Source organism: Camellia sinensis, chromosome 15, assembly GCF_055761805.1.
Source record: "Camellia sinensis isolate YWXY chromosome 15, ASM5576180v1, whole genome shotgun sequence".
NCBI lineage: Eukaryota > Viridiplantae > Streptophyta > Magnoliopsida > Ericales > Theaceae > Camellia > Camellia sinensis.
Genome location: NC_138975.1, coordinates 117,480,343 through 117,552,431, shown reverse-complemented (window position 1 = coordinate 117,552,431; position 72,089 = coordinate 117,480,343). Strand labels below are relative to the sequence as shown.

At 34.9% G+C, this 72,089-nt stretch overlaps 3 protein-coding genes across 3 annotated transcripts; all 3 read left to right on the top strand.

Annotated features, from left to right (window-relative positions):
* Positions 1-36,411: 36,411 nt before the first annotated feature.
* Positions 36,412-42,598, top strand: LOC114287639 (AMSH-like ubiquitin thioesterase 3). Its single transcript, XM_082907872.1, is given in 8 exon segments — positions 36,412-36,566; positions 37,675-37,914; positions 37,992-38,038; positions 38,232-38,253; positions 38,256-38,372; positions 38,520-38,609; positions 38,708-38,770; positions 39,525-42,598. Coding segments are annotated over 7 exon segments (582 nt in total). The 5' UTR covers positions 36,412-36,566; positions 37,675-37,800; the 3' UTR covers positions 39,654-42,598.
* A 6,077-nt stretch (positions 42,599-48,675) lies between these two features.
* LOC145813232 (uncharacterized) lies at positions 48,676-50,341 on the top strand. The gene is made up of 3 exons (XM_082908514.1): positions 48,676-49,188; positions 49,278-49,418; positions 50,078-50,341. The coding sequence occupies exons 1-3, from the start codon at positions 48,676-48,678 to the stop codon at positions 50,339-50,341; spliced, it is 918 nt and encodes a 305-aa protein (XP_082764640.1).
* A 17,739-nt stretch (positions 50,342-68,080) lies between these two features.
* LOC145813230 (uncharacterized) lies at positions 68,081-71,648 on the top strand. Its single transcript, XM_082908513.1, has 4 exons — positions 68,081-68,555; positions 68,956-69,080; positions 69,180-71,370; positions 71,479-71,648. Exons 1-4 carry the CDS (start codon positions 68,081-68,083, stop codon positions 71,646-71,648), a joined length of 2,961 nt encoding a protein of 986 aa, XP_082764639.1.
* Positions 71,649-72,089: the final 441 nt, after the last annotated feature.

The following is a 72,089-nucleotide window of genomic DNA, read 5'->3' as shown; positions in this document are numbered from 1 at the left end:
ACAAACATGTTGTCTTCTGTGCCCACCATAGAAGGAAAATAGTAAGCTTGATCGTGCGGCACCTTATGATTATATAGTAACACAATGTTATTAATAATTTGAAGCATTAACATAAAACCCAACAACAAGCAAAGTGCAATATTTTAAGTCCATTCAACACATACCGGTACATACATACTATCTTGTGTGCCAACCATAGAAGGAAAATAGTAAGCTTCATCTTCCGACACCTATCATGGAATAGTAACACAATTTAATTATTAATTGTAACCATTCAACTATTAATCCACAAAAAGCTTACGAAACAACCTATGCCAAGTGTTTACCTGTGCAGGAGTAGTCTTCTTGTTCTTTCTCTTCAACGGATTCACTATTTGATCAACCTTGCTAACCTTCCGCTTTGTACATGGACGGCCTCTTCGGCGAGCAACCAAAGGACTGAGTACCTTGCGAGTGTTGCTTGCTTTTGTAGTATTCAAATGTGGCGGACTTTTCGGTGAAGTATGGGAAGGTGGTACAATACTAGTAGAAGGTGGTACAGTACTAGTACATGGCACATTATTCGCAGTACCCGATTCAATAGTTTTCACTCGATCCTTGATTTCCCTCAACCCAAGTTGAATCACTTTGTGTTTAACATCATCATTGGTGGCAAGTTCTAGGATCTCATCTAACGTCTTGTGATAGGAATCATGCAACTTTGGATTTGTCACGCCCTGAAATAATTCCAACATAAATAATACACAAACTACGTATATTCATCAATTACAACCATTCTCCATTCTCTATATCGAAATTATCCAAGATTTGTACAAGGGTTCCACATGCAAATATACATTCAATGATAAGAAAACACCTGAATCTATAGCATGTAAAACATTCAATCTTCAACATAAAAATAAAATAAATGAAATGCCCTTACAGGCTTACATCTTCCAAGGCAATAGCCCAGTTATACAAAATGGTCTCTCGGACCCATACCAAATTAGCCCTAGGCTTTACAAAAAAATTTCAACAAAAGAAAGAGTGATCTACTCTTCACCAAAACATATCCCCACCCTTAGCTTGGCGGGATCACAACATCTTTACCTACACCAAATCCCATAGGGGTGAGCATAAAGCCCAGTAGAGAAATACCAAACAAAGTATATACATTTATGTTAGATAGCCAAATTGAATGCAAGTGCACATGCAATGCAGTACTCCTATCAAGATATTAACCATGTTTTTCTTGAGAAACACCATGCATTTCATTTACAATCACAATCTCATAAATTTCCAGATTTCAACTTTTTAATCACAAAGGGGCGGTAAATACGACGCTGGTAATCCCTAGGCTGGTGTCTGCAAGTAGACTCTACAAGTACTACCAAACTGTCATTTTTACTGGTATTAATCGGAAGGCTTGACACCTATCCGCGCGGTTTTCTAGTCTTTCACTATAGACACTCAGGCCAACTTATCAAATTTATCTACACCCCCTAACCGGACTTACCACCGTATTTACCCCTTATGCAGTTTCATAGTTCTCATTATAGTGTAATTCTTCTCAAATTAAACACGATGAGAATGTGCAATAATAATGACAAATCAAATGGAGACATGATGCAATACAAAGTATCTCAAAACATCTTTCCATTTCAAAACATTTCTACAACAAAATCAATTTACTACATTATTCATTACTTCTCCTCAACACTATTTCACAATGGCCATGCCATCAATTTATAGCAACAACAATCCCTCAACATGCCCAATTCATAACAAGTATCCCCTTCAAGGTCACAAGTGATGCCTTTCAAACATCAACCCCTATACACAACCATTTATTATCTCACAACAACACACTTTTAAATGCTCAACCATAATGTTAAAATCACATTTCATTTCTCAGTATCATGTAAATTGCCATTTAGCAAAACATATGATGAAAGTTTACTCTCTTAATATTGAACAATAAGATGCTTCTAAGCATAATCACATTTTATTCAAAATCCCAAAAATTTCTAGGGTTTTATGTCAAAGCAAAACAACATCCCCATCCTTTGAAAAGATTTTCTTTCAAGACATCACCTCTCCTAATTTATAAGTTAAAAGTCCCAAGAAAAATAGTTTAGAAGGAGAGAGAGATCAAACCCACCCTTAAAACTCTAGCATTTATGAGACAAGACCAAACTTCCAATATCATTAATGAAACCCTTAAATCAACCAAATCAAACATAAATATATATATATAACTCAAGAAAATTTCCCTACCTCAAATTTTGATGATGAAAGAGATGAAAACCCTAGCTTTTAGATGGAGGATTCTTCAATTTCTACTACACCAAGGAGGGTCCAAGCTTAATCTTCAAGATTTAGGAGAGGTGCTGATGTTCTAGATCCAAAGATTTGCAAGGAATCAAAGTGTTTAGGTGTTTTGGTTAGGGTTTCTAGAGGGAAGGAGGAGAGAAATGAAGTATAGAGTGAGAGAAAAAGCCCCAAAATGTGATACAATTTCAACCAAAAGGGTTAAAAAAAACAGAGATCTGGGCTGCCTGTCTGCCGCACGTGTGGCACCCTTCCCCGCAAGTGCGGGATACGGAGCGCCCCTCCTGTACGTGCGGGGCTCCTCTCCCGCACCACATCCCACTTATGCCTTTTAAGCAGAAAGCAACTCAAACAAACCCCTGCATTCTGCACGTGCGGCCTTACTCCCCGCACGTGCGGCCCAAGCCCCCATACGTGTGGCCCCTGGCCTCCAGCCTAGAATTTTTCCGCTTCGTTTCCGGGCACTTCGGACCTGACCCCGCACCTCCTGGAACCAGTGAAACTCAACACTGACAAACAAAACAAGAACAAGAGCTTTAATTGGAAATAACTTCTGAATGTTTCAAACCCAACGAGAACAAAAGAAAACGAAACTAAGAAGAATGAAAAGAATGAGAGAAAAAAAAAGGACCCAGTCATCACAACCTCCCCACCATAGGAAATTTCGTCCCCGAAATTTGAACGGACTTCTCAAAATTTAATAAACTCACCAATCAAGAGTGTTCTAACTACTATAATCATATTCAACACATTATTAAGTTGCAACCTTTATGTTACTCAACATTTACTATTTTCTTCCTCATCATTTCATCAAACATAATCGTTTAAGCTAGAAATAAAATGAAACATCTATAACAAAATATTATCTTTCCATAACATCATGCTCAAATCAACAATACATACCACAACATGTGATCAACAATTCAACCCCATTTTCCCTTTAACACAAGGAAACATTACAATCAAATAAAACAATTAAGCATGCTCAAATAAGTCCGGGTACTTGGAGCGGACTTCCGCCTCCCTTTCCCACGTTGCTTCCTCAACTCCGTGGTGTCTCCACAACACCTTCACTAACGGTATGGTCTTACCCCGTAACACTTGCTCCCAGGTATCTAGGATTTGAACTAGCCGCTCTTCGTAGGAGGCATCCTTGTCTACCTCCAAATCAACCTAATCCAACACATGAGAAGGGTCGGGTTCATACTTCCTAAGCATTGACACATGAAATACATTGTGGACCCCCGAAAGTTGTGGCGGTAAAGCTAACCGATATGCCACTTCCCCGATTCTCTCCAATATTTCGAAAGGCCCAATGAACCTGGGAGACAACTTACCACTCTTACCGAACCTCATTAAACCTCGTCTAGGTGAGATCTTAAGGAGCACATGATCACCCACTTCAAAGGATAATGGTCGTCTCCTCCTATCGGCATAACTTTTCTGTCGGCTTTGAGCCGTAGCTAATCTCTTGCGAATAAGGGCAACCTTCTCGGTTGTCTCCCTAACAATCTCCGGACCCAACAACGGTGCATCCCCCACCTCGGCCCAACAAACAGGTGATCTACAAGGTCGGCCATACAAGGCCTCAAACGGTGCCATCTCGATGCTAGCCTGATAACTATTGTTGTAGGCGAACTCAATCAACGGTAAGTGCCTCTCCCAAGACCCCTTAAAATCTAGGATACAAGCTCTAAGCATGTCCTCCAAGATTTGAATGGTGCACTCCGACTGCCCATCGGTTTGAGGGTGGTAAGTGGTGCTAAAAGTCAATTTGTTTCCCAATGCCTCATGAAAGCTTTGCCACAACCGGGCGGTGAAACGAAGATCCCTATTCGACACAATGGTTACCGGAACCCCATGAAGCCGAACTATCTCCCTGACATACAACTCTGCCAAATGTTCAACTGAGTCGCCAGTTCGCATCGAAATGAAGTATGTGGACTTAGTTAAGTGATCAACAATTACCCAAATGGCATTACAAGGAACTCATAGTGGCCATAACGCGTACGAAAGGTCGTCTTCTGGATGTCCTCCTCCCGAACTCTCAACTGATGGTACCCCAACCTCAAATCTATCTTGGAGAAGCAACAAGACCCTCTAAGTTGATCAAACAAGTCATCTATTCTGGGTAAAGGGTATTTGTTCTTAACGGTAACTTGGTTCAATTTACAGTAGTCGATGCACAATCGCAACGACCCATCCTTCTTCTTTGCAAAGAGAGTTGGCGCTCCCCAAGGTGACGTACTAGGGCGAATGAAGCCCTTGTCTAGAAGCTCTTAGAGTTGGATCTTCAACTCATGCAACTCCGCGGGTGCAAATCTATATGGCGCCATAGAAATTGGTGCCGTTTCAGGTACTAAGTCGATGGTGAACTCAATCTCCCAGTGGGGTGGCAAACTAGTAAGGTCCTACGTCCGGGTATTCACAAACTACCCTTGGCAACTCAACTCGAGTCCCACTACTCTCATCATCCAAAAGAGTAACAAGAAGACCACTAAGCTCATTCCTACCATGAGAATCGAATATTGGCGACAAGACCCTATCAACTCGGTCTCCTAGAAAGTAAAAACAATCACCACTCGAGGTGCACACGGTAACCTTCTGACAAAAGCAGTCTATCACTGCCCGATACGAAGACAACCAATCCATGCCTAGGATGACGTCAAAAATTGACATGTCTATCAACCCAAAAGAAAACGGGAGTCTACGCTCAGCAACCTCTATCTCACAACCATGACAACCTCGATCTAGTTCAACTGCACCCCCAACTGGAGACTCTACTCTGAGTGGAGACGCTAATTGAATCACCTCTAGCCCTAATGCAGATACGAATGCAGCAGATATGAATGAATGAGACGCACCCGTATCTATCAACACATTGGCCAAAAATTACACACAATAAAAATACCTCTCACTACCGAGGATCGCGACAACTGCTCTGGCACGGTAACTGCATACACGCGCCCCTGTGGCCTCTGCTTGACCTGCTCATCTCTCGGAGCATAGGCTTGCTGCACTGACTGAGCCGAGGTGGCTCCCTGATGAACTCTCGAAGTCTGAACTGAATGAGTCTGCTGGTGACTCTGAGTCTGCCTTGACCCCGATGCGCTAGACACGCCTCCCAACTGAGGGCAAGCTCTCTTCATGTTCCCTGACTGACCGCACTGGTAGCAAGTAGGCCCCTGACCCCTACTCTGAGATTGACTCTGAGTCGGTTAGGCAGTGGTGGTGGCAACACCTGTTGTCCTCCTCCCTTCTGTGGACAAGCAAAGGCCTTGTGACCCGGTTGGCCACACTTGAAGCAAGAAAACCCACTCGGTGCACTCTTTCCCAGGCCCGCACTAGGCAAGGGAAAAGTAGATCTAGACTGTTGCGACTGAGACTGGGATGAAAAAGTACTCTTACTCCTCTTGTTAGGCCTAAAGTCCCCCTGTGACCCTTGGCCCCTAGACCTCGAATTCTGAAGTCTCTCCTCCTCGGCCTCCACAATAATCTCCACATGTGCGGCTGCCTCCACAAGGCGATCATAATCTCGAATCATGTTCCCGGCAACCTTGAACAAAATCTTCATTCTCAATCTCTGCTCAAACTCGATACAATGGTGCTCTTCCGTCACTACCAATTTCGGTGCAAACCGGGACAAACTCGAAAAGGTGCCGCTTCAAATTCGGCCCCAGACATGTTAAGTTGCTTAAGGTCCTTGAACTCTTGCCTTAACCTCTCTCTAGTAGTGGAAGGTAGGTACTTGTCTTGGAAGGCTACCACAAATGCCTCTCATGTTGCTGCTATTCGACCCTTGGCGTACTTCCACCATTGCCCTGCATCCCCTTTGAGGTAGTAACTTGCAAGAGTCACCCTCAATTCACTATCTTCTATATGGAGCATCTCAAAAGTCTTTACCGTGTGTTCTAGCCATTTGTCTGCCTTCTTTGGCTCGGGGCCGCCGTGGAATTCATCCGGCTTGGCCCGCAAGAACTCCCTCGTGAGGAAACTCGCCCTTGTCTCCACAACATTCTCCCTAGCTTGGGTCTTTGCCCTCAAAATGTTCATGGACTCCCTCAATGCCCCCGCCATTTCTCGGGCTAGAGCCCCCATTGTGGCTTGGCCGGCTTACCCCGGCACCTCCGCTTGCCCAACTTGTTCGGTCATGTTAGCTTGGCCTAAACACTCTTCTTGTATCGGAACCTCATGGACCGGTATCTCATGTACACCCCGGCAACCTCGACCTCGCCTTCCACCCCTACCACCTCGTGTTTGAATCCTTCCTGACATCCTAATTGAGAATCAAGGTAAACAATTTAGCACATCATTCCAAATGTGCTCATAACTTGCTCCGCACGTTAAACTAATACAATTATATACACTCTAACACATAAACAATTCAATTCACTCCACATAAGCACGTAGTCACATAAACACATACGAATTATCCTTTAGCGATGAGATTCATCCCATGAGAAACCAAGAATTCTTAGTAGAATGAGTATTGATCAAGTACCCTTCTAAGAAGACCTCAAGGAATCTAATAGGCGCAAATAACATCCCAAAAGTCTAATCCCATACCCACATAGTCACATAGACATGCTGTCACATAATCACATAGACAAAACATTTCCTAATCATGCGAAATGAACCCATTGTGGTATAGCAACCATTTCCCGCGAGCCCCAAGTATTCAAACCCGGTAGCTCTGATACCAAGTTGTCACGTCCCGAAATAATTCTAACATAAATAATACACAAACTACGTATATTCATCAATTACAACCATTCTCTATTCCCTATATCAAAAATATCCAAGATTTGGATAAGGGTTCCACATGCAAATATACATTCAATGACAAGAAAACACCTGAATCTATAGCATGTAAAACATTCAGTATTCAACATAAAAATAAAATAAACGAAATGCCCTTACGGGCTTACTTCTTCCAAGGCAATAGCCCGATTACACAAAATGGTCTCTCGGACCCATACCAAATTAGCCCTAGGCTTTACAAAAAAACTTCAACAAAAGAAAGAGTGATCTACTCTTCACCAAAACATATCCCCACCCTTAGCTTGGCGGGATCACAACATCTTTACCTGCACCAAATCCCATAAGAGTGAGCATAAAGCCCAGTAGAGAAATACCAAACAAAGTATATACATTTATGCTAGATAGCCAAAATTGAATGCAAGTGCACATGCAATGCAGTACTCATATCAAGATATTAACCATATTTTTCTTCAGAAACACCATGCATTTCATTTACAATCACAATCTCATAAATTTCCAGATTTCAACTTTTTAATCACAAAGGGGTGGTAAATAAATACGACGCTGGTAATCCCTAGGTTGGTGTCTGCAAGTAGACTCTATGAGTACTACCAAACTGTCATTTTTACCAGTATTAATCGGAAGGCTCGACACCTAGCCGCGCGATTTTCTGGTCTTTCACCATGGACACTCAGGCCAACTTATCAAATTCATCTACACCCTCTAACCGGACTTACCACCGTATTTACCCCTTACACAGTTTCATAGTTCTAATTATAGTGTAATTCTGCGCAAATTAAACATGATGAGAATGTTCAATAATAATGACAAATCAAATTAGACAATTTGCAGTGTTACATCCAGAGGGAAATGCAATGAGTGAAGGCAAGCCTGTACATATCAAATGAAGTTAAAATAGGGGAAGAAGTCAAGTGTTTATAACAATAATAGTTGTTCTCCCAACTCTTTAACAAGCATAATCAAACAAGATATATAAATGGCAAACAAGAAAATATAAAATAATTTATTCAATTGAAAGCATGACTAGATTCCAAAAAGTGATAGAAAGTTCTTACTAGGGACAAAATCAAGTGACAATCATTTCAGTCATAAAATCCAAATTTACTGTCTACTAGGGGTGGGCATCGACTGGTTTGGGTCAGGCTTCCACTTTATAGTAAGAACAAATGCATTATCCCAAGGCCCGCCCAACCTCGGCCCTAATCTAACCATCCCAAATTCAGCCCTAAAAATACTTCTACATCCCAAGCCCGCACAATTAACTCGGTATATTCTTTGTGCAGTTCATTTATGTTAGGATGCAGTCCTATCTTTTTGCGGTTCCATTTGCAGCGTTTTAAAAATTTAGTTTGCAGTGCTTAATCATTCACGTTGCATATAATTCATGTAAATTATATGAAAGAGAGCAAATATTTGATCCATAGCATAGGAGATCAATATCTGTTTGGTGAGATTTTGTGCTGTAAAATCACAAAGATTGCTCAATGAACTATTTTGGAGGTGTATAGGGGCAAAGAGTCCTAGTTTTTTTTAGTTTCTTGGTAAATATTCTAAAATTGAAATTTAAAAAATCTAATAAACTATTTACCATTTTGAAAGGAAGGTTGCCCTGTAAATGTCTTCTCAGCAAGGTAAGTAGTAAACTGAACTTCTCCAAGTTCAACCATCCCAGTATTTGCCATGCCATCCAACAGAGAAGCTAAACAAAGAAACAAAAACAAAAACCACTTATATCAACAAAGTAATCTAGAAACATAAAACTTCATAGAGAAAATGAAATAGAACCAAGTTGATCAGTCCAACCAAGAAAAGGAAAAAGACAAAAGAGAAGAATAAAGAATGATACACGAAAACAAATATTAGCCGAGGTAAGCAATTTGTTACTTAGATTCTTATAGCAGAACAACTCCTTTTTCAATGTTCACCGAGTACAAAAGACAAAATGCATATGCTTTTGCTTCTAGACTTGCATCAGCCAAAAAAAAATAGACAAGAACTGTGTTGGCATTCTTCTAAATCATTGGTCCAAAAAAAAATTTTTTTTTTGGCAAAATTCATTTACCACCCTATGGTATGGTCCCCGTAGCACTTTACCCCTTATCTTTTAAAAATAGCCACAAGCCACCCATGTGGTTGTGGATTAAATTGCAATACTAACTGTTAACTTTAGTGATAAAAAGACAATTATACCCTTGTTTTCTTCCTCTACTTCTCATTATTTGTGTAAGAATAAATGTAAAAATAAATAAATAAATAAATCAAACTTGCCTCAATTAAGAAACTTGATTTTTTTTAATTTCTAACTTAATTTCTAAATTTGTAACCTAATTACTAATTTAATCACATCTTAAGTTGTAATATATTCATATACATACATATATATATATATATATATATTACCATTAGCAGGCAAAATAGAGTTTGAAAAAAAAAATTGAAAGTGTATACAAAAAAAGAAACATAATAAACAAATGGCTAAACAATAGAAGAACTGTAGAAGCATGGAAGGGTTGGTGAATCTCAAACAAATGCTGAGATTTGTCATTACGATTTTAAAAAAAGGGACCGAAATCAAACTCGATATCATATTATTTCTTCATCACATAACAAGATTACATATTACCCAAGTTTCTGTGTATATATAGTGCGTATATATATATATATATATATATATATGAACTATTTAATAAGTTAAGAATGAGTTTTGTCGTTCAGTTTGCTGGAATCGTAGATTCTGCCAATTGCATTGCAGTGACAATGGAGTTTGTACAGTGGTTGAGAGGAGGGAGCCAGTGGCTGAGTGGCAGGGAGGTAGGTGGTATCTAGAAGGTGGGGAGAATGGCAGGGAAAAGTGAGGGGGAGTGGGGGTGGCTGGGAGGTGGGAGAGTAAGGAAGGGGTGGCTGGCATGGTGGAGGAGGTGATGGTAAGTTTAGGTTTAGGTTTTTTTTTTTTTGGAAAAGATGGTGAAAGGGGCGATTTTGTCTTTTTACCTTAAAAAGTTGACTTTATTTAATTATTTTTCTTCCTAACTCTCTCAAAATGCATGTGTAGTGTAATTTATATTAGTTTTAGACAGAAAATGTAACGGGAGCAATTTAGTCCAAAATCACATGAGGGTTAATTGGCTATTTTCAAAAGACAGGGCTATGCTATTGGACCAAACCACAGGGAGGTAAAATGAATTTTTCCCCTTTTTTATTTAAATATGTTGATCTCATTTTATGCTTTCTAATCAGAGTTTTAACTTTCAATCTATAACATGAAAAAATAGTTAAAGTCTAGAACAATAGGGTTTGGCAATTTCATGACTCATATTGTAGCAAGGGTGAACAATAATCCAATATCCATAGAAGGGTTTGGAAAGGGAAAACTCATACAAGCCTCAAGCACTTGACAATTTCAAAGAGGCATTAAAGAGTCAAGGAATGATGAACTCAAGTCATAAATAAGAAGGATGTCCAAGTGACACAAGAAGACCAAAATGTCTTAAATAGAACCACCTAGGGTAAAGACTTGACTTTGGAAGACATTTATGTTGGTCCCGATCAAGATTGGTGACCATTTTGGTAAATTAAGTATGACCTCCTAGCCATCCAAAACCATAACTTAGTGTAACAACCTTCACCACTGTTTACCGATAAACTACCAATTTCTGCTAAACTGAGACTAATTATGAAAAGTAATTGAACTGATTGAAATACTGAACTGACTGACTGAAATCTGAAACTGATTGATTGACTGTATCTGTTTAAATGCATTATCTATCTGTTGTCTAGTTGATTATCTGTTTGTGTTTTATGCTTTAAATTGCAAATTGAAGGCCTTTTTGGTGGCCGAATCTGAAATTGATTGACGTTTTATGATCATCTTAATTTATGTGATTTTGTGGTGTAATTATCTAAAAACTGATTAGGTATGATTAAAATAGATTAAAATAAGCTAAATTACATAGTTCGACTTAATAACCTTAGTGCCATCTAGTGGGCCACTTATTTGACACTTTAGAGGCTCATTCTTATGCATTACAAAACATTGGTTCAGCCATTGTTCCTTGTTATTGCTTACTAGAGAGAGAGAGTGAAAGAAAAAGAGTGTATTCAACTTGATTTTGTGCATTGGCTTGAAGAATTGGAATATAGGTTGCAAATTAAGCTTTCTCACCTTGTATTGGAGACTTAGGTAAGGGAATTCAACCTCTCATTGTTGTGTTTAAGCTTGTTCTTGCATGGTTTTGAGCAAAGTTGAAGTCTAGAGCCAATTTATAGCTCAAATTGTTGAATTGGAGCTTATTTGTTGCATGCATGTCTATGTATTGAAGTTTTGAGGTTGTAGTCCATAATTCCTCACACGCATGTCCATGTTTTGAGAGTAGACCATGATTTCATCATGTTTTTGTAAGAGTTAGTTCATTTGAGCTTGTATTTAAAGCTTTAAAATGATTTAAGTTCATACATGTTCATCTTGTTCTTGAAAATTGGTTTGAAATTGGATTTAATTGAAACATCCTTGGGCTTTGATTTTACAATTGAGCTTTGGAATCATGTTAAATTATGAGTTTTGGAATGTTTTCTGGAAAATTGGCCCAAGAGGATCGAAATTTGTACATTTGAACTTGGTTTTGAGCTTGAAGTTCAAATCTGGAATTTCCAGAATTTGGACTCACGCTCGAGCGGGGTGACTGGCGCTCGAGCGTGAAATTCGTGCTCCCAGCACTTTGCACTGTTTTGAAGTCCGCTCGAGCGGGGTAATTAGCGCTCGAGCGGGACCTTGTGTTTTACGCTCGAGCGGCTATCGAGCGCCCAATCAAGCGTGATTTTCACACATCCAGTACTTTTGCCCTGTTTTGCGGGAGCTCGAGCGGGAAAGTCTATGCTCGAGCGGATGCCTTTGTCTGCATTCACGCTCGAGCGGGGAAACCTACGCTCGAACGGGACCTCTGTTTTCTGAAAATTCTGAAAATATTTTTAAAGTGCATCCTTGCATCCTCATTCCATTCTAGGCATTCTTAAGCCTAGTTTAAAACATCTTAATGATGATATAGATGTAGAACCACACCGAGTCTAAGTAGGGACTAAGTCTTGTTTCCCGAATGTAAAACTTAGTGTGTGTTCGTTCTGTCACTGTACAGGGTTGGCTTCCGGAGACGCGCTCTAGCTGCTTATAGCCCAGAACTCTGTGAGTAACAACTGTGTAAGGATATGTTCAACTGTGAATATTTCTGACTGTTTAACTGAACTATTTTCTGAACTGATATTGTTAATTGAATGAATGTATGTCCTATATTCTGAACTGTATTGTGGCATCCTTAGCAACTACTGTTTACTGTTACTGTTACAGAGATCTCTGTCGGTTCCCTTGTTGGAACCACTACTGTTTACTGATTGATGGCTATCATTGACTGTTCGGTCTTTTAAGACCTACTATTTACTGTACTGTTATGCTAATGGATGTACCACATATGACTGTTATGACTGAATGACTGATATACTGAATCAACTGATTGTTTTCAATATTGAAAGGACATTCATTCTTAACCTCTTTATGCATTATGTTATTCACTGGGCTTTAGCTCACTGTTTATATATATATGTAGGTGTTCAGGCACTAGACCAGAGCTAGGAGCATGGGTTAGACTCCCCTTTTTGTCAAGCCAACCACTGTGCCTCACTGCGAGGTTTCGAGCCTGCCAAGCTATGGCTTAGGGGTGTTTTAATTTTCCCCCCGTCTGTCTCTGTATCTGTTTTGTAATAACTGTATAGACTGATAGCACTGTACTGTACTGTTAATAGGGATTAGATCCCTGTTCTAATCGACTATAAATGTTGTACATACTATTCTGTACTGTTCATGTATATACGTATGAAAAATCTTTTTACATGCAGACTCACAGCTCATTGGACATTGTTTATTTACTGTTTTGGCTTCCGCCAGCCTCTGTACTTTGTTTTACTGTCCTACTGTTAAGCAAGCCTCCGGTAATTCTCGGATTACTGGCCGGTTACGGTACTGAACCCATAGGGGCGGCTTTGGGTCGTGACACTTAGGATCTAGGCTTTTTTTTTTCTTTTTTTTTTTATTTTTTATTTATCGGCCATAACTTAGGTTCTAGTTTAAAATTTTGAATCCTTGAGTACGACCAATTTCAAATGAAACTCGATTTACAGAGTTTCAATTTGAGCACAATTTTCACCCAAAACAGAGTTAAATAAGAGTTAATAATCTTTCGAAGTTAGCCCTGTGTTGCGGGTGGAAGAAATCAAAGAGACTTGAATGATCAACTATTTTGGCCGGCCAAACTGGGTGTAGTTTGAAAAAAATAAACTAGCCATTATCTAACAGTTGGAACACACGCATTATACATAAGTTTTTTTCATTTTAAACCCAGAACTTGATGATTTGAGACCCAATATTACCTATATACATTAGAGAACATATCTTGAGAGATTTAGGAGAGCTTAGAAAGAGTATTCATCATACGCCAACTATCAACAACTGGCGCAAGCTTGAGAATATTGAAAAGCAAACTTTGGACAACTTTTGGGCTTCAATTTAAGGTATAAATTCTTCCTATTAGTGTATTGTTGAGGTACGTTTACCACCCATTGATATTTATTTTGTAAATTGCAAAGGTTGGGGTAAGACTTGGAAAACTCTTAGTGTTGGTGCCTGTTTGACTCTGATAGTTTGTGGTAGTAGGCTACCCATTGTGAGTTGTGCATTGTGAAAGAAGTTGTGGGGGAGCCTATAAACCCATTGTGAGTTAAGGACTGTGGTTGAGATTGCAGGTGATCCTAGAAACTCATTGAATTCTGAATTGAGGAAGAGGCTAAGGGTGACCTTGTAAAACCCAGTGTGGTGGGTTCTAGGTGAGCCCTTGAGTGAAAACCTAGAGACTTCAAGTAGTGGGTTTTAGGTGAGCCCTTTGTGTGAAACCTAGAAAGAATAGTAGTGTTCTTCAAGACGAAATATTAGGTAGATTAGTAGCATATAGGTTAGCCTAGGAGAAACCTTCATCAAATGCAAGTGTAATACTTGAATAGGAGACAATAGGTAGATTAGTGGGTTTTAGGTTAGACTAGGAGAAACATTCTTCAAATCCTAGAGATTGTCTTTGTGAGGAGAATTTAGGTGGGTACTAGCGTGCCCATTATAAGTCACCAGTTGTTTGGATGATTCATGGATACTTCAACCGAGAAGGCAAATAAAACTTGAACCTTTGATAGATATTTTCTATCACATTGAATCACTTACTAAGTTTTAAACATACCGAATGGTTAGAAAAATTGAGATTGGTCATTGAGGACTGGTGAAGAAAAAAACAAAAGAACTGTCCTATTCACCGCCTTCTAGGGCATTTTCATAAACACATAACGAGACACAATGACATGCCAATTCAGGTTGGTTTCCAAGGCAACGGACTTCTGCATGAACCTTAAAAAATTTCAAAATTCCTAGTTTCAAGGTGGACCAATTATGATATGCATTGCGTTTTATTAAGAATCTTACTTGCCTTATTTCATGTCATGTTTGTTGTGCCAAACACCATAACATGAAATAATCTCCCATCCTCCAGTTATATCCTTCTAGAAAATCAAATCAAAGTATTAGGATTGAAATAGAGCAACTTGTTTATTCTTTCCCAATTAAAGGAAAAAGCTGAATGATGCCAAGGAATTCTTTCATATCTTCTCTCTTACAAGTTGTAGAATAGCTAGCAAAAATGTGTATGGATGTTGGATTGAACATTAATAATTGATACGATGTCATACAAGAACCACGGACAAATGGTGACAAGGGCATCCATATAAAAGGGCACTACTTTAGTAGCATTCAACTCCTTGGTTGATATGTGAGACACTATTTAAAGTACCACCTCAGGTTTCCTCCTACCCCCCTCTCAAACACAACTCAATTCAATCTATCCCACTCAACAAAGCCTTGTGCCATTCGTCTCGGGTGTGAAAGTTCTACTTATCCATTCCACTCATTCAAGGGCTATAACTTTGGTTAAACCACCAACCTACATTTTAAGGTTATGATATTATCAAAATCAACGAATATCATGTCAATATCCTCATTAGACAGACTACATCAAACATACTTTCTTTAATCCTTCATATATAATGAATAAATATTCGCTATAAAATGAGTTAATAAAGTGTGATGATAGCCACAAATTGAGAAAGAAAATAAATAAGCTCAAACTGCAAAATTGAACAACTTGAAGAAAGTTAAAAAAAAGAGAAAGAAATATGTTAAAGAGCAACAAGTTGTTCAACTATATACCATCACATAGCAACTCAATTATCTCAATTATCCATAAACATGTCTCATTAGATATTTTGATTGATATGTGCAATGACAAAATTGAGACATCCATTTCCCTAGTATTTTTACTATTATTGACATACTTCAATGATTATCAAAAGGCTACCAACATACGATATGTCAAAATCATTGGTTAATGGTTATATATATTCTGTTTGGGTGTCATATGCCATGTTCTCAAAGGCTGATTAGCGCTCATGTCAATGTTAAATGTACATTAAAGTATAAATTACCATCAATATAACGTACAAATTGTGTTTCATTTGGGAGACATTAAATTTAAATAACTGTACTCTTAGGAAAATCATGACAAAATCACCTCCATTTGGATTTGTGGTGGGTTTAGGGCTGGAATATGTTTTAGTGTTAGGGTTCTAAAAAGACAAAAGATAACTTCTAGTGTTTGTAGAATGAAAAAAAAAAAAAAAAAAACACTAAATTTGTTGAATTTCAAAAACAACAGCTTGCTAGATTTTCAAAAAAGATTCTATTCGAGAGTAATTTAGTGGCTAAAATGAAGGACCTAGGGAGAGGTCATTGAGGGCCAATAAGAAGAGGAAGGGGAAGGGTTAAGGTTGATTTAGGCTGGAATGGAAATAAAAAGTTAATTTTTCTAGGGCTTTGAACAGTAGTACGAGATCAGTGTTTACAGATGCTTTGGAATATCAGTAATTTTTTGGATCAATACTACATTGCCGTGATCTTTTGGTTTTGAAATTTTGAAAGCTATCTTGGAGTGCTGTTGATTCAGTGGCTGATGGAGAACATTTAGATGCTTTCAGAGTTAATTTTAGTCCAACTGTAACTTAAACTTTAAGGTTGGAAAGAATATAAGCAAAGGAGGAACTGGAATACCTGCGCTCATTTCTTTGTCTTATCCAACATAAAGTTTTCGAGCTCCCATTTCTTTGTCTTATCCAACATAAAGTGAACACAAATGAAATGTTTCAAATAATTAAAATGATAGAATACAATATCATTTAATCCATATTCCGAAGATCCCAAGTCTTCCCACTTTACATCCAAATCTAAAAACCTTATGCTGGCCACATACTCGAATGCAAGAAGAGCAATAAGGATGAATGAGATTCAATGAATTATTAGATTTTGCATGCAGATAAACCTATTCTGTTACAAAAGTAAATAAACTAATTATGTAAGTAGGTTTACTCCGCCTTATGTCGGAGAAACATCTCTTGACTATGAGAAAAAATAAGTTTTTAGTTCGTTATTTCACAAAATTGTAATCAAATCATTTCACTTGAGTTTCATTTAAATACAACTCGTGCCTAACAACTTAGTTTACTTTGAAGTAAAATCTTTTATTGGGTTTTTTACACCATATCTTTTTCAATGAACTAAGTTTCCGATAATGAGAAGCACAAGCTATGGAAAAGAGATTCAGTTTATACAAATATAGGTTCCACATCTTTATCATGGACATATTAAGTACAACGAAGGAAAGAAGGCAAGCAAAGAACATATCAAAAAAGAAAAAATATAGTAATAAAAGAGGGCAAGCAGGCAGATATAACATGAGTAAACAGCATCATCAACAACAAATATATGCAACAAGTAATATCAGAAATCCATACCAATTTTCTTCCAGTTATTAGAAAAATGGGCAGAGCAGTTACTCCCAAATGAAAATACCTGAACCAAGTTTTGATAAACAACAATAAACACCTATAAAAGATCTCTTTCCAGTACACTAATATTAGAATAACCACGACAACAATAGGAATGACAAAGACAAGATCAAGAGTTCATAATATTTACAGCAGCCTTCTATGATTATTTTGTATAGCTGGTATTTCACACATTTTCAACATTTGACTACAAACTCAATTGTTGCTTATTAAGAAAAAAATTCCAACATATGAATAATGTATCTAAGTTTTTATATCAGCATGAAGAGTCTTTCCATCCACACCGACATTAGCATTGAAACCCTAGATTAAAGAAAAAGGTTTAAATTTCAAGGATTTTCTTTTTCACTGTCATTTATTTTTCAGATTTTGGTTTTCTGGGATATTTCAAGTTAAGATATTTGTTACATATTACATGAAATATCATTTGTACAAAATGAACAAAAACAACACAGCCAATCCTTTGTACATAGATTCTAAGCTTCATGTACTAGTGTCGAGTGCAAGTATGTGTCTAAGCATCAATTCATCTAATTCCCAAGTCCTAGGTCATCAAGCATGTTACATATAGATTTCTAATACTGTTTATAATTTCACAAGCTAAAATGGTATTTCAAGTGATCTTAAATGTTATACTTCACTCACTTTGAATAAAATATGTAACAGAATTGATGTAGTAACGAAGTATTATGTATAATTAAAGTTGAATAACTTTACATGCTTGCTAGGTGAATGTCTAACTAAAAATGTTAATTATTTAGAGAGTCCATGTAACATTGGTCCACTAAGTACTTGCTCTTTTGGTAATAGCCAAGATATATCAAGTCACTGTACCTATTGAGAATACGTGAATTAGCAATGCCTTTGAATTTTCAAACTTAGACAGAAAGTTCTCAGAGGTGATGACCTCAAAATCATGATCTCCTGGATTTGATTTAACAGGAAAAGAAAATAAAAGAAAAGGATGATGACATCATATTAGAGTTGTATTTCCCACAAAAGGAAACATATAGTACATGTTTCCAAATTAAAATCTTTGGTACAACAGCAAATAGTCTAGAATGGAACAACTCAACTAACCATAGGAAGCAGACTCTAGCAATGGAAGGTCAATTTCAAAAAAAATTGTCCCAGCATGTCGCTCCTTGTAGCACTTGTGTCTTTCAAAGCTTTTGGGGAAGTATTTGAATCCTTTATTTTGTTTTGGGAATCTTTGGTGTTATTGTATCTTGGTTTTGGATGAGTGAAAATTGATTTAAACTTGTTGGGATTGCTCGTTCATGTTGAGAAGTTGTTTGGAAGCTTAAAAATCTTGTTCTGGGGTCGACACCGGTCTTGGTGGTGTCGACACCTTCTCTTTAAGTTGGCCGCAAGGGTCGACACCAATCTAGGAAGGGTCGACCCTTGTTCTGAAATTGCTCATTGTATTTTGGTGTCGACACCAGCCTAGGGAAGGGTCGACACTTACTGTGCAGTCAAACTTAGTGTTCCAGCTTTTCTTCACAAGTGTCGACACCTGTGCTGCAAGGGTCGACACCTACGAACTTTTTTTCAGATTTCAGTCCGGTTTTGGGCCTATCTTTTTGGGGATTTTGACTTGATCTTTTGGGTTGACTTTGGGACTTCATTTTACTTTGACCTATCACTATAAATAGGTCCCTTACTTAACCTATTCTTTACCTTTTCTTCTCTTTTTCCTTCTCCAAGCCATGAGGCTCTTCCATCCTCTCCAAAATCACTTTTTTGCTCAAAGATCACTTGGAAGCATCTTCTTGCCTTGCTCCTTTGAGATTAAGTGTAGAGCTTATCAAGAGCTTCGTTTTGTTCCAAGTAGAAGTTGGTTTCGACAACTTTGGAGTTTCAACCTTGTTTTGCTCATCTTCTCTTCTAAGCTTGAGGTAGGGATTTTCTACACTCTAATATGGTTTTTAGCTTAGTTATTCGCTATTGTGTATAGATTATGAGATTTGGTTGTGGTTTGGACAAATGTAGGATTTGGGTGTGGAATGAAAAGAGGGGTATTTGATGAATATGAGGTAAATGAGTATGAGGCTTGAATATAAGATCATGTTGTGCCAAAATAGTTGATTTTGGTGTTTGGGTTGATATTTGGAAAGAGGGACATTAATTTTGATTAAATTATTATTTTGTATAAATAATTGGGATTAGCATTGAAAATGTGAAATTGGAAGGTTATGGGTATAGATGGTGAAATTAGATATGTATTATCTAACACTTTTGAAAGTTGTGAATAAATTATTATCTTGAGATTGAATATCTGTTTAGAGATGAATGTACTGGGCTATCGGTGGATGATAGCTATGATTATTGTAGAAATTGCATGAGGATTAGGCGATTTAATGCTAATCAAATGTTGGTTGTCATTGCATATGATTATGTTTATTTGGGAGGAGAAAGAGGATGGATTCTGCTGAAAGCAAGCTGGCCGAAGTGTCCTAGGTAAAAGACCTGAAATCATATATGCGTGCCGATTCCCACGGACGAAATATCCGTAAAATGGCATATTTGAGAAAATATCCATGGGTGTCGATTCTCGCAGACGAAAAATCTGTAAAATGGAATATTTCAGAAAATATACATGGGTACCGATTCCCGCGGACGAAATATCCGTAAAATGGCAGATTTGAAGTGTTTATGTGTGTTTTGCAGAATTGGAAACCATTGAGTTGTAGTCTCATTTTGGTTGTTGAAAGATAATGAATTTAACTCATGAATTGAGTAACATATATGAACTTGAAATGAATTGAAGGAAAAAGGAAATGAGGTTTGGTCTTAGTGGCATATGAACATGCAGGCCTTGTGGATGTTTTAGTATCAGTATTGTTTATGCACGTAGTATTTATACCTTTGCTGAACCTCATATATTGTGTTAGATTATTTCTACTGGGCTGTTGGCTCACCTTATACGGGAATGCCATTTTCAGGTGCATGTGAGATCTTTCCTCCAAGGCAATAGCGGGGATGGACTTTCGGGAAGCAAGAGCTTCTTAATTATGTCTTGTTGTGTGTATGTTTGTTATTTGTAAAGCCAAGGGCTTAAGATGTAATGAGCGAGACTCACTTTGTGCAACCAAGCATTGACTTGGGAAGATGTAAGCCTACATGGCATTTAACTGGTTGTTAAACAGTAAACTTTGATGAATGAAAGGATTGTATTTCTGTTATATTCTTCCGCATGATAGATAGGTTTATTGAATTATTTTGGGGGCGTTACACTCCTTGATACTATCAAGAACATGATACAGTCAACAAATCAATGTCATGCATCAAAAGATTATTAGTAAAGTCTATTGAGCAAAGAAAAATAGTAAAGGTTCAAACAAGCACCATAGGCTTCATATTGATAGGTTGATAGTTAAAAACTCACAATGTGCTCGTCAATACCGAATATGTCGTAATTCCTCTTCCATAAAGGATTTGTCAGCAGCTCAAAAGCATATCGAATCTGGAAATCAGACCACATAACTTAAATATTTACAATACTGGAAGTACTCAAGCTAACTCAAGTAGGATTTGATATTGGTGCCAACAAAACCACATAATTTCTAGACCAACCAAACCAAACCAAACCAAACTAATCCAATCAAGTGGTGTTGGCAACATTAATTCTTTTTTATCATTCTACTTTGTCGAGGGTTATATGCTCAATTAAATTAAATTAAATAAATACATATCATTTTTTACTATAGCATCCTATATCAATTTAGGTTTGGGGCTCTCCCTAACATTTCTATTTATGTTGATCATATCACTATCTGTTACTATTGCATCTACACTCTTCATTGTACATGATCAAACCATCTTAGCATATTCTCTTTCAACTCATCTTAAATCGGTGTTACTCCGGTCATTTCACGAATATATTCAATTTCAAATTGTGTATTTCCTAGTCTTACCACACGTTCTTCTACGTATATCTCTTTCTCAGCTACACTCATTTTATAAACGATATTAAATTCCTTACAACTTAGTCGTGATGGATGGACTTTGCAGGTAGCCATTCAATAGTTGACATGTCAAACCCATTTTGTTTTTTTACTTATTTTCAATTTCTCCTCTGGTTTTTGTCTTCTCTCTCCCAGATTTCTCACTCAGTTCTTTCAAAACATCTTATTGATAATATGATCTACATACACACATAAAAATCTGACTGATAATCTACAATGTTCAGACTATATTATTTATCTGATGCAACTAACGGAGGGGGCATACAATCTTAAGAATACTTTATGAGCAAGAATATATAGAAGCTATGATATCATGGAGATCAAAATTACAAAGGATTGCAAAAAAATAAAAATAAAAATAAGTAAATAAATTTTTTGCAGTTGATGATGATGCAAATCCCCATCCTTCCATGAGTTAGTATTGCAGAATCTTGTAGATCTTATCATAAATTCCATCTTTCATAAAATAATACAATAATTTCAAAACAAAACCCAAAATCTTGTAGAGCTTATCATAAATTCCATCTTCCATGAAATAATTACAATAATTTCAAGACAAAACCCAAAACCAAATCAGTTTTTCTAGATCGGAACTCAAGAGCTCCGTTTCTAGCTTGAACATGTGTGGCTTTTCATTCCTCCAGTCACCAGATCTGACTTCCATATAGCCTTAATCGACAGCTTCTTCATCAACACATCACTACCAATGATCTGGATTCTTCGTTTTGATTGCTTGGTTTGTACCATTGTATAGAGAGGGAATGAAGAAAAAGCATCGAGAGAAAGAACCAGAGATAAGAGAAAACCAGAGTGGTGGACACCTGTTCAATGGCCAACATAGCATCTGTTGAGTGGCCACCCGTAAACTAGGTGGTTTACGGCTAAGCCGCGTAGAATTCATTCTCTTTATAAATATGTTATTTTAGTTGCCCAACATTCTATCTTGTAAAGTATCACTAACCTCATAGTTCTATGAAATTTCCATTTCAATTTTGTTAATATTCATCGATCACATAATATGTCAGTAGCACTTCTGTACTTGAGCCAACCTACTTTTATTTTATGGATCACATTATCTCTAACCTCTCCATCCAAATTAATAATCAAACCTAGGTTAAAAAAATGTCCACTCTTTGTAATTTGCTAATTTTTAATTTTCACTTCATTATTTCTTCTACTATCGATACTAAAGTTAAATTCCAAATATTCATTTTTAGCTCTACAAATTTAAACCCTTTTCACTTGAGTGTTTCTTTCCAAGGTTCTATTCTAGTGTTAATTTCTCCCTTAATTTCATCCACTAGAACAAATATCATCTAAATGTATACAAGACATCATGCTAACTAAATATATATAGTTAATTCATCCATAACAAAGGCAAATAGATAAGAGCTCAAAGTTGACCCTTGATGTAATCCTCCAGTAATTGGAAATTCACTAATTTCCCCTGCATGTAATTATAGTTACAACCTCATCATATATGTCCATTATCGCATAAATAAATCCCTTGGTCACACCATTTTTCTCTAACACCCACTATATCACATCATTAGGCACCCTATCGTAAGGATTTCTTAATATATATAAATATCATATGAACAGAGATGACTTCCACGTTAAGTAACTCTTTCGAACTGGGCATGGTGTCATATCTATGTTTTGTGATATATAGTAGACACGATAATTAAGACTTCATAAAGCATTAGATTTATAAATCAAACACCATTACAATAAAAAATAAATAAATAAAACCTTATATTTCAGAAAATAAAATTTTCAAATATTTTGAAGAAGCAACCCAAAAAAAATTTAAATGTAGAATTTGGTCAAATTTTCAAAATGACTCATAAACAAGCCACAGATTGTATAAGTAAGAACTTTTATAATTTATCAAAGGAGATCCTTTCGCCTTGAATAATTTCATTGTCGTAACAGATTCTAATAAAACAAAGGGGAAATTTATTCTTAATTTCAAGAAGCAATATCGAGTGCAATGCAAAGAACCTGTACAAATTATCACATGGCTCAACTCAATAAAATATTATGCTTCCATGGATCTTATTTCACGAATATGTCATCTGGGACTGGGTCCAAAGTTAAATCAAAATAAACTTACATGTTTTTTCCAGTCCTTTTAGGTCCTTTCTTTGTATTCCCTTCATTAGGCAACACCTTCAAGACATTGCTCTCTAGTTGGCACAATTATTGACCTTTGTTTCACATGATCAGCCAATCTAAGTCTGTCACCCTGTACCAATTAATCCTACCACTACCTTCCAGTTCTATACTTCTGATGTATTTCTACTAATCCATCTTGGAAAATTTATTCCAATAATGTCATCGTGGAAAAATTTTGTTTCTCAACTTCCAATAAATAATGTGGCCAAATTGGAGAAGCATAACAACAGGAGAACATATATACAATACAACGATATTTCACATATGACATAAAAATATATAACAATATTACAGGATGTTCAAAACCCAACCCCCACGCGAGACATACACACATATATGCATAAACATACACATGAAACTGATTTTGTAAATCGCCTTGAGAGCAAATGGAGACTTACAAACCTTGATAAACTCAATTATAGGAGGAACTTTTGTGCCTGAATTCCTGAATCAATGCATTTGTTAGTTTAATATAAAAATATTTGGCATAACACCAATTACAGGGGGGGAAAATACCATATATACAGTTAGTTACATGTCTTATTAGCATCGTCTAGAAAAGATCAACATCAACTACGTAAGAAAAGTTACTGTGGCTAATTCACAACAATGCATAATCGTGTCAACCAATATAATGACACAAAGTGACATAAACACACTCATATTGTAGCAGAAAAATAAATTAAAAAAACAAACAAACAAAGTAGAACCTTGAGTATATGACAATTATTAAGCAAATTAGTCATTTTTCTATATTGGTAGTGAATCAGTGATCATAAACATCCATTATTAAACTAATGCTTCAACTTTTAAAGTGCACAACTTTAACCATCATCAAACTTCAGAACCTGCAAAAAAAGAAATTGTTGTTTACAAGATTTAACTTCTAAATATTTCCACAAGTCAATTCTCCTTCTGAATAAGAGAAATATAACCAGTTCAAAGCTTAAATATAGTTATTCACCCCCTCTCCCCCCCCCCAAAAAAAAAAATGCTTATTGTAGTGGTCATTATTGGTTAAGAGTAGAGAAATCATTATCGTTAAGAATAAGACTGGTCACAAAAGTAGTTGAAAGGAAGTGGAAATGATGTAGCTCTTATTCACGAAGACAAGAATGATATGCTCAATTTTAGCAAGTTGAGTAGTTGTAGGGCTGAGGAAAGTATGTTAAGCAGAACTTTATAATTCAGTAGTTGAATTTAAAGGACCAGAATAGTGTTTTTTTACTTTAAAGCTATAAATCAGAGAAGGGCTAGCCATAGAAATGTGGGAATAACAAATGAGGGTGGTTCAGTCATACTGATCCAAATGAAGTAAAGACATTGTCTCATTTTTTGATAAACTTTTAGGGCCCACTACTGCTGACCATGGGGCTGGTGATGACATAAAAACCTGTATCAAGAAGCAACTTACTGAATGTCAGAAATGTGAGTTGCTCAGGTATGTTGCTCCTGTAGAGATGAAGCACTATGTTCTCATTGAAAGATGAAAAGCTCCAACAGTTGATAGATACAATGCTATGTTCTTTAAAAAAGCTTGGCCTATTATAGAAGATGATGTGATTGCTTGGATATCTTTTTTCTTCAGTTCTGGTGCTTGCTGAGAGAAGTTCAATCTATAATGATTAATTGGATTGGCAAGCTGCCTAATCCTTCAAATCTAAGTGATAGACCTATCCCTTATTGTAATATCATTTATAAGTGCACTGCTAAAATTGTAGCAGATAGACTTAAAATGGTTCTTCTTTCAATTGTGTCACATTGTCAAACTGCCCATTATGAAGGATGGAGAGGATTGCTGATAATGTGCTGCTTTCTTAGGAAATATCATTGCAGTGCTAATGGCAAGAAATGTGCTTTGAAGGTGGACTTAAGAAAAGCCTATGATTTACTGAGTTGGCATTCCAAGCTCCAGACACTTGATGGGACGGGGTTCCTGAAAAGTTTATCAGTTGGGTCAAGGCATGTATTACTTCTCCATGCTTTTTAATTAATGGCAATGATAATGAACTGAAGGAATATTTCCCAAGTGCTAAAGGCCTTAAACAAGGGCACCCATGTCACGCTACTTGTTTGTTTAGGCTATAGAAATTCTAGCAGGTATCCTGAGAAAGAAGATAACAGTGAGTAACTTCAAGTACTCAAGGTATGCAAAGGAAAAGATTACTCATTTGACTTCCACTTATGTAATAACCCTCACCACTGATTACCGATAAACATTGATTACCGTTAAACTGAAATGATTATGACTGATAATTGGACTGGTTAAAGTACTGAACTGACTGACTGAAAACTGGAACTGAATTGACTGAGTGTGTATGTTAATTGGTATTCTATCTGTTTGATTGATTATTTGATTTGTTCGTGTTCTATGTTTAAACTGCTAATTGAAGGCCTTATCAGCGGCCGAACCGGGAATTGATTGATGTTTTATGATCCTCATAATTAATGTGATTTTATGGTATATTTATCTGAAAACTGGTTAGGTATGATTAAATTAGATTAAATATTGATGGATTGCAAGTTTTGGACTTAATTACCAATAAGCCATCTAGTGGGCCACTACCTAGGCATATTGAGCTACACCACACTTGAATCAAAAACCATTTCCTCAGCCCTTTTCCTTATACTAGCCGACCAAGAGAGGAAATAGGAGAGAATTGAGTTCATTTTGTTGAATTGGCTTGAATTGCTTGGAATTGAAGTGTAAATTGTCAAATTGGACTCCTAAACCTTGAATACAAGACTAAGGTAGGACATTCATCTTCTTGTTGTTGTCATAGAATTAATTCTTGCATAATTCATGCTTCAATTGTAGAGTTAAGTCTTGTTTTAGTTCATACATGTTGATATAGAGCTCATTTCATGCTTGCATGTTTGAATTGTTGAGTTGTGAGTTGATTTCATGGTAAAATTGTACATGCATGTTCATAATTAGGCTTGAGTCCATGAATTCATCATGCTCTTGAAGAAATGAGTCCATCTGAACAAGCTTTGAAGGTTGAAATTGGTTTGAATTCGTGCATGTTTGCTTGTTCTCCGTGTTCATGACAATGGTTTGAAATTGGATTTGAATTAAACACCCTTGGGCTTTGATTTCTTAAAATTGAGCTTTGAACCATGTCATTCTATATGTTTACAAGTGTTTTCTGGAAATTCAGCCCAAGAGGATCGGTTTTGATGCTTTTGAACTTGGTTTTTGGCTTGGAGGTGCAATCTGGAATTTCCAGATTTTGCACTTCCGCTCGAGCGGGGGAAGTGCCGCTCGAGCGTGGAATCCGAGCATCTAGTATCTCTGCACTGTTTTACGGTCCGCTCGAGCGGAGTCATGTGTCTCAAGCTCGAGCGGGCGTCGAGCGTCCGTCGAGCGGAGATTTCACCCATCCAGTACTTTTACAGTACGCTCGAGCGGGAGATTTGACGCTCGAGCGTGTACCTTTGTTGCATGACCGCTCGAGCGGGGAAACCTGCGCTCGAGCGGGACTCTGTTTTTCTGAAAATTCTAAAACTGCTTTTGAGTACATCTTTGCATCCTCATCCCATTCTAGACATTCTTAGGCCTAGTTTAAGACATCTTATTGAGGATATAGATGTAGAACACACCGAGGCATTAGGGGTTAAGTTATTATCTTTCCCAGTTGTGTAGCTTAGTGTGTTCAATCTGTTAACTGTGTAGGGTTGGCGACTGGGGAGACACGCTCTAGCATACTGTAGCCCGAACTCTGTGAGTAACGATTGTGTAAAGATATGTTCACAAATGATTATTTTCTGAACAACTGAACTGCACGGCTTTCTGAACTGATACTGTTAACTGAATGAATGTATGTCCTATATTCTGAACTGTATTGTGGCATCCTTAGCACCTACTGTTGACTGTTACTGTGACAGAATTCTCTGTTGGTTCCCTTGTGGAACCACTACTGTTTACTGATTGATGGCCATCATTACTGTTCGGTCTTTAAGACCTACTGTTTACTGCTATGCTAATGGATGTACCACATATGACTGAATAACTGTTCTAGTATTGTTTAATGAACTGGTTTCATTACTGTAAGGACATTTCATTCTTAACCTCTTTACGCATTATGTTATTCACTGGGCTTTAGCTCACTGTTTATATATATATATATATATGTAGGTGCTCAGCCACCAGATCGGAGCTAGGAGCGCGGGTTAGACTCCAGTTTTGTCAAGCCAGCCTTTGTGCCTCACTGCGAGGTTCCGAGTTGCCATGCTATGGCTTTGGGATGTTTTGTCTTTCCCCCGTCTGTCTCCATACTGTTTGGATTACTGTATAGACTGTCAGCTACTAACTGTACTGTTATCAAGGGATTAGGTCCCTGTACTGTGTGACTGTAAATTTTGTATAGACTGTACTGTTGTATATGGGAATGCATGAAAAATCTTTTTGGCATACAGACTGTCACAGCTCAATGGACATTATTTATTTACTGCATTGGCTTCCGCCGGGCCCTGAACTCTGTTTTACTGTACTACTGTTAAGCAGGCCTTCGGTAATCTCGGATTACTGGCTGGTTACGGTGCTAAACCCATAGGGCCGGGTTTGGGTCGTGACAACTAATAACTAACATCATGCTCTTTTGCAAGGCAGATGTGAGTTTTATTACTCTATTTAAAGAGGCTTTCACTGTTTACCAGAGTTTGTCTGGTTTAACTCCGAATCCTGCTAAGAGTGACGAGTCTTCTAATATGGCATTTCTAGCTTAATTAATTCAAAGTTCATGGCAGAGTATTGCAGATGTCTTGTTGAATCATAGCTAGAGTTAAGTTCTGGACTAATGTATAATCTTGTGCTGGCAGATTTCAATTGATCAAAACCTATGTACATAGACTCGGCCACGGGTGTTGAGTGTAGATATGTGTTAAGTGTCAAATTCATATAATTCTCATGTCAAGGACACCTAGACACGACTATATTTCATATATGTTATTTTCTTGATATTTTAAGGATAAAATGATGTTTAAAAACTAAAATATAGTATTTATATAGAAAATATAAATCTTATGCATATTACTATAATAAACTCGACAACTTATACATACTTTTTGGGTGCATCTCCAACTAGGCATATCGGACATATCCCATACCCTTACTTAAGTGTTAACTTTCCAACACATATACTTCATAAATTTAGAAGAGCCCATATAATATTGATCAAGGCAGTGTTATTCTCTATTCAAATATACTAGTCCTCGATGTTACATGGACCTCTTCAAAATAAATCAAATACTCGTGTCGGACAAGGGTATGGAATATGTGTCGAATACTTTCCAACGGATACTTCTTATATAAGTATATATAATAACACTATTATTATATGTACATATTGTTGTATAATTGCTATAAATGTCTTTTTGACACTGCAAGTTACATATAGCACCATTTTATCTTACATACTTGATTAAAAATATAAAAATATGACATTTTTTTGCAGAGTCCACGTACCCTTAAATTATGGTTTGATGAGTTCGACCTCTAGATACATACCCACACCGGACACCCGTATTCAAGTCCATGTAACATAGAGTCCAGTATGTTTATTCTCCAAAAGAAAGTTCTCACTTCCATAGAAAAAGTTTTGCGAGCCTTTCTATGGAAAGGAGTGGATCTCACCTCTACCATAGCCAAGATTGCCGAAGATTCTATATGTTTGCCAAAGGAGGACCATGGTTCAGGTTTTAAGAAACATGAAGAACGAAATAAAGCTTAGTTAGTAGGCATTCATGGATTTTTTTTTTAATTACTAATGTTGGATCTTTGATTTGGGCAAATTGGTATAGATGACAAGTTTAAAAATTCTTGAGGACTCACTTGGGCTTGGACAAAGAAGTATTTTTTTATTGGCAGCAAAGAAAATTATATTAGAGAACGTAGCGAGGGGCACAACCCTTCTACAACCAAATAAAAAAGAAAGGAGGGTAAAAAACATGAAAAAATTCAAAAGATAGACCCAATACCCCTTATAACACACAAACACACACCTAAAAAAAATTAATAATTCTAGGTACCCACCCTTAACTTCCCCAAATTTACCCCGATGGGATAGTGTGGTTGTGATTGAATTTGTGTGGTGTGGGGTCCATGTGTAGAATAAATCTCAACCACAAGATGATAATTTTGGATAATTTCTGAGTAGTTAAGTTTGGGTTTGTAGTATTATTGGAAAAAAAAAAATCCACTTCAATTGCTAAGATGATGTCACTATGGTTTAACAAACGGCTGCCTCCTTTTTTTTTCTGTTCTTTTCTTTCAACTGCCTGAAAAAATCCACTCCAATTATATTTGATTAAAGTACGTGCAAAGAGGTTTATGTTTCCTCTATTATTTCAGGCAATTGCTGTAAAGGCCAAGTGCAGATTCTATCAAATTGACAGATTAAAAGAGAGATTCTCACTTACTTCTCCCCTTGCAGTAAAGACCCCAAAAAAGATTGTATGGATATTTAGTGTTCAAGCTGTTTGGAGGATTTTCACATCCTAAGGTTCTAGGGTAGATTAGAATAAGCTTGTGTGGTCTCAGAAGTCTATTCCCCACCATCATTTGGTTATTATAGTGAAATAAACATGGTTCACGCTGGTCCAACCCAACGGTTCCACAATTATATTTTACTTTTTTCTTTAACAATAAATATACACACCTTTTAGGTTTTAAAATAAAGAGTTTTCACTTTATCTTTCTTCATATTCTATAACACTTTGTATTTTTGGGTTTAGAATTGAAGTGAGGTGTAATTGAAAGTTGTCAAGGTTTGGTGGATATGTATGGGTGCTCTCATGCTTTGTTGTGAACTAAGGGTTGTTAAGAATTGGTGAGCATAAGGTTGTTGCTATTTTTGTTAGAACGGATGCAATTTCGATGATGAAATTTCTTAAGGTGGGAAGATTGTAAGGACTTGGATTTTAATTCACATTGGATTGATGTAAAGTGGTGCCCGTCACCTTAAAACTTGTACGGTTGTCGGACTCTTGATGTTGATGGGTGGGCAAGTGAACTTTAAATATTATAATTGAGGACCCTTAGGTGATGTTTGGAACCTTGATTGAAGCCTTGACAAGGTATTTAGGTAGATTAGATAAAAAGCCCCAAGTTTGAGTTTGAGTTTTTGACCAGCTATCACTCTTTTGCTCTTTTCTCCTTCCATACTTTGAATTTGAATGTGAGGCTGGAACTATTGGAAAGCTTGTTTCTGGGGCTTCAATTTGGACACAAGAACGGCCTAAAACAGAGTCCGAACGAGAGAGTTACACCTGTTTAAATTTTGAGTTTATGTGCTGAAAGCATTCTCGCTCGAGCGAGATTTTATTCGCTCGAGCGACCAAGTCGCTAACAGACAGTATAAAGTGATATTTTGGCCCAAAAACTTCATTTTTTCATCCTCTCTTCTTCTCCCCTCCTCCATGTCCGAAAACCTAGCCCCAAAAACTTTGATTTCATCCATTCTTACCAACAATCCACCATGGATCTTGTATCAAGGTTCAAGAACAAGCAAGGATCAAGGCGTTGACCGATTATTTTGGGGATTTCATTGAAGTTTGAAAATGGGTCTTCACCCATAGCTTCCAATCTTGAGGTAGGGGTCCTAGTTCTCCTTCAGTGCTTACATTAATAGATAGATTTGTGGTATTTTGGATTATATAAATGCAAAATCTACATTTTGAGCATATAGTGTTAAACCATGAAATTTTGGGGTTAGGGTTTGAAATGTTGGGGTTCTATTATTGGGTTTAGATTATGGATTATGGACCTAGGGTGTATAATCAATGGGAAAATTGGAATAAAAAGTAAAGGTTTAAGAAGTTTGAATTTTTCTTGAAATTCTAGATTTTTCTTGAAAACCCTAAGTTGATTCATGATGATAAATAATGAGTTTGCCCAAATTGAAAGTAGAATCATGAAATTGAGGTATTGAATTGTATATATACAAGTTTAATTGAATTTTGGAAGTGTTTGAAATCATGTTAAAAATTAGCGATTGAACCTTATTTATGGATATTGTAAATCATGCTATGATATGAAATGAAATTTGGGGAAAAGGATTAGTTAATGATATGGATAACATGAGCCTTGGGATGAAATGATGAAATCAAAATTTAGGAGTACACTTTGAATTATAATTGTAATTAGTGGTGTTGAGTTAAGATATGTTGAATTGTGGTGATTATGTGGAATTGTATTGATTATGTTGATTTTGGTTTTTGTGATCTAAAATGTAGAGTTTCCAAAATGGGTTTAATCTCAAATCATTTTATTAAATTCCTAGTGGGCTTCTTTAGTCATTCAACTCAAGAGAATGATTCAATGGGGTTTCTTTATGGGGATGGGAAATGTTTGGTTTTTGGTGAAAACCCTAGAAATTTAGAGATTTTTGGGGAACATGAAAATGTTCATAAAACTCCTTTCTTTCTTTGAATAGAAGATGAATGGGTGTAAATTCCATAATGTGTTTTGCAAGAATGGTAATCTTTTAAATATATTGAGTTAGAGAAATGGTTTTGAAAACTTCATGTGTAGTCCTTGATGAGGCCATGTTGCTATGACTTGTGAAATGAGGAAATTGATGGTATATGGTTGACTTGAAAAGGAATGTTATGAATCATGGAAATTTTTGCATTTGCATATCATTTCATTTATTATTGTGCATTGTGGTTCTAAATCGAAGAAATTTGCATTCATGACAGAAAATGGTTTATATGAGAAATATGGAAATGTATATGGGATAAATACGGTGGTAAGTCCGGATAGGGGGTGTAGATGAATTTGATAAGTTGGCCTGAGTGTCCAGGGTGAAAGACCCGAAAGCAGCGGGGATAGGTGTCGAGCCTTCCGGTTAGCACCGGTAAAAATGACCGTTTGGTAGTGCTTGTTGAGCCTACTTGCAGACACCAGCCGAGAGATTACCAGTGTTGTATTTACCACCCCTTTGTCTAAAGTTGAAAGTTTTGAAATGTGTTGAGATTGCAAGCTTTTATTGAGAAATAGAAATCTTTTGAAGAACATGGAAATTAATTATAAAAATGGTTGGTTTTCGAAAATGTTTTGGGTGCCTACATCCCACCGTATGGTAGCCGGCAAATGTGGGAGATGGTTTTAAAAAGTTGAAAATTGGTTTTTGAAAGAAAATGGCTTTTATGAAAATGGTTTTTGGGAGTTCACTTCCCACCGTATAGTAGCCAGCGAAAGGTGGAAAGTGTTATGAATTGGGTGCCCGCTATCCCGCCGTAGTAAGTCGGCAAAAGGTGGATTGTGTTAAGCTATGTGTTGAGAAGTGTGTTGAGTTGATGATGTTATTTGTTGCTTGTGATGAACTTGTGAAATTACATATTGATGTGTAATTTGGTTTAAAGAGGAAACGTGCATAGGCATTATTTGTAAATAATGGAAACCAAAAATAGATATGAGGATTATAGACTATGATGGTAAACTTAATGAAGTAGTTGTGTTAATAAAAGTAAATTGTGAGCATTGTTCTATAATTTAATAAAGGATTGGATTGAAAGGGGTTATTAATATTGTGTTATCTTGAAATGAAACTTTGCGGGTGTAGTTAACGGTGTGAATTGAGTATAGGAGAATTGTTGGCGAGTCAAAAAGGAACCTGAACTTGAAGTTATGGGGTTTTAAATTAAAAATGAAGAGTAGAAAAGAAGAATGAAAGGAAAAGAGGAGTATTAAAAATGGAAAATTAAATAAGAAATGTCTTGGGAATTGGTTAATAACTTTTAAATGATGTTGTTTCTTAAATATGTTTGTTTCACACGGATCAATGGTTTTCTAAAGTTAAGGGATGATTTTTTGATGGCTGAAGGTTTTTCTTGAAAGTGTTCAAATAGTTTTTGAGAAAAGGTACTCTACTTATGATATTTTGAAATTATAAAACATCACTCTACTATATGGTATCACCCTGCATGCATGATCATTTCTATCTATGTGTTAGTTATTGATTGAGAACTATGAGATTGCTACTGGGCATTAGTGCTCACCCCGTTGTTGTTTTATCTTTTTACAAGAAGAAAGTTTGGATTATTTGATTGAAGATGTATGGAGTTCTTGAGTCCATTTGTATAACTTCATAGTAGATGTAAAGGAAGTGGATTTTGTATTTGTATTTATTTATTTGTAGCACAGTAGGAGATTGGCATGTATGATTGTCATTGTAATATTTATTGAGAGAGAGAACATGTATTATTGTATTTCTATTACTCAAGTGTAATAGATATTTGTATATGTATTAAAAAAAAGGACCTAAATTACAGGCTTTGGTAATGTTTTCGAGTAATAAAAATTCGGGACGTGACATATTCTACTCTATTTAGAGTTCATAGGTCCATCTTTTGAATGTCAAGTTGATTGAGAATATATTATATAAACATAACACTGCCATTCACATAAATATATTTCATTATGGGCCTGTTTGATTCTAGTATTAGAGCATAGGATTGGATTGTTAATCCAGTGATATACACATTCCTAGGTTTCGATGGCATAAATGGTGGCCGGCTTAGTAATACATAGGATTTCTAATCCCACAAAATTGTGGGATATTCAATACCATATGGAAGTAGGCATTATTATTAATAATCCACTAAGGGCTTGTTTGATTAACAAGGATTAATAGCGAGGGTATTAACAATCCATGGGGTTAGTATAGGATTAGTTATCCAGTTGGAATGCTGAGATTAGGGGTGAGCAGCGGATATACCGATCCGCCCAAACCGACCGAACCGAACCGATCCGCCGCATTTTGGACAGATGCGTGACGACGAGTGGACGGTTGCAGATTGATTTTTTCCAATCCGCCTAGTTTTGGACGGATGGCGGATTTGAGGTTTATTTGGCCGCAACCGAACCGCCAAACCGCCGAGCACCCCTAGTAATTTGTAAGATTTTGTGTTTTCAATTTGTTTATATATTTTATTTGTGTTTTCAATTGAAAAAGAATTTAAATATTCTGTTGAGTATATTATGTTGAAAAAGAGTTTTCAACTTAAATATATTTTTTGAATTGAAAAAAATAAATGTATTATTTATCTATATATTTTAGTTTTTAAATCTAACTCTAAAAATAATAAATAAAAAAGATTATATATGTTGGTTGGTTTTTGTTTTCAAAAACAGATATGGATGTAACAATACAGAAGCATACAATCTCTACTACTGCTCTGTTAATGGTTTTGGTGGTCTGAATTGTTTTTATATTTTAAGAACCACATATTATAATACTTTATGTGGATGAGGCATGTTGTGATTGTAATATGTGGATAAAGTTTCAAACTTTCTGTCTTTGGATGAGGCATGCAGTGATTGTAATACTCTATTAAGTCATTGACTGTAATTTTTTTTTTTGTGGAGAAAGTGCACAAGTTGAATTATGTTAAAAATTTATAAAATTTTAAACCGCCAAACTAATTCGCATCCATCCACCAATCCGCTCAATCCACATCCGTCGGATTGGCGGACGGATATGGATTGATTTTTTCTAATCTGCCAATTTGGCGGACGGATGGCGGATTGGAAGTTCCGTGGCTGCAACCGACCCGCGCCCACCCCTAGCTGAGATACATAATTTCCTATTACCCAACTTTATTTTGAAATAGATATAAAAATTCATTATCCCAATTATATTTATAAGTTGTAAGATTAAACAAAAAAAAATTATCAATTTTGTTGGATAGAATGACTATTGGAATCTCATTCGAATAATAAAATTTGCTACCAAACAATGGAATGTGGGCCCTATGAATTAATAATCACAATCCTATGTTATAGTCTACCTAATCAAACAAGCCCTAATTGAGTTGAACAGTCAATCCAATGGTTAATCCCATGGATTATTAATCCCATTACTATTACTCTAACCAATCAAACATGCCCTATTGGTATCGTATACCATTGTATACCATAGTAAAGCCACTCCATGAAATGTATGCCTTCAAAATATTAGATAGAACACAATATAAAAAATTGATTAAAAATGACGTAAAGCTATGAAGCATACAAGAAATTACTCTTTTGGCGACGACGTCAATTTTCATAGCCAAAACTATATTTTTGGCGACACAGTGATCAATTTCGTTGGTAAAAGTAGACCTTTACTAACGTAATTTACTACCGTCGATAAAAAAGCATAACATTCATTAGGTGTCAAAATTATTGGTTGACGCCAAAATTTCAAAAATTTTGGTTACGCGAAATATTTTTTAGCAACACAATAAGTGTCGCTATTAGTATGCTTACTTTGGTGACGACAAGTTGGCGTGGGCAAAGAGTTAAACATTTAACGACGATAACACTATTCGTCGGTAAAAGTTTGGCTGAAATGAGGTGATTTGATTTGTGTTTTTATTATAATTTTTCAAAGAGTTTTAAATATTCTAGTTATTGAATTGTAAAATTAAAGTGATCGTCGAATTAGATCACAAAATGAACCTATCAAGCCCAAACACACTCTTAAGTTGAGATGGCTAATTTGAGATAATCTAAACTTTTCCAAAGAATGTAGTTAGATTATCAATTTCAATATGTTTAGTTTTATTTTCAAAAACTTGTTTTAGAATTTTTTTTTCTAAAAAACTAAAAAAATAAAATAAAATTGGTGAAAAATAAAAAAATACTTATTGTTTTTGTATAATTTTGTCTTTTAGGAGGTCATAAATAATTTTTAAAAATATATTTTTGATTTTTATACTTCTCAAATTAGTTTTAATTTAAAAAAAAAAACTAAAATTGTTTTTATTTATTTATTTATTTATATTTTTTTGGTGATCTGCCTCTAAAAATTGAGGCGTGGAAAGTTTCCTCTCAAAATTCCCTCTTTTTTTTTTCTTTTTTTTTTCAAACGATAGGTAAACCCCTCGTCAATCTGTACGATTTTCATTCTTCGGCAGCAGCAAGATTTCAACTTGGAAACGGTGCTCCCTTTTCGGTTGTGAGACTGCTTGGGCCACTACAAGAAATTACACCTTTGGAGAGCAAATTTGATGAGAAAAAAATTTAGTGGCCAAAAATTATGGAATTGGCAACCAAAAATTATATTAGTCGGCAATTATTCAGTTGTGGTGACTGAAAAAAGTAGTCGCTGTATAAAATTATTTACTCCTTATATATTAACATTTTCCGACAAATAAAACATTTAGTCGCTAAAGCTCTAAATTTTATAGACGGAATGATTTCATATTCGTGCCTCTGTCTCATACATGCCTCTCTGTGTATACACAACCACAAAACCTCTCTCTCACACAGATCAATCACCAACAAACCTCACGACTGCGCATCCTCAGCACCGTCGGTCCCCGTACGCCGCAAATCAACACCACCACCGCCGCTAACAGGTTCGCTCTCTTTTTCACTCCATTTCGCTCTCCTGCTCTCTCCCTCTCTGTATCGCTCTCACTCTCTCTATCTCGCTCTCGCTCTCGGTCTCTCTCTCTCTACCCCTTCTTCTATTTCCCCAACTGTGAACTCTTGCTCTAGGGTTGTTTATTCTATCCATTCAGTTTAATTTTGTCTTCATTTCTGAAATGGGTTTGTTTGAAGTGGTTTCATTACTAGAGTTTTATGGGTTTCATGTTGTAAATAGGTTTGATTTTAGGGTTTGATACCTTTCCCCCTCTTTTTCCTTTCTCTCTCATTAGTTTCAAAGCCCTAATCCATTGATTGTCTATGTATTTTCATGTATGGCTACTCATTGATTGTGTATGTTATCTCATGTATTCTGATTATTTTCATTGAAATTTGATGCTCTGATTGCAATAGTAAATAATTTATTTGCTTCCCTTTGATGATTATTTATCAGATTTTGGGCAATACCCATCAAGTCATACATTGGGGATTTTTATTTATTTTTTTACTTTGTAATTGCTCAGTGAAATAGTCTCTCGGCAGTGAAATAGTTTCACTTTGGATATAGTTCTCATTGTAATAAGTAAAGCTGCATTTTGGCAGTGAACTAACGAGAGAAAAAGAAGTTTCATCCAGCATATGGGGATCTATTCTGTGATCGTTGATGTGCTTCTGTAACTTTATATTATTATTATTTTTTTCTAGTGATGCAGATATTCATGCAGTTACTTTTTTTCTTTGGATGGCTATGTTCTGTTTGCTGTGGACCTAGACAATTGGGGAATATTCATAAAAAATGAAAGTATGTTCACTGGAGGGTAGCAGTATCAAATGACACTTCTGTTCATAAAAGGATGCTTTAGCAAAGTGATATTGATTCCGAAGTGAATAATATATTTCTACTTGTTCAAGTACATTAAAAAATTTCGTCTATTGTTATATTGAAGATTGCTTCTGTAGCATAAACATTCTTGAATTTGGTAGCGTTAGTATATAATTTCCTAAGCAAAATAAAGTCGTAATCATATTGTTGATTTTCCTCCCTCTTATCTTTCTGATGTACTGTACTTTATCTGTTGGGAAATTTCTAACGTCCAGGCAAGTATTTATCGGGAGGAGAACAATGTTATAGACTTGTATATCATACTTCTTAGATTTTCAAGGTATGTTAAGGAGAATGTTGCTGGCTTTCTTTCAAATTGCTTACTTTGCAAGAAAGTATGTATGTGTATGCTTAATTATTTACCTCTGCCAAATAAGGAAACGTTGTCTAGGCACTATTTTTTGGGCCCAAATGGTCTTTGGGGTGAATGGCTGGGGCCTAGCCCAGAGATAAAGGTAAAATTTGTCAGGTTGCATTTCATTTTGTATTGATTTTTGAACTCTTTTAAGTTTAATCCCATTGTACAATGCAGGTTCACTATCTAAGCAATACTGACTTGACTCCAAATGAAAATTCAAGGTCAGGGCTATAGCAACCTTGTACTTCTGTTACTACCTGTTTTTATACTTTTAATTTGTTTTTCTTGAGGCATTCTTGTGTACCAAAACTATCTAATTATCCCATTGCTGCTTTATGTTACGTTTCTCCCCTAAACTTGGCCCTTTTGTAACATTTTCTTCCTGGTATTATCCTGGATTATATCCTGAATCAGGAGGTTGCACAATATGACCTTCAGGAAGTAAAAGATGGTGAGTCAGAAGTGGGTAAATCTACCATGGAATCATTGCTGTCTTTGGATGATGGAAGACTGTCACTTCCTGCTGATGACTCTTGTCCTCCCTTAAATAATGAAGCAAGTAATGCTCCTCTTGTATTGGGAAATATTAGGCAACCTTCTCCACCTCCTGTTTTGATTACAATTTTATGCCTACATAACATTTTATGTTGATTTTTTATTCTTGCTGAACATGATGCTAGTTTCATTTAACTTTCATTGCAGCCAGTAAAAATGATGGATGATTTTTTGAGATTGGCACGAGAAAATACTGCAAAAAATTTAGAAACATGTGGTGTTCTTGCTGGTTCATTGGTAATTGGTACAAGATTTGTGAATACAAAAAGAAAATAATAACTATATTTAGATATTTTATACTTGTGGTTACTTATGTACTTGATCACATTTTGTAGAAAAACAGGGTGTTCCATATCACTACACCGATAGTTCCAAAGCAAGAGTCAACTTTAGATTCGGTAAGATAATTTTTCTGTAGTGTGTTAATCACTGTGATGCTGTTAGTTCTCCCCTGCTTTCTCTTCTTTTCTTTTCTTTTTTTTCTTTTTAATTCTAAGTCTTGTATATTTCTGTCTTGATATTTCATCTTTGTCAGTTTTTGATGTTGTCAACTTGAAATTAATGAATAGCTAATTGCAAATTGAGTACCACTTTGGTATTTTTTTGGTAGAACTAAGGTTCTAAGGTTCTAAGATTAAGTGATATGATATCTAAAAATGCCAGAATAGTCCCATTTTCCATTTTGATATATTTATCATGCTTTTGCCACTGATACAAATGAAGCAACATTCCTCACTGGTTAATGTGTCCTAAAATGGAGGTGAGGTGGTTATAAAAGAAAGCAATTTAAATTAAGGATTTGGATGAATTTTTTTTTGATAAGTTGCAATTTTAAAACATGGGCAAAATATCATGGTTAGTCTCTTGATATTTGAAAAAAAATAAAATAATAGTAGAAGAAATTTTGTTGTTGTCGTTGTTGTTGTGAAAACATTTAAAGTTTGAGGGAACTCTCAGTCATAGCCGTTCCACAGCAGTGGCATCAAATCTTATAGAAAGCTTCTATGTGTGTCATCGATGTCGAGTCGTGCCCCATACCTGCAGCATGTCATGTAGTGTCCATGTGGGGCCATTGGTTTCACGATGGCAGTTTTTTACTTGTAGCTACTGATAATTTGAATGATACTTATCAATACATTTTTTAATGTTCAGTGTCAGACCTTGAATGAAGAAGAAATTTTTGAAGTCCAAGACAATATTCGCTTTTTCCTCTTGGGTGGATCCATGTTAGTGTTTCAGTACCTTGTTGACAACTTAGTGTTATTTGTTCTACTGAATTAGTTGTGTTCTACTTATTAGTTTGCTTCTTCTTCTTCTTCTTCTTCTTTTTTTTTTTTTTTTTTTTTAATAAAATTTGTGGCTTGACTGAAGTTAAAGTTGCTCAAATTCATGGAAGAACCTTTTGTCTGTGCACTTAATAGAACTTATTATTTAATTTAGGCCTTGTTTGGCAACTAGGATTTTGGCTAAAATAGCCAATCAAACAAAATCTCACATCCTATACATCAATAGGAAAAACTGAAAGAGAAAAAGCCTACTTTGGCTTAGGCACTTACTCAAACTCTTCAAGCAATGCACAAGTCTGGGTGTTTGAATCTTGTAGACATTGTTGAAGGCAGGTTTTGCCATCGTTTTAAATTTTGATTTATTGCGATCATTGTTGGATACCTTCATGATTTGTTCTGCCATTAATTTTTTGTTTTGATGATTCATTAGCTCTCTAGTTTTGTCTTTTGTGCTGTTTTTGGTATGAGCTCATTAGATTTTGATTATGAACTAAACTGAAGAAAGTTATAAATCATTGCAATATTGAATGTTTAGGTGCATATGAAAGTTCAATTTTTTATTTTATTTATTTATTTTTTTTTTGCAGGATAAATTTTTATATTCATTGATAAGTATATGCAATTGCAATTGGCTACCTCTTTTAAATCTGTATATATTTTCGTTTTAATTTATAACTTACTTACCCCCTGTGGACATCCCATTTTTGACCGCCTGCAAGGCTTGAGCGCTTTGTCCGGTACACTCAATGATGAAAATGGTATTGTGCATGGTTCAAGGTCTCAACGAAGGAGCCTTGTTTAAGCTTCAAAACGACCCCAAACCTTTCATATTTCCATTGATTATACCTAAGAAATCCTTTTTTACACATTGTGCCACCCTGTGCTGAGGCTGAAACAAAAAAACAGGGGAACACATTGAGGCCCGGCCGTGCCTCAGTGAGGGCTGACCGTGGCTATTAAGGGCCGGCTGGGCCTTGGTAGTGAGAAACACTGTTATGGGCGGGAGGTCGCCAACTGTCCATTTTTGGAGATATTTATGATATTTTTGGCTCAATTTCTATTAAAACGACCATATACCTCTGTTTTGAGGGTTGAAGAATTTCAAGAAAGCCTCTATACCACATTGAGAGCTCCTTCTTCTCCTTCTTCTTGTGCAAGCAACACTTTGAGCTAACCTATCACCTTGAACCTATATCCATACACCATATACACTTTCATACCTCAGTTTAGGAACCTTGGTTGAGCCTTGAACACCATAATTCAAGCTTGAGAGTGTGTTGGAGCCTAGTTTGATCACAAACAAAAAGCTTACTTCCTTGAGAGGTATAAGCTTGCTATCTTCCCTTTTGCTTTCATCTCTTTCATTTGCTATATGATTCTTGTAGTTTCTTGTTGCTTTGATTCTATTCTAAGTGTTTGAGTTTGGGTTTGGAGAGCTACCAAAAGGATAGAGAGAATTTATACTCTTTCTACACCTTTATCTATAGCTCAAACCCTTACTTCTACACTCTTTTTCTTTGTTCTCTACACTGATTTTCAGAGTTAAAAAAGGGGCTAAAAATCATGCTTTGAGGTTTCAAAAGTGGAGGGGTTAGCCACCCCTCCTTGTTCTTGCTTACTAGTCTTGTTTTCTCTCTTTGTTGTTTAACTTTTTAGGCTCTTTTCATGCATTATTAGCCACTGATTTTCATCTGTTTAGGGCTGTTTTAGAGCTGTCTTAAGTTGTTTAAATAGTTCATGCTTTGATTAGCTTGGTTGCTGTCTCATAAGTTTACATGCATAGCATGTAGTATATTGTTATAAGCTTTTCTTCAATTCATTTCCATGTTTAAAAACCTCATTTTAATAATCAACTTACCATTCATCCCTTTCATTTGAGAGTTGTTTCAATCGGTTGACGGTTATTTAAAACGTGAACTAGCGATTTACGTTTAATGGCTTAATCTCTACGGAGGTTCATTGCCAACGGTGTAGTCTTTTTTTCACGTTGAGAATCACCTCTTGATTGACATATTTCTCACTTAGTGGACATAACAATCATCTTATACTTAATGGATTAAAGGATGTTAAAGACTAATGAATGTGGCTTAAAATGAACCAACTCACATAAAGAAAATAAGTTATATTGCTTGGGGTTCGGCTGGACGTTATGTCTGATCCATTGTGTCAAGGGTCGTCTAACATCAATTCATGATGTTTTGGATGAACTTTAAAGCGTCTCTACCTTCCTCTTTGAGTTCACTTCATGATAGGAGGGAGGGGTGGTTGTTGTTCATTTCATTTATTAGTTTTTGTCCAAATAGTACATCGAAATCATCAAGCAATCAATTTGCTCATTGATGGTTTTAAAAATAATTCTAACCTTCTCTCAAGGCTTTCCCATGACAGAGAAGTGTGAGAGGGACAAACAGAGTCCAAAACACTCTGTCTGCATTGTTTTCACTTCAGAGCACAAAACAGAATTTTACATGAAATTGAGGCATGGCAGGCCTTCTTTAGGCCCTGGCCATTGAGGGCTGACTGGTCCTCAATGTTTGGTCGGCAGTGTTTTTTTGCAGAAAACAGAGGGTAGTGGCTAAGATGAAACAGAGCAAGCTTGGGGCAGACAGAGCTGTTTTTGGACATTGTGCACGTGCATGCAACCCCTGCGCATCATTGCTTACATCATGATCATTGTTGTAATTAATTTGTTTATTATCGTTGCAATTAATTATTGTTGTTAATAATTATTGTTTATTTATACTTGTTATTAGCTGATTAAACTTAGATAGTTAGATTACTTGTTATGATTACCCTTGTTGTAATAGCCTAGTTAGCTAGTTAATGCTTTAATTTATTCATTCCGTTTTGTAATAAGTAGTTTAATTAGGACTTTCAGACTTTGATTCGCAGCCTCTTGCACGAGGGCAATTATGTAATAAGTTATATGTCTTTCAACCCCACGTCTTTCTCCCTTTTATTTACTTGCTTACGATGGTTAGAATAGAGCATCATTTAAAAATAACATACTCTATGTTTTGTATTCATTGTCTTACATGCATCCAAAGATTCGGTTCATCATGCTAACCCAATATCAAATGTTTAAATCCATTGCTTGAATATGTGCTTTATCGTATGTCGTGAATAGAATCATATGCCATGCTCATAGCTGAGCCTATAAAATACATAATGTATGCATTATATTAATCATATTGCATTAAATTAGGAATATGCATATTTTTCTAACTATTTTGCTTTGTTTTGGCTCGGAGTACTAGGTGAGCTATTTTGAGCATTAGCATATTGCGTAAATGTTTGTATTACCATGTCAAAGCATACTTCCATGAGGCTAATTGCTTAAATGATATAACTGTTTGAATGTCTGTGGATGAATGCTACTTGCTTGAATTGGAATGATTTGATTAATATATATTTAAGCTCACTTTTTCAAGTGGCACATTCGAACTCTTTTCAAAAACAAAACATGAAATCAAAACGTTTCAATTCTTGCAAATTAGTCTATACCTTGTGTGCGCATCACATAGTAAAATAGCTAATAATCAAAACAACAGCATATAATGTAAATAAAAATCACATCATGATTAGTAGAGGTCAATTTTTGATCGGGTGAGTGGGGTGTTCAATTCATGACCTTCCTTTCTCATACCTAATTTTCCGAGCCGAGACAACTTTGGTGATGACGGACTAATGGCCTTTGACATGAGTCTTAGGTTTCCTAAATTTTTCAAAAATATTTAGGTGACGACTGTGAAATCTGACAAAACAATCCATTTGCATTTTTTATTCAAAATTGATTTTTCAAAAGAATTGTCGGATTCGGACTCTTTTTGTGTTTCCACTGTTTTACATTTCTCTTGTGAAATCAGATTTAGAACCACAGGTAGAGTCCGAACTGTAGGGCTATTCGCTTTCCGAAAGGAGGGCAAAAATTCGGGCTACACCCCCCCCACCCCACCCCACCCCACCCAAAAAAAAATGTTCTCTTGTTGCTTTATGATTGGTTTTACCTGTATCATCTTGGTAATGCTTATCTACTGCTTCATAATGGACAGGGTTACTTGATGCTCTTTGGTCATTTTGATGTTCAATGGTTTGGCTTTCAAGTTTGGTGGTGGCTAGAACTTTTTTCACCATGCTGTGTCAGTGAAGTGGATCATCCTACAGTTTTCAATACTTTTTGTATACATTCCTCTTTGATGTTGTTGCTACTATATCCATTAGTTTAGTACCTACTCTTACGGGTTGTGTAGTAGATTATAGTATAATTTTTGGTTGGGTAGTTGAGGTAAGTAATAGTGATATGGATGTAATATTTTTTGTTACTGTAAAATTGTGTTGTTGCTGCCAAAGAAGTTGGATTTACAACTAGTATTCTACCTTGGTCCTGGTGCTATAACAAGGATCATAGGGGAGCATTTTGTAGAAAATTATTGTCATATATGCAATATATATATGCCAGCGATTTTTGCATTCTTAGCAACAATCAATTTTCTGTAAAATAAATCTTATAAAAAATACAAATGATTTTCAATTATTTTGGGCAATGCAAATTTGTTGTTGCCAAAAAGTAAAGCTTTCTCGACAAATATTTCGTCGATAAATGTATTGCCAAAAGTTTACTTTTACCGACCCATATTGTGTTGCTAAAAGTATATTTTTTGTCGACGCAAATTTGTGTCGGAAAAAGTGCCACACAATCATCATATTTGAACTATTTTTACCGACGCAAGATAAATTGCCGATGGCGGATTAAAGCTTTTACCGATGACTATGCTTATGGCTAAAGGCATTACTTTTACTAACGCAATGATAACTTCGTTGGCAAAAAGTTTTGCCGACTCACTTTTACTTACGGGTTGCCGACGTAGCTCCGTGTGTCGGCAAAACTTTTTGTCGACGAGTTTTTCCTTTTAGCAACATATTTTGTTGCGTTGCGAAAAATGCAATTTCTTGTATACTGGTGTCTGACACATGTCGGACATAGACACGGACATGCTAAGACACTTTGGACACGCTACGGACACATTGGGATACACTGAGGACACACAAGGACACGTTGAGGACACGCTAGGGGCACCCATGGAACTATACCTCTTGATCCCCAAAATTGGAATTACATAAATTGATTGTTATGAAAAGTAGATAGTGAAGAGAGAGAGAGAGAGGGAGAGAGAGAGAGAGAGAGATAGTGAGTGAGAGTGGACCAAAAAATTTTTAAAAAAAAATTGATTAAAATATTGTAAAAAATTATTAAAAATATAAAAATATGAATTGAAAATTCAAAAATTTGTTTTTGAAACTCAAAATTAAATAAGGTATTTTTTAAAATTTGAATTAGGGATAATATGATGAATTTAAATGCTTATAAATAATATACCCTTTTTTAATATTGATTTATTAGGATGAAATTTAACGTAATGGACTAGAATAGGGAGAGTAGTGAATGATCATTTAAGGTGATTTATGATTTCAGTATTTTTTTATTATTTTTTTAATTAATCAAATATGGAAATAGATTTTTTAAATATAATTTTAATGAATCAAATACCACCTAAGTTTTAAAATATTTATTTTGCCTCAACATTTTTTTAAGATATTGATAGGTAAAATAACAAAAATAAAACTTATAGATAAATAAGTTTGATCAATGGAAGTGACGGTAAGTCTCCTTAAACTAAATAACACAAATCATTTTATATTGATTTTAAAATAATTTTTTATGACAATTAAAAATAGTTTCTTACATAAAAAATTAATAAAATATATATTTTTCAAAATTTTGAAACAAATTATACAACCTAAATCTAAAAAACAAAAGTAAAGAAGAAATTTGGATTGCTCCAACACTGCACAGCATGTTTGAACTGAAGACCTCTACTATAAGATAGGGATAGTATACCATTGGGGAATGTTTGATTGGAGTATTAGAAGAAAGGACCCTTTTCGAAGAAAGTACTAAAAGACGAATTGAATGTGGAGGAAATATGTGGGTTCATTAAAATATTAATTCAGTATTTGATTGTGGGAGAAGGGAGATGAGACTGAAGGTGAGGAACATGTTGATCTCACCTAATAATCTTATTCGGTATTTTCTTTGCAAACTAAATTTTAGATAGTTGTAGTATTGATATGGAGAATTAAATAGCAAAAAAAAAAAAAAACAATGAGAGAATTAAATAATACCATAGGTAATGTGGTATTAGAAGAATGAAGCCTTTTTGGATTATTTTTTTATTCATCATTCAGGCAAAAATAAGCTTTTGTTTGGAAAGTGGGTTGGCTTTTTAGCTTTTTGGCTATAGTCTGGGCTAAAAAGTCTCGTTTGAGATGGGCTTTTTGACTTTTTATTTTTTATTTTTTTGACTTTTGTGAGAGAAAAAGTAAAATAATTATGATTTGGTTATGACATTTTATCTTATTGATTTTTTTAGCTTATTTTATTTTTTTTGTAGCTATTTATCTTTTTATTTTATCCTAACCAAATAAAAGGGTAAATTACCGATAGGTTCTACTTTTGAGACTTATTACCCATTAAATCCTATTGATAAATTTATCAAGTGATACATTTATCAATCTCTTGTTTTTATGAATAAATTTATCAATCTCTTTGTTTTTATGCATAAATTTATAGTGATAAATTTATTAGTCTCTTGCTTTTATAGTGATAAATTTATCAGTTAGGACCTGTAGGTAAATAAGTCTAATTAATAGGACTAATTGGTAAGTGCCCCCAAATAAAATACCTCACTCATTTTATTGATTATCTCATGATATAATCTTGGGGAATTTTTTTTAAGGTCCTTAATAATAACAATTTAGAGGATAAAGGATACCCAAAAAGATAGTCATGCATCAAGTCCCTAAAACAACTTGGCGCGCGTTTTTAATTATTTTGTGGACCAAAATACCCTTGCCAAAATCAACACAAAAACAAACTCATTCCGACGTCTGAGTTACATTCCAAACATCCAACATCTTCACGAACAGGAGAACAGCAGAATTAGGGTTTCAACATTATCTGCACCATCGACATTAGAGCTTCGTTATCTTCTCCAAAAATCATTCCCATTCCTTCCTCACAAATTTCTCTGACCTAGGTTAAAGCTTCGTTTTCACTGCTCATCATCATCTTAGTCCATCTTCGTCACGTCGCATCTTCATCTCGGGCCCTATCAGCTCGTCATTCAAGTTTCATCCTAACTCTGGTCAGTTTTTCTACAATACAACTAGATTTTCTCTGGAAACACAGTTAATAGCATTTTATAATAACCTTCCATAAATTAGGGTTTCAATTTCGTAATAAAAAGCTACCTGAATTTGGAAAAAGTTATTTCTATGTGTTTTGAACTTATTCTTCAACATGTTTGTGTGATTTTATTTGTAAATTTCTCTGGCATTTGAATTTCTCAGATTTTTTATTAATGTACGTTTCTTCTTTCAATTTTCTCTGGCATGTTTATTTTCACAAAAACAATTTTCTGTGTTTTTATCTTATTCTTGAACATGTTTCTGTAATTTTGTCTATAAATTTTCCTGCTCTGTAAATTTCTCTGTAATATGTATTTTTAATTGGAATGTCTATCTTAATCTGGAATGTCTATCTTAATCTGGAATGTCTATTGCTTTCTTGCCTCTGTCTTAAGTTTCTCTGGTATTTATAATTTTCTCTGACCACATCACATCACTTTCCTCCCTTGTGTGTCTTTGTCATTTTTAATTTTCTCTGGAATTTTAATATTATGGACTGGAATGAATGTTTCTTCTTTGAATTTTCTCTGCCATGTGTACTTTGAGAAAAAGTTATTTCTCTGAATTTTGACCTTATTCTTGAACATGTTTCTGTGATTTTGTCTATGAATTTCTCTGCTTTGTAAATTTCTCTGGAATATGTATTTTTCTCTGCAATGTCTATTACACTCTTGCCCCTGTCTAAGTTTCTCTGGTATTTATAATTTTCTCTGACCACATCACACCACTTTCCTCCCTTGAGTGTCTCTATCATGGTTAATTTTCTCTGGTTGTGTATGTAAATTTCTTTTGCATTTTAATATTATGAATTGAAATTTTCTCTGAAATGGAAATTTCCTCAAGAATGTGTAATTTTCTCCAGAATGTGCATTTTTCTCTAGTATGTTTATTTTGTTCAATTCTTGATTTCAGTATGGTGTAATTCTCAGTGGCATGTTTACATTACTTTGTTTATTTTATCTTTGCTAATTGTGAAATGGAAATTTTCTTTCGCTTGCCATGTTTACTTTTTTCTATCATTCATTTTCTCTGGTATGTTTACTTCTATATGTAATTTAAACAATTATTGAAAATTTCTCTCCCATGTTTATGATGCTGTGTTGATTTTCTCTGACATTTAATTTTTAATATCCAATTTTCTCTGGCATGTCAAATTTTCTCTGGCATGTCCAATTTTCTGTAATTTTCCCTTATCTGTAATTTTCTCTGCCATCTCCAATTTTCTCTTTTCTGTAATTTTCTCCCTTATCTGTAATTTTCTCTGACATGTCCATTTTTTCTGGGATTTAATGTTGACATCTCTATGTTTTAATCATTGTCTAGAAATAGCAAAACATAAAAGCAGCGAAACACCGGAAACACCAAGCAAAAAACAGAAACTCTCTCAGTCTTCTTATGGACTAGGATCAAAAACCAGCAGCAAAACACTAGAAACACCAAGCAAGAAAGAACAACTCTCTCAGTCTTCTTATTATCTAAGATCAAAAACCAGCACTAAAACACCACAAACTCCTCCCCAAAACACACAAGTCCAAGCTGATGAAGCAACTAGCATCCAGATGAGTACCCCAACTTCAAAAGACTCAAGCTCAAGGGGGAAAAAATCTGTTAAACTCCACAGAAAGAGAGCTCACTACAGCATTCAATTCCGATCCAACCTCTCATCTGTCGTCTCCTTCTTTCAAACACTTAAATTCAATTGAAAACATCTTCTAGAGCTTCAAAAGACCCCATTCTGGTATTTGATCCAAGCTCTTACCACTGGAAGGATGGATCCAAAGAAATCTAGGAAATCCGATGATGATGTAGTTGCCATAATCCAATGTTACAATGAAAAAACAAAAGCATTCACAGTTGGGAAGAAGAACCTGACCTTTACAACAAATGACATGACCTTGATTTTTGGTTTGGAAGGAGGTAAAGGAGCCATGTCATTAAGATACTCTAAAAAGCCAAAATCTGCATTCCTCAGGAGAAGATTCCAAAAGGACACAAGGCTCACTGGTCCTGTTCTTAAAAATGCCTTGGTCAAAGCAATGAAAGGCAAGCAACCAACTGACTTCAAAGATGTAGCAATCATTGTTACATTGTACTTGTGTCTCACCCTATTTTTTGCAACAAGTGGGAATTCAATAGGTTGGGTTTTTATAAAGTATGTGGAACCTCTTGAATCAATGAAACAGTATGATTGGCCAGAAGCAATCACATCAACATTGATTGATTCTATCATGGCATTGCACAAAACTCCAGAAAAAGTTACGGAGTGTGTCATTGCATTGCTGGTAAGTATAATATCCATTCAAATTTACAGTTATCATACTTACAAATTTGTGCGTTTACAAAATTTTATTTACTTTCATTTTCATCACAGTATTGGCTATGTGAACATGCAACTATCATTGACTCGGAAGACAGTAACACAACTGACTTCCCAAGATGTGCCAAGTGGAACCTGCAAACCTTGACGAAACAGCTGCAGAAGACACCAGTCCACTCTCTTGCACCTCGACAGGTTAGATTCCTATTGCTACTGAAATCTCAGTGAAATTCCAAAATTTCTCTGACCACTGCTTTGTTTCCCTTCTTGTGCATTGATTGATTAAGATCAATTTTCAATGAACTATCAATTTATGTTTTCTTCTTTGCTTACCACTGGTCTATTTCTGCCATTGTAATCAATTTTCTCTGCCATCCAAATTTCTCTGACCACAATTGTAACACATTAACTTATATGCCCTGATTGATTTTCTCTAATATCTGAATTATGTTGGTTGTTTCATAATTTTCTCTGGCCCATCAAATTTTATCTCCTTGTGTGTAATTTTCTCTACCCATAACTTATGTGCCTTGCATCTTTGATAAACACTGTTTATTTCTACCCTTCTAATGAATTTTCACTGGAATTCAAATTTCTCTGACACAATTATAGTAAAACATTAACTTATATGCCTTGATTGATTTTCTCTGATATCTAAATTATGTTGCTTGTTTCATAATTTTCTCTGCCTCATAAAATTAACTCTATGTCTCTAATTTTGTCTGGCCCATACAATTTTCTCTGAAGTTTGTTTCCCATTAGTATCATTTAGATGATTTTTATTTTCCTTATTTGAATTTTTTCTCTCAGTGAATTTTGTAACATTTCTCTAATAAAAGAGTCTCCTGTTACAGATTGATAACAAGCAGCTAGTCAAAAACCCATCAGAGGAGTTCTGTCTTGGCAAAAAGACGAAGAAAGAATTAAAAAAGGCAATTGTCAAATTCAAGGAGACATTACAAGATCCATCTGAAGATGGAGGGAATGAACAAGCAGAAGGCAACACAGAAGAATACGAAGCCAACAGTGGACAAGAACATCAAGCAAGCAGCACAGAAGAAGAAACCAGCGAAGAAAGTGAAGAAATAGAACCAGAAAACAAAGAACAAAATGAATAGAAAGAAGAAGATAGTGAACAAGAAGATGAAGAAGAAGATGAACAACAAGAAGAGAACAAGGATGAAAGTGATGAAGAAGAAAATAATGAGCCGATGGACCAACAACATGATGGCATTTGTGGCTCAACAATGCATCAGCCTGAAGAATTTGAGGAATCAAAGGATGCCCAAATTGCTGATCTACGTCAAAGACTGAAGGCACTTTCTCAATCTAAAAAAGAAAAAGACAGAAATTGGATTGAATTACTTGCTGAAAAGGATATTTCAATAAGAATCCTGACATCACATAACTCAGAACTTCAAGAAAAAGAAAGCACAATCCGAATGAAACTAAGGATGTTGGAGGTTGAAAAAGCAGACGATACAAAAACAATTCAACAGTTGAGGTGTTCAAATTCGGAGCTTGAAACTGAAAATGCTAAATTGCATGAACAAGTTCAAGAACTATCCGTCCAACTAGCAACACAACCATACCGAACACCAACACAACTTCAACCACAAGGTCAGTGAAAATCTTGAGCCACAGAAAGTTATGTCCTTGTGTCAACATAACTCAGAAAAATTTCTATTTATTATAATTTTCTCTGTCATTGGTAATTTTCTCTGGAAGTTATATCTCTCTGAACACATTAGTTATATTTCTACTGCTCATTTCATTTCTCTGTATATTTTCTTATTCCATTTTTGGGGCTTGTTTGATTTTCACTGTGTATAGTTGGAATGCAAGTGGAACAACAACCAACAACCCAACAAGAACAAATGCCACACAAACAACAACCGAAACAAAAGAAGAAACTCTATGGTAACTGCAAAATATTGAATTAAATAAATTTACGTATTGAAATATCATCTGTTGCTTCAGAGAAATTTCACTTTTCCTAATATTTTCACTGTCTACAGTCAAAAAAGATCCGACGTCAATGATAAAAAATTTAAAGGCAAAAGAAAGGAAGGAAAAGCAGCATGATCCAGAATTCCAATATCCCAAAGTTGCAAAAGTGACTAGAGCTTCAAAACAAGCTGCAAAGCAAGTTGAGCAAAGCACGGAGGACAAAGAAGTGCTTGATGCTGATGCGTACGTCTTGCCTCAACCTATAAACATCAGAAAATCTTGGGTCTTTCCACAAACTTTTCCAATTTCAAGATTGATAAAAGATCATATAAAAGACATCTTGCAGCACATATCAAATATGTCTGGGCTTGAGTAAGTACAACAAACAAAATAGAACATAACAAACAACAAATTACAAACTTATGTTGCATTAACAACAATTCAATCCCTTCTTTGTCATCTTGTAGAGCTTTAATTTGGACAAGTGAGTTGAATCTCATTACCTTTGAAGACATTGGAAACCTAATAAAGCAAAAAGAAATTGCCAACAATGTAAGTCTTTCCCTTTCATCAAAATTTCTCTGCAATGTTCCATCAGCCTTTATAAAACAATATTACAATTATAAATCATATTTTTCAGGTCATTGACGGCTATGGAGAGATCCTTTTGGCTGACCAAATGAGAGAGAGACAACAACCAACCTCATTTTTTTTCACATCCATGTGCTTAGTATGTTACTACTATTTTATTTGATTTTCTCTAGAATTTACTTACTACTTTCTCTTCTTAATATACTTCTTGAAGCCAGTTGTGTCACTAGTCATAACAAAACCATTTTTTGATTTTCTCTGAACACAGAATTTCATCAAAATGACAGAAAATCAAACTTTTCGAGTGTCCTTATTTGACAAGCATATTGAAACAGCATGGAGGAACTACAGGTTCCTTCATTTCCCAATAAATACTGGAGGTAATGAGAAGTCCACACATGGAAATCACTGGACCTTGCTTGTCCTGGACAAACAAGACAATTTATGGAGGTTCTACAACTCACTGAGGCCAAGGAGGGATGATGCAGAAGACAAATATGTCAAAGATGCAAAACAATTGGTAACGAGTGCAAATTTCTCTGATCCATCATCATCTTTATGTGATGATTTTCATAGAATCCCATTGACTTGTCCGTAAATTTCTCTGTTATTTAAAAATTATTTTTTTTGCAACAAGATTACGTGGAGAATTTTTTGAAAGCTTGCCTTGAAAGAGACGCTCAATCACAACCCTCTTTCAAATTAATAAGCTCACAAAACACAAGTTACGACTTTGAGTATGTCAACAATGCTCCACAACAAGAAAGTGATTCGTAAGTTTCATACATCTATAAATAAGATAATCTGATTTGCATGTTTCTTAAAACTAACCATACCTATAATTTGTATGCAGTCCGGATTGTGGCCTCTTTGTCTGCTATATAATGAAACAATATAGCAAGCATGAACCTATCAGCTCCAAATTGTCCACACAAGAGATAAGGTTGATGAGGGCAGAACTCATAGAGAGATTTGTGACCGAAGTTGGCCGGTCATGGACTGAACCAATTGAAATACCTCCAGAAGAACCACAAATGTAATAGTGAAACTAGTGAAAGGAAGACAATGTACATATCCACACAGAGAAAATTGTCTCACATATATATATATATCCTTTCTTGTTGATACATTGAAGGAATGATGATCCTTAACATATATGTATATATCCTTTCTTGACTAATCTAAATTTCATTTTTTTTTATTTCGACTAATGTAAATTTCATACCTATCGATGGTTAATATATATATATATATATATATATATATATATATATATTTTATTGCCATTCACAGAGAAAATTGTCTGCAGAAATTTCTCTAGTATGAACTACCAGAAATTCACAGAGAAATTTAACTTGTATCGTCCCAAGGGGATGCCTATATGATCATGTAATCTGTAATACTTTGTGTTGGTACAAAAAAATCATCAAACTCAACAAAACACAAAGCACACAGTAATTTTATCTGCCACTGGAAAATTTCATTGCATGAATTTCAAATTTCAGAACACAATGCCCAGATAGTTTTCTCTAATGGTGGAAAATTTCTCTGGATGAATTTGACAGAAAATGGAATTTCTGAGTTATGAATTTCTCTGGGTTGAGTGATTTGGAGAGGAGGAATTTCTCCGAGTTGGTGAGGAAAATTTCTCTGGCTGTGACACAAATTTCTGAGTTGAAGTGAGTCCAGAGAAATTCTTCCCTGGTCTAGAGAAATTCTCAACTCAGAGAAATTCCAAAAGAGCTTAATTTTGTTTCTTGGTTGTACAATAATTTTTTGTATGCTCTGTCTGGTGTGCACATTTCTTGAAATGACTGATATGAAGCTACCAGAAATTTACAAATAAATTTAACTCATATCTCGCCAAAGAAGGTGCCTATATGATCATTCAATCTCTAATGCACTGTGTTAGTACAAAACAATTATCAAATTCAAAAAACACAATCCATACAGTACTTTAGTTTGCCATTGTCAAATTTATGTGGATGAATATGAAGCTTCAAAACACAACACACAGAATTTTCTCTGCCATAGGTAAATTTCTCTAGATGAATTTGACAGGTACTACAAACCCACTGCCTATAGTATATATCAACAAACACACTTTAACTGATATTGGAAAATTTCTCTGGATGAATTTGATTGACATTATTATATACACTGTCTAAAAAATACATTTCACAAAACAAAATACACAAAGTAATCATCAAATGTATTATTCAATCAATAAAATGTATAATCCTCAACTATTTAACAAAGGTTCCTTGCATGTCCTCTTATTATGGTGACCAATACTCTCACAACGACTACACTTAATCACCCTTTTAAACTCTCCAGTAGAAGCAATTCTGTTCTTCTTCGGCCTCCCAGCAGGTCTCTTGCTCAATGGAGGTAAAATCATAGCATCTTCAATGCTACACACAGGTTTTTCAACAGCTGGAACTGGGCCAATCGAAAACGAGTATGCTTGACGATACATATCAGCATGAAAAAATGGTTCAACAAATGAATTCAAATTCTTTCCACTCCTAAAAATTGCAGCAACAGCATGTTGACATGGATACCCATTTATTTCCCATTTTTGACATGAACAAGTTCTCAACCCAAGATCAACCATAACCGAAGGAAAACAATGCACTTCAAAGACATTATCAGATGATAAACTCACATTCCATGTCCTCCCGTCCAAAAAAGACTTCTCTAACACACTATCCATACGAGGACACAAAATTTTATTCCATTTACTAGAGAGCAGCCTCCTATCAGACCTCATATTCATGATTTGCAACCGTATCATGTCCACCAAATTTGTTATTGGCAAGTGCCGAGCTTCTCGTATCCATGAATTGAATGACTCAGCAACATTTGAATACATCTCACCATAATGTTTCCCCGCAAAATATGCATCACTCCAATTTTCATATGGTAAACTTCTCAAGAAAACACTCACAATGTCTCCTCCCTCACTTTTTAATTCATTTAACTTGAAATGAAATGATGCCTTTGTTGGAGCATATGCACATTCTGAAAACTTGGACACATTTGTCTCCCTAACCAAATTTGTGTTTCCACATGACAACTTATCCCTCAAATTTCTCTTTAGATGTTCCAGACAAAATCCATGAAAGCAATTAGGGAAAAACCTAGCAATTCCCTCCACAATTCCACAATGTCGATCTGATATGAAACTTATCACCCTTTCTAATCCTAATACTCCACATAAATGTTCAAGAAACCAACACCAATTGTCTTTATTCTCAGCATCAACAATAGCAAAAGCTACAGGAAAAAAGCCTATAAAATAAATAGGAACAAACATATTAGATATACACATGCAGAGAAAAATAGAACAATAAACAACCAGAGAAGTTTGACACTGCCAACATCCAGAGAAAATTCACTTAGTGCCCAACTCCAGAGAAAATTCACACATTGGCAACATCCAGAGAAAATTGACTTAGTGACCAGCTACAGAGAAAATTCACACAATCATAATATACAGAGAAAATTCACTTAGTGACCACCTACAAATACAATTCACACAATGACAACATCCAGAGAAAATTCATACACTGACCAAAATCCAGTGAAAATTCTCACAGTGGCCACAACAATAGAAAATCCACACAGTGGCCAAAACCAGAGAAAATTCACATTCACTCAATTCCTGCATGTATAGAAAATTCACATACTTAGATAAAATTAGATATATTTACAATTACCTTCATTCCCATCTTTCCCCGTTGCAGCAAGCATAACTCCTTTGTATCGTCCTTTCAAAAATGTTCCATCAAGAAAAAGCAATGATCGACAATATTTGAAACCAGCAATGCATGCATGAAAAGCCACAAACACTCTTTTGAAACGCTTGTTATCTTCAAAATCTAACTCAAAATGACTCCCTGGATTGTTCTTCAATGCCTCATCAAAATACCACCGTAATTGATCAAATGACAAACAAGAATCCCCATATGTACTACATTTTGCTTTTTCAACACCCAACCAACCACAGTTATAACTGATTGAGACCCCATACTTGTCTTTCATTTCTTTCACAACATCCACTGGACGAGTTAAAGGTTTTGCACTTACCTCTTCAAGTATCAGCCCAGAAACTAAGCCGGAAGTCATCCTCGAATGTTTACTCGTACGAACCGCCACACCACACGTATGTTCATTGTTCAAAGTCCTTATATAGAAGAACCCATTTGTTTTTTCAACAGAAGTATGTACACGCCACATACATCCCCTTGATTCCGTATATGCACATTCTGCCGTAACCCTCAACTTGTCATTTTTAACATACGTAAACTGAAAACCAACCTCAATAGCATACTTGCATAAAAAAGTACGGAACTCAACCACACCACCCTCAAACTTTTGTCCAACACTCGTAATATTATTCCGCCAACTAGCCGACAATAACACCTTTTCTTGGTGAGAACAAAACTTAGAGAGTGAATTCCTTTCAACATCCACCAGCCTATCACACTCACCATCCACAACATCTACCCAATTAGACCCCACTTCATCCTCTTCATCAGAAGTACTACATCTACTAACTGAAATATCAACTATATCAACACCGCGTGCACAAACAACCCTCAACATATTCAGAAAATCAATATTATTTCGAACCATACAATTCGGATGGCCCAAAATAGAATATGAAATACACATAGTCTCAGGTTTCAAATTCTCCCATGTTTTACACAAAATGCCAACCAATTCCTCAAAATTCAATTTGCATGAAACATTAATGACAATAGTATCATTCCCATATTTGCACAGCAACAACACTGCACTGTCCATTGAAACTGAAACAAAAAACAACAAAAATAATTTGTTTAACATAGAAACACTTCACAAGAACAACATAAAAGTCCAGAGAAATTTCTAAAAATTATAATTTTCTCTGAACTTTAAATAAAAGTCCAAAGACATCTACAAACTGATATTCACCTTCAAGATGATAAAAAACAAAATCACAGAAACTTAATGAATCACAGAGAAATTTACTGCTAACTATTAAACACAATTGTAGAAAAAAAATCACATAGAATACAAGTCCAGAGAAATACTTTTCTCTGAACTACAAACTGAAAGTGAGTAACAAACTTACAATTTTCTCTGAACTACAAATACAAGTCCAGAGAAATTTATGAACTTACATTCACTTTCTCATATTCTATCTGCATTACAAACTTCTAATAATATGTCCATATGCACTTATAATTTCCTCTGGACTACACAAACAAAAGTGCAGAAAATGAAATTTCTCTGATTTGAAAAAACATAGAACAAAACTTATCATTGATCAGCATGTTGATAAAAAACAGAGCACCAAAAATGAATTCTAAACATCAAAATCACCGACATTATCAATACTATTTGAAATTGATCAAAAAACAAAGAATGAAAAATTAATTCCAAAAATAAAAATCAACTCTATCAAGCTGGCCTCTCTCTAAACAAAAATTCAAAACAAAAATCAAAATCCATGTGGAATCTAAATCAAAAACAAACCTAATTCAACTCCACTCAAAAACCTACACGATCAACACACTGTCAACACTCTTTGAAATTGATTAAAAAACAAATAATAAAAAATTAATTCCAAAAATAAAAATCAACTCTATAAAGCTGGCCTCTCTCTAAACAAAAATTCAAAACAAAAATCAAAATGCATGTGGTATCTCCATCGAAAACAAACCTGATTCAACTCCACTGAAAATCTACGCGATCAACACACTGAAACACCACTGAAATCTCCGATGAAATCTCCAACGAAATCTACACAATCGTAGCAATCTTTCTCGTCAACTCCACTGAAATCTTCGACGAAATCTCCACCATGAAATCTCCGACGAAAACTCCGACAAAATCTCCACTTCAAATTCGGTTTCCAAAATCTATCAGTTAAGTCAACAATATAATATTCAAACAAATTTATGTTATAAAGGAAGGGTAATTTAGGTACTTTATAACCTAAAATAAATTTGAGGGACCTTAGCCATCAAAACATATTATAAAGGACCTCTCCTCCTATCAAAAGTAGAGGAGGGACCTTAGGCCAATTTCCCCTATAATCTTATCCCTCACAATCTTGTCCATAATTCTATTATATATACAATTCTTATTTTATCTTATTTCATAGTACAATTTTATCTCCCACAGTTTTATTAATAATCTCATTGAATATAATCATATAAAAAATAGTATACTACAATCAAAAAAACATGGCCTTGTAGCACAAAGTAATTGTCACGACCTAAACTTACCCCTATAGGTTTAGTATCGTAACCGGTCAGTAATCCGTAAATTATCGAAGGCCTTTTAAACAGATTCAAAATATTAGGGGCTAGGGGAAGCAATCATACAAATATATAATGTTCATGGAGTTGTGCAGACATATATGAGACAGAAAACTTTAAACTTATATTTACATATATTATAACGTCATTTGTGCGTCATCTGTATACCGATAAAACAAAAGGGTCTTAGCCCTATTTACAGATTAATAAAAAAGTTGTCCACATAGAACAAAAGAATTGAGTGGATTATATCAAAGGGTTTTGTCTGTTTTATTTATTCAACACAAAAGAAAGAGTTGTTCTTCGGTGGATTCTGGGGAACTTGAGCCTGAAATTTTGGTGAATTCCGAAGTGATTCATCGTCGTGGATTCAACATCAGTGTTGTGGATTCGTTATGGATTCAACGTTAGGCAAGACAATTCCGACGTGAAGATAGGGCTGGAAGAGGCACATAGGGGTCGGTTCGATTTAGGTGTAGATTCACTAGGTAATTGAGAGTACACTTGTATAATTCCTTTATGTCTTCTTAGTGGATTGTTTTGTAGCTTTTACCCGTGATTTTTTTTTATCACAATTGGAGGCGCTCCAATTGCGGTTTTTTCACATAAAATCGTTGTGTCTATTTGGCTTCGATTGCTTGATTGGGATTGCTATTTATTGTTTAAAATTGATACATAATCACAAATCAATATTTCTGGGATTTTAGATTTTTCATCCATTATATTTTTCACATGTGCTTTAACTTAAATTTGTAACTTCTCTTAACTCCTAATTGATCAAGAAAGTGCCACGTGTCCTGCAATAATAACAATAATAATAGTAGTAATAATAATAATAATATTACTATTTATGGTGTCAACATTACCCCTCGCGACTCTTTAAAAATGATATTTATTTGAATTTTTGAAGAGCCGAACCAAACACAAAATTGGTATGAGTAATAAAGTGTTTAGAATACCACAACAGCACCAACGAAGTGCTTCCAAGGGACACTACACTAAAGGCATATCCTTCGAATTCAACATGAGTGCTTCAAAGTGATCAATTCGAATCAAGAAGCACCAAATTGATTTGGACACAATACATACCAATCATGTTTGGTATAAGTCGTGAGTAGAAGCTTTGTACTTTCTTAGATGGCAAGTTCAAAATTTCAACTTGAGACACCAATTTGTAATCAATTTGTAATCAATTCGAATCAAGAAGCACCAAAAATCATGGCTAATACTTCAATGACACGGCAACACTACTATGTTCATTATAAAAAACCTCTCTGAAGCTCTTTTGGAATCCTTCAACGCTTCTATGGAACCCTTCGAAGCTTACTAGAAGGTTCATTATAAAGAAGGACATATTAACGCCTTCTTAGAGCTACTTCGAAGCTAATTCAAAATGCTTAGAAGCCACTCCGAAATGATTTGAAGTTTACCGCCATGTAAAAGTAGCAAATGTCTCACTTGATATTAGCCAATATCATGGAAAAATTTATGAGACGTCTCGAATTCTTGAAGAGTTGTAATTCAAAAGATGAAAGTCATCCTCTAAAGGTATTACTAGAGGGCCAAAATCATCCTTCGAAGGTTGAAGGTGCCGACAAAGGACTAATTACATCCTTAGAAATACTCGGCAAAGTTTCGAATGTTCACAACCACCATTATTTTTTTTCTTCGAAGCTATTATTGATGCAAGATAGAGTGCTTTGAACTAAAATATTATGGCAAAAAGGGCTTTCGAAGCACACACGTTGACCAACAACAAAGCCAAAATGATAGTTGTTTACATACCCACTTCGAAGACAATCTGGAGTATAAAAACGTCATGTCTAATACATAGCAAAGACTAGCTTTTGGTCAAGAATGATGGTTTTACATTGCATGGTAGAAAACAACAAACATGTGAACTCATTGTGTGTTCTACAAAGCTTATTCTACCTTGGCCAACTGTAAATTTGTATTGGCCACTATTTCACATATAACCATGAAAATAACCAGGACCATTATTATTGGTCATTTTCATGCTTCATATTGTGAAAATGTAGGAAAAAAAACTCAACAAATATATTTTCTAGACTTTGATATTTTGTTAACCATTTCATCAAAGTTAAATTTTGATGTGAACCACAAATCCAAAATGGATTTTGAACAATGAAGATAGTGGTATATGGTGTTTTTAGAAATTCAAATATTTTGAGATTTTCCACATCATCAAAAATTTCAAATCCACTAGCTGTGGGTTGCTCATCATTTTTAATCAAACTTGGTCTAAAAGCATGCTCCCTAGCAAGTTTTTCATGACTGGCTCTCTACAAATGGATGTATGAACCCCCTGAACCATATATAGAACATCATTCTTAGCCATGTTTGACTCAAGAACATGCTCTTTCATTATGTTAATTTCATAATTTGGCTCTTTAAAAACGGGCTCTTGAACTCTCCGAGCCATTGATGAAGTTATTTTTTCACCAATTTCAGTCATAAAAAACTTGAAAACATTTTGTAAAATCCCATAAAATTCAATTATTAAAGACTTGACAAGAAGGGTTGATAACTAATGTCTCCATTGGCAAATTTTCATATCAAGTTGATGAATTACTCCAATTAAATGGTATATTTTTTCTTGTACCAAATAATATGATAATGAAGTAACAACTTGAAAAAAAATTTCATCAAGAAAATGGATCTCTTCTTGAAGATCCAAAATTTTTCTTTCACGCCAATATGTTTCAAATTGATAAAGTTGAATGACAAAATCCAATTTGTTTGTCATTTCTTCTTCTATGCCTTCTTCAAGGCACTCATTTTCTCCTTGTTGTCTTCGTCTAGCCATTATAATGATAGTCCCATTGGGCGTACCAAAAATAATGTTTGCTTTTTTGGCTTTCGAATGTTAGAAATGTGATTTGAGCGTGCCAACAAAGATCAATAAGTCCTTACAAAAATAGTAAATGCCAACCAATTTGTCAGACGATTGCTTCAAAGTTCTTTTAGTCTCAATGAAGAGGATTTTCACTGATGGATTGTTTTAGGAGAAATTAAGAAGACTAGTCAAAGTCCAAGAAAGAGGAAAAAACAATGTTAGAAATCAAATTTCATTAAGTAACAAGAGTTTACAATTATACTTTTGCACTTTTACAGTTTCGAAGAGGGTTACAGCAATAGACTATCTTAGAACTACTCCTAGGAATTTGAAATGCAATGCAGGAAAATAAAGGACTGAAAAGAAAAATATAAAGTAAATAAACTGGCTTCTGAATCTGGTTCTGGGTATGTAAATGTAGCCATCAATGGCTATTTATAGAAAAAAAAAAAAAAAAAACTTCCAGCAATAATTACCTAATAACCACCTAAAACTACTCCACTCTTCCACCTTCATTCCCACAATGTCATATATCCCTCCATCACAAAGTCACTTTGCCTATCATATTCTTCACACGTGCTTTAACTTCTTCCACATTGTCTTCCATTTTTCACTATGCAAGAACACTAACTTTGTAACTTCTCCTAACTCCTAATTGATCAAGAAAGTGCCACGTGTCCTGCAATAATAATAATAGTAATAATAATATTACTATTACTATTTATGGTGTAAACAATATTATAACTCTTTAGTAGCGATGGATATCACATCTACATCTATTGAGTCATAAACCATATGAATTAATTTACAAAATTGGAATCTTGACTAATTATATAATAGTATAGATTATTTATTATAATCACATTTGATAACGTAACATAATAAAATTAAGGGTAAATCATAACAACAATGATTCACCTCCCCTTTTCCTCCCACCCCCTTTGACCCCCCTCTCTCTCATTGGTTACCTTTTCTTTTTCTTTTTCTTTTTTTTCCTGCTCCCCCTATCACCACCCGCCACGTGGCAAAGGGGGTGAGGGGGAGACCCCCAAAAGGGGGTCCCAAGCATTATTCAAATCATAAATACACTTCTTGAAATTTGTTTAAAGTACAAATTGTTTTCTATGATTTGAAAAATTATAAATATCCCATTGTCAAAAAATTTTATTTAACACAATTAACTGAAAAAATAAAATTCATAATTGCACTCCTATACAATAATAAAATTACTTCAATTATTAATTGAAACATATTTCTAATATCATTAAAAACTGTTAATTGACTTAATAATTTATTAATAAAAGGGATAATTTGTTATGAAATTAAAAATGTGAAATGTAATTTCTAAAATCATAAAGAGTAATTTGTATTTTAATCAAATTTTACATAGTGTATTTATAATTTATTTTAAAATTAAAGTAATAGAATAAAGTCACCACTAAAGTCAGTCTTCATTGTCTTTTGCTGCCTTTTTTGTTTGGGGAAATTACACGGTAATTTCATAAAGTTATTATAAATTTATAAAATAAATTTTATAATTTTAATTATTAATATTTATAATATTTTTTTACTTATTTATAATTATTTTTTACATTGAAAGCTTTTCCTTTTATTTTTCGTAAATTGTTAGCATACAAACATCTCACTCGTTTAAATGACATCCTTCAGATCGAATCAGATCAATTCCTCTTTTATACTCCCCACTATCTGTTTCCACAAGTGAAAATTACATTTTACGTCCTAAATTATTATTCCATCCGTTTTAAAAGGTTAGTTTTTTATTTTATTTTTTATTATTCTAAAGTATTAATTTTTTTTCAATAACTAAAGATTAAAATAATATGAATTTTTTATTTTATCCTACTTTTAAATTCATTAACTTTATTTGAAGTATAATAATTGTACGATTAATGGATAATTTCAGAAAGTTAATATTTTTAAAATGTAATAATTAAAGATTTTTTCAAAAAGAACTATTATTTTAGAATGGAGGGAGTATCTCATATCACTTTATCCCTTAAATTAAAAATTATAACACATAATCTTCATTATCTATTAGATCTTTTTAATTTAGATTTTAATGATGAAAATATCCTTTTTACTATAAAAGTAAATTACACTTTATCTCTTTAAACTATCACTAAACATCACTCTACTAATCAATTTAAAAAAATGTTTGATATTTTTATTTAAAATACAATTTTTAGCCGCTTTTGTAAAATAATTTTTCCATTATTTATTTTTAGTATTTTTTTTCATATTTTAGTTTAAAAAATTAAATTTTTAGATGCACCTACAATATAAATATTTGTGATTTTTTTTTTAAATTACTAGACGAAAAAATAAAAAACTGATATATTTTTATATTTCTTATCTTTAGTGAACATTTGTTAAAGTTAATCACATATATTTTCGATGTTTGGCTTTCAAAAAGTTAAATTTTTTTTTCTAACAAACTAAAAATTATAAAATGAAAAAAATAAAAGAAGTCCAAATTAAATATTAGGTGATAGTTCAAGAGAGTAAAGTGATATGAGGTGATAATTCAAAAGGATGGAATGCAATTTATTCAATTGATGAAAATTTATTTTAGTCATGAAAGTCCAAATTGAAGAAAAAATTAATATATGGGGATGGTTAGTTGTTACAATTTTTAATTGTGGGGGCAGAGGCATAAAGTGATACATGACAATAGTTGAGGGGAGTAAAGTATAATTTAATTGTCTTCTAATGCAATAACACGTGAATTGGCCCCCACTCCGAAAGATTACTTACTTTTAAACATCCCTTTAAGGGTATATATCATATGCACCTTATTATAAATTGACATAATATTATTACAAAATTTAGTAATATCAACCATAAAATACGTAACCTCATTACATATTGGCGTAACAAAAAATATCGTAACCGAACCACAAACTTTTTATTACATAAACTATGAAGTTTTAGATTTATGCTAATTTGTGATGAGGTTAAATATTTTATGATTAATGTTATAAAATTTTGTAATAAAACTAGATCAATTATGATAAGATACATATAATACACACCTTTAGATTTTCCAATGTTAAGATGTTTTAGGCATGAGAAATGATTCTCCTCCATATCCTTAAAATATAAATATATATATATATATATATATATATTGAAACCCAAAATTAGTTGGGTTCTAAACTCACATGAATAAACTAATCCATAAAGGAAAATTCTATTATGCACCTATGTGAAAGAGGTTTATTATATGTATTTTTAGTTATGTCATTTTATTCGTTATGTCATTTTTTTATTTAATCATGATATTATTTTAGTTACGACTCATAAAATATTTAGTTATGCATCATCTAGTGTTTAGTTATGATTTTTTTTTTTTAAATTATGACTTACAAAATATAAAATTATATCATTTTATTTTTTAATTATAATGTGCATATAATACATACTTTTGAGAGTTGTGTATCTTTTCCATCAATAAATTTTTTTTTTTTTTTTTTTTTTTATAGAGAGAATCACTTAATAGTTGAGCAGAAAAAAATTATAAAAATATAAAAAATATAAGTAATTTTGTGATGAATTGTAAATGAAAAGGTTTGAAGCTACCATGTTTTTGTAATTTTATTTTATTTTATTTTTCAATAATTCTTCCTTTCTCGTACATAGATGCCCGCCAAAGGCAATTATTGCCTTTGATTCCCCTCGTCATCAACGCTTACAAATAACACTTTACAGCTGTGATTGGATAGTAAATTCAGATAAAAATTATGACAAACGTGCTTGGTTTCTTTTTTTCAAAAATATTTTTCACAAAATTTTATTTTCTTATTTTTCATATTTTTTGTTTTTATTGAATTTTTTAATATTTTAAGTAATTTTTTTTTAAGCATACCTAACATAAATATATTTAAAAAATAAAAAATTTGTAAAAAAATCGTTTAAAAATTCACCAAATACCAAAAATATAAAAAAAATACAAAAATTTAGTATATTTTTTTATATTTTTATGTATTTATTAATTTTTTAAAATATTTTTCATAATTTTTTTTACTGTTTAGATACATCTAAGTAAGGTGCATCTAAAAAAAAAACAAATGTTTAAAATTTTAAAAATATTCACTAAAAAAAAACACGAAAATCAAAAAATTCAGTTTTCAAAAAATTTAATCTAAAAAATTTAAACCAAGCACACTTTTAATAGTTTTTCATAATTTTTTGGATTTAATTTTTTTTAAATTGAATTTTTTATTTTTAATGAATATTTTTAAAATTTTAAATAATTTTTTTTTTAAATTGTTTAGATGGACATTACCTAAATATATCTAAAAAGTAAAATATTTGTAAAAAAATATTTTCAAAAATCAATAAATACACAAAAATATAAAAATGTATTAAATTTTCATATTTTTTTCATAATATTATACTTTTTTAGTGTATTAATGTTAAGTGTATCTAAAAATTAAGAAAAAATTACTTAAATATTAAAAAAAAATCAGTAAAAATAAAAAAATACAAAAAATAAAAAAATTTAATTTTCTAAAAAGTGAATTTAAAAAACTCAAACCAAACACAGTGATTAGTCACAGAAAAAAGTATTACAAACTCATGATAAGAGTTACGATTATTTATTATTTGTTAGTAATTAATTTTTGTTGACATTACTGTAATGTAATTTTTATTTAAATGCATAATTTAAATAGGATATACGCATTTCATAAGACATCAGATAATAGAATAGAATTATTCATATTCAGAAAAGCAATTTTATATAAAAATAATAAGATTAAACTAGACATAAAAATAAAAATGATTCATGTACCCAACTTTTCTACCTAAATCCTCTGGAATGAGACTCATATAAAAAAAAACAACAAGATACATCCATCTAAAATTAAAATTTTAATTGAGCTCTAGTGAAATGAAAAATCAACAAAAAAAAAAAAAATTAAAATTAAAACATCACATCAAATAAACCCCCACACATACATATTAAAACTATTAAAACTCACAAGTTAAAGTTTCAAAACATTTCTCATAAAAAAAACATGGAAAGGATTTGGAGAGAAAAATGGTGTGCACAAATCATTAATAACAGACTTACTATAGAACTTAACAAAATGACCGTTGGTGCGAGCCTAAGCTCCTGTGAGGCCCAGCATGACCATGGATGTTCCAAAGAAGAGAAAGATCATCTAATTCGTAGCACTAAGAAGGTCAAAGGTATTTCTGATTCAGCTGATGATGGTATGGAGGTACAAAGCTCGGTGGATGATACTCAGGGGAAGGCGAACCATACCCTTTCGATACCTGAGGAACCTATGTTGGAGGCCTCCCTGAGCCAGCAAAAGGAAATTAGGTCGAAAGCTCCACCTCCTCCCATGGAAGGGCAGTCAAACCAAGATCGATCGTTCAAACAAGCCTTGCTGCATTCTCGATTTAATGAATATGGAAATGAAAAGAATTTTGACTGTGATGTTGAGACACTCTCTTCGGATGAAGATGATTTGGCCAACGACACAGGTCTTGAGGATCACATGGAGATCAATGAAGGAAATAGGGCAGGTATTCCTAAAGTTACCATACCAGCCAATCTCCTAAAAAAAATTAGGGATCCTTGGAAAAAAATGTTTAATTGTAAGGTTGCTAGGGAAGAAAATAGGGTATAAACTGTTTATGATCAAAATGACAAAGATTTGGGGCCTTCAAGCTGACTTTGAAGCCCTGGACATTGGTAATGGTTTTTTTATTGTCAAGTTTGATATGATGAAAGATTATACAAAAGTGTTCACAGGTGGCCTATGGGTTGTTCTGGATCACTATGTGACGGTGAGGAAATGGCAACAAGATTTCAAATCTGATGAGGCTGAAGAAGATACCACTGCCATTTGGGTGCGGTTTCCTAATCTGCCGATTGAGTATTATGATGAGAAAGTTCTTTATCATATCGCGAAGATCCTGGGGGTGCCTCTGAAGGTGGATATAAATATGGCCATGGCAGCTAGGGGGAAATATGCTAGAGTTTGTGTGGAAGTTGATCTTCGAAAACCACTGATTTCTCTGTTTTCTATAGGTAAGTATGCATATGTTATAGAATATGAACACTTGCATGGTCTCTGCTTTTCTTGTGGCAGGGTGGGACATCGCAAAGAAAGTTGCAGTGAGAATTTTTCACCGGTGACAACCATCCCTAACCATGATCCGACCGGAGAAGAAAACCTAGGGAAGAAGGCTACTATAAATGGGCTGGACTCATGTAATGGAAGAGATAAAGAAGGGTCAGAGACTGATAAATATGGGCCTTGGATGAAGGCCACCACAAGGAGAAGAAGGCAAGGCCAAAAAAATTCTAAAGGGCCCAATGCCCATGTACGTAACAGATTTGAAGTTCTGAGTAACGTGGAAGCCCCACCACGGATGATAGAAGCCCAAGATCCTTCAAGATCAATTCCTACTAGGCCAGATCAAGCTAATTTGGGCTGAACACACAAAGAACAATCTGCCAAGGCAGCGGACAATATGGCTAATTTGGGTTCATCAAGTGACTTGAACATGGATAACCAGAGAGAAGAGATTAGACAAGGCAAACAACAGAGTTGCACTACTGCAACAAGTCTTCAGAAGTCAGAACAGGAAATAAGGGAGTCTATGTCATCCATCCTAATCCCCATCAGCCCCAGGACTTCTCAACAAGTTAAAAGAAACCCTAAGGCTAAGGTTAGAGAACCACCAGATCGTAATGGAGGAAGAATGAGAGAATTATCCAACAGAGAAGCATATCCTGAACATGCACAGAGTCTTGTTAATGCTTGCACCAGACAAAGAAGTGTTTCACCTCGTCACTGCAGAATGGTGGATAGAGAGAGCAAAGCTGAGAATCCAACCTTGGAGATAGATCGAAGCCAGCCAGGAGTGGCACTTCATAGCATTAACACCAACATTGTCAATGGAGGACAACCAGAGTAAAGCTAAGGGTATTCTGGGCTTGTCTAACCAGAACACTCTCTCTACCCTTAACCAGTCATCTATGAATCTGTTGGTTTGGAATTGTAGAGGTACAGGTAACAAGAAGTTTCGTAGGAATATGAGGGAATTAGTCTAGATTAACAAACCTGATATGCATTTGGTTAGTCTGGAACCCCATCCTTGTGAATATGAGAGTCACTGAGGCCAGTTCCCAGTTGATCACTGCCACCATTTCGAGGCAAGATTATCCCGATTGGATTTTATCTGCTATCTATGCTAGTCCTGTTAGCCAGAAAAGGGATGAGCTGTGGAATAATTTGGAAAGATCTCCCCAAACTATCATTGATCCTTGGCTCTTAGCTAGGGACTTTAATGACTTTGCTTCTCTTGATGAAAAAAGAACCATGTCTGGAAACCAAAGTCAAGATCAAAGGAGAGCTCGGAAATTTACTGAGAGGGTGAACAATTGTAACCTGATGGACTTGGGATGTACAGGTCCTAAGCTCACTTGGTCTAACAATAGAAAGGGATGGGCTAATACTATGGTGCGACTTGATAGAGCCATGTGCAACACTGAATGGAGGATGAGCTTCCCCGATGGTTTGGTCCAGAATCTCCCTTATACATACTCTGATCATTCTCCTTTGATGATCTTCACTCAAGGTAAGCATTCTTTTAACCATGTTTGTAAACCCTTTAAATTTGAAGCTATTGGATCTCTCATGAAGAGTTCTAGTCAGTTGTGGATTCTAATTGGAAGTTCCCCTCTTCATCCGTTCTGGATAAGCTTGATAACCTTACAAGCAAAATCACTGTTTGGAATAAAGAGGTGTTTGGTAACATTTTTAGAAAAAAAAAGGATGGTTACTTGGTAGAATTGAAGGAATTCAAAAATCCCAACTGTGTAAATTTTCCCATAACCTCCATCTTTTGGAGTTGGATTTGGTGGAACATTATAACAAAATCTTGTATCAAGAGGAGCTACTTTGGTTTCAAAAATCAAGGTCTAAGTGGATTACCCAAGGGAAAAGAAACACTAAATTTTTACATCTTTCTGCTTTAGCTAAGAGGAGGAGGTGTAATATTGTCATGCTCAAGAATGAGGTAGGGACTTGGATTGATCAAACTGAGAGCCTTAAAACTCTAGTTATTGATTATTTCCAGAACCTGTTTTGTTCTTCTTCTACTGTTGGTTTGGCTCATTGGAATAATTGCATTTCTCCTAAAGTGGATGTTACTGATAATCTTTCTCTCACTAAGTTTGTGACTAATGAGGAAATCTAGCAGATTGTTAAACAAATCCAGGCTTTCAAAGCTCCTGGGAGAGATGGCTTCCAAGCTATTTTTTACCATACTTATTGGCCTATTGTTGGGCCTGATGTCTGTGCTTTTGTTCAAAACTGCTTTGTCAATAAGTGTATCCCTCCTGTTGTCAATAGAACACTTGTGGCCTTGATTCCCAAAACTGAGAATCCTGAGACTATTAAACAACTTAGGCCTATTAGTCTTTGCAACATGACTTATAAAATTATTGCCAAAATCCTTGTTAGTCGAATCAGACCCCTCTTATCTAAACTTGTCAGTCCTTACCAGAGTAGTTTTGTCCCTGGGAGAACTACCAATGATAATATTATCATTACCCAAGAAATTATCCATACCTTGAACCAAAGAATAGGTAGGAGTGGAGGGATGATTCTTAAAATTGACCTTGAAAAAGCCTATGATCTTGTTTCTTGGGATTTCTTAGAACAAACTCTGGTGGAATTCAATTTTGAGGCTAATTTTATTGAGCTCATCATGAGCTGTGTGACTTCTGTGCAAACTTCCATTCTCTGGAATGGTGAACCTCTTCCTGAATTCAAACCTTGCAGAGGTTTGAGGCAAGGAGATCCCCTCTCCCCATATCTTTTTGTTTTGTGCATGGAAAGACTCTCTAGTATGATCATTGCCACCTCTGAAGGCAATCATTGGAAAGGCATTAAGACCTCCAAGCATGGCCCCTGTCTCACTCATCTATTTTTTGATGATGATCTAATGCTGTTTGCTAAGGCTGACTTGGCTCATTGCAATATTATCATGAGGATCATGTCTGAATTTTGTGATTTATCTGGACTTAAGATTAATGCCCTTAAGTCCAAGATATTTGTCTCTCCTAATGTTGATAGACATAAAGCTAAAGAGTTGAGTGAAAGGTGTGGCATTCCTTTAACTTCTGATTTAGGGAAATATTTTGGGGTTCCTCTCATTCATGGCATAGTGAGTTGGAGACACTATAATGGCATTCTGAATAAGATGCAAATGAAACTTGCTGGGTGGAAAACTAGTGTTTTATCACTAGCTGGTAGAACTATGTTAATCCAATATGTTAGCTCTGCTATTCCTGCTTATACTATGCAGACTGTGGCTTTTCCTAAAAGGGTTTGCAATGATATTGATAAAATGAATAGAAAATTTCTTTGGGGTGATACCCTAGAGAAGAAGAAAATTCACTTGGTCAAGTGGGATGTTGCCTGTCAGCCGAAAGGGATGGGTGCGCTTGGCATTAAGAAAGCTAAGGATCAAAATCTTGCCCTACTGTCTAAACTTGGCTGGAAAATGATTAGTCATGAGAATGGTCTTTGGAAAGAGTTTCTTAAGTGTAAGTATATGAGGAACAATTGTCTTCAGGCTTGTTCTAGAGACAAGAAAGCCTCTCATACCTGGAGAGGCATTCTTAACTCTAGAGCCATCTCAAGGAAAGTGGTTAAATGGACAGTTGGTAATGGTGCCACTGTTAATTGTTGGAAGGACTGGTGGTGTGGAGATAAGGCCATTGAGGATCTCACCCTCAGTAGCTCACAATCTGCTCCCGTTTGGGAGAGTGATGTTAATGTGAACAACCTACTTTCTGAGCAAGGAAGCTGGAATGAAACTGTTATTTGTGAATTGTTGCCTCCTGCATTCGCATCTATCATCTTGAACAGGCCTTCTCCAACCTCTCTTGAGCCTAATGAACCTAACTGGAATGGCTCAGCAGATGGGATTTTCTCATCTGCTAGTGCTTATGTTCTGGTGAGTGGTAATCAGCCCCAAGGTGAGGATTGGCAATGGCTTTGGAAGTTACGGATTCCTCAGAAACTGAAAGGGTTCTTGTGGTGTTGTATCCATGGGAAACTCCTCACAAATAAGCATCGTTTGAAAAGGGGTTTATCTTTGGAGGCCACTTGCCCCAATTGCTGTAAAGATGAGGATATGAATCACCTCCTAAGAGATTGTTTTAAAGCAAAAGAAGTGTGGTTTGCTATTTTTGGAAGGCATTGGTATTTGAATATGAGTAGCAAGCCTTGGAAGGACTGGCTTATTTATAATTCAAGAAACAAAAATCATTTTAATGATAATCTTACTGTCTACACTGCTTTTATTGTTACTCTTTGGGCTATTTGGAAGAATAAGAACCACAAAGTCTTCAATAATAGTGTAACTAATAGTCTTGACAGTGGTAGGTTCATCATGAAATACTCTAATGATATTCATTAAGCTTTTTTTCTGTCTATTGTTAATCCAAAACCTGCTTTTAGACTCATTTCATGGTCTCTCCCACCTGCAGGTAGATTGAAGTTAAACACAGATGGTTGTAGGAGAGTGGGAGGGGAAGGTGGATTCGGAGGTCTAATTCGTGATGAAAGGGGACATGGGTGTGTGGCGATTATGGAAAGCTTCATAGTGGCACTAGCTTGGAGGCTGAGCTATGGGCGATCTACAAAGGGCTCACGGTGATTCTACAAAAGGGAATGAACAATGTAGCCATTGAGACAGATTGTGAGCAAGCAATGAAGCTGCTACAAGAGGAACCAGATGTTAAATACCCATTCAAGGGGCTGGTGGAGGATGCTCGCATCGTCATGAGAGGCTGTGAATGCACGGTGCAGCATGTGTATAAAGAAGGCAACCTCTGTGCTGATGCTCTGGCCAAATTTGGTGCTAATCAACCTGAAGAGATCTTAGTGGTTAATGAACCACCAGCTGTTCTTAGGGACTTCCTAGTAACAGACATGATTGGCATGTCTTGTGAAAGGGCTTAGGCCTGTGTTTCTTTTTTATTTTTGTTGTACCTAAAAAAAAAAAAAAAATCATTAATAATAGACAAAATACATAGAATGAGAAATATTCCACACATTTGCTCCATCACACAGGTTTCTCCCCGAAGGAATCAATCTC

Bases quoted from the DNA above. Each gene is read 5' to 3' on its own strand.
- LOC145813230 (XM_082908513.1), top strand. From the start codon at position 68,081: ATGAGAGTCACTGAGGCCAGTTCCCAGTTGATCACTGCCACCATTTCG. The intron at 68,556-68,955 runs GTAAGCATTCTT...TTTCTGCTTTAG, and splicing joins TTTGATGATCTTCACTCAAG to CTAAGAGGAGGAGGTGTAAT. The intron at 71,371-71,478 runs GTAGGTTCATCA...TCCCACCTGCAG, and splicing joins AACTAATAGTCTTGACAGTG to GTAGATTGAAGTTAAACACA.
- LOC145813232 (XM_082908514.1), top strand. From the start codon at position 48,676: ATGGATCCAAAGAAATCTAGGAAATCCGATGATGATGTAGTTGCCATA. The intron at 49,189-49,277 runs GTAAGTATAATA...TTTTCATCACAG, and splicing joins AGTGTGTCATTGCATTGCTG to TATTGGCTATGTGAACATGC. The intron at 49,419-50,077 runs GTTAGATTCCTA...CTCCTGTTACAG, and splicing joins ACTCTCTTGCACCTCGACAG to ATTGATAACAAGCAGCTAGT.